The sequence below is a fragment of the Dendrobates tinctorius genome, unplaced genomic scaffold (genome assembly GCF_039654945.1).
Source record: "Dendrobates tinctorius isolate UK_male_01 unplaced genomic scaffold, ASM3965494v1 ptg000022l, whole genome shotgun sequence".
In the NCBI taxonomy this organism is placed as follows: Eukaryota; Metazoa; Chordata; class Amphibia; order Anura; family Dendrobatidae; genus Dendrobates; species Dendrobates tinctorius.
This window is the reverse complement of record NW_027361690.1, coordinates 109,731,232-109,803,320: the sequence shown is the minus strand read 5'-3', so window position 1 is coordinate 109,803,320 and position 72,089 is coordinate 109,731,232. Positions and strand designations below refer to the sequence as shown.

Sequence of the window (72,089 nt, the reverse complement as noted above, 5' to 3'; positions counted from 1 at the left end):
TTGATGTGGAATCACTGTCATTGGCTGCCTGACAACTGGATGTTTATCGCGCTGTCATGTGCATGATAGTGCAGCTAACACCACTTCTGATCGGTGGTGAAATGTCACCATTGGTCAGAGAGCCAAAGTTCCCAGGCTGTCAAAAGACAACGTGAGTGTGCAGCTGTGATCGGAGGTATAAAGTTCACTGACTACAGTTCCCACCAGCTGCCGCCGCTAATAACAGTGAGAGCAGGAGCAGCTGATCAGAGTTTTCATCAGTTTGTCTCCTGCACTGTAAATAAATAATTTAAAAAAACCCTGCTTTGGTTCCCCTCTATTTTTGATAACCAGCCAGGCAAAACTCACAGCTGGGGGCTGCAACCCTCAGTTGTCAGTGTTAGCAAAGCTGATTATCAAGAATAGAGGGGTCCCAACGCCGTATCTTATAATTATTTAAATAAATAATTTAAAAAAATCCGTCATTGGGTCCCTCTCATTTTTGACAACAAGCCTTGCTAAAGCAGACAGCAGGGAACTAATTATCCTAGACATGGATTATAGTGTGGGACATAACACTGGACAGATCAGGGACATGGTTGCTTTTTATTTTTGTCTTTTTACAGTAAACCATGGTTTCATTGAAATGACGTTAGGTGAGTATTTTTGTTTAATATTTTATGTTTTTACAGGAGACATGGGCTCCAGTGGAATGGGTGTTAGGTGAGCATAATTGTGTTTTTTATTTTTGACCTTCTGGGGGCATCACAAAACATTAGGAGACCCCAATCAGAGGACAATAAAACATCCAGACTCCTTATCTATGAACTAGTCCAATATTTATTTTTCTCCCTATCCCATAATGATAATTCTGCTTCACGTCACTTGTCTTATCTATTGCATTTTTTCTGTGCTGTGTTGTGCATATACAGTATATGTGATTCTTCAGATGTTGTATTAGTCAATGCCTGATGAAGAGACCTGAGTAGTCTCGAAAGCTTGCAATGTGTTACCATCTTTTCAGTTAGCCATTAAAAGGTATCAACCACTGAGGACTCAATTCTGAATATTTTTCTATTTAAAATAAAGGAATTTATCCTGGCTCTGTGTTTATTTGCAATATATCTATAGAATTAGTAATGGAAAGACGCTATTTATTTTTATTTATTTATTTATAGCGCAGGTACTGGCTGGTGAATACTCCCATTAGCCGCCACCCTCTCTCGCTGTTTTTAGGAGTAGCAGGCATAGGCTGACAGGAGTAGTAGTGCCATTAGCGGACGCCTGTGACCGGAGTAAACATTTACCTCCAGTCGCAGCTGCGGGCTCATGCTGTCATTTAACAGCTGTTGCGCTCTGACCGGTAGTATTAATCAATCAGAGCCGCCAGTATTTCTCATGCTGTCATGCAGATGACAGTGTTGGAAACCGCTGGCGTTCGGGGTGCTGAACCCAAACAGTAACACGGACTTTCTGGTGAAGTCTATCTTCGCGATCCGTGACCGAACAGTAGGTGTTCAGTATGGACCCCGAACTGTGCTTTTTGGGTTCACCCATCTCTAGACACGACTAAAGTTCTAAGAATTTCAGAAAAGCCATTTCAGAGAATCCTATTATATGATGCAAAGAAAAACTTTTTTCTACTTAACTCCACCATACAGTATCTGTCACAACTATTATTCTCTAAGGGCTACTGAGATTTTCTGAGGAGACATGCTATTTTCTTGTGTAGGTAATAGGGTGATTACAGACTGTCATTAAATAATTGTTGTATCTCTCAAGCGCTTTACTGGTTGCCACAGAGACCATAGCACCAAAAATGCATCGCTTATATTCTGCTTCAGAAGTGGCCTCACAAATTGATCTCAAGTGAAGCACTGTTAAATTAAGCAACCTCCAAAAACAGGATAATTATTATTACTGCATTCCTGTATTACATGCCATCACAGGAACGGTTATTATAGAGAACGTTCTGCTGTCTATTGATGGGGCAAGATGACAAACTTGTCTTAAATGAATGAAATTACATGAAAAACACATTGTCAGCCTCTCTGATGATGGATCTCTTTATTCTACATGAACAAAAGGAAGCTTGTATGCTTTCACTATACATACAAAGCTATGTATGCATAAAATATTATAATAAAAAACATAAAATATATATATTACTTGGTTATATAGCACCATTGATTCCATACCACTTTACAGACATAATCATCAATGTCCCCATTGGGATCACAATCGAAATTCGCTGTCAGTATGTCTTTGGAGTGTGGGAGGACACTCACTGTAAAAGAGAGAGAACATACAAACTCCTTGCATATATTGTTCTTGGGGGGGATTTGAACCCAGGACTCCAGCGCTGCATGGCTGTCACGGGGCAGTTGCGGGGAAACAGGAGACGTGGAACCAGGGCCCCTGAACTGCCCTTCAGGCTAAGGGGGTGCCCTGACTTTCCTTAACTTGGGGGTACACTTGATGGCAGTGAGGCCCAAGTCCCCGACCTGTCCCTATCTCCTGTTAAGCCCTGAGCAAAACCCCCAACCCCCTTCCCAGGAGGTGAGACAGGGAATAAAGTGATCTGCGCTGCAAACCAAAGGAAAGATAAAACAGACACCACGGGGTTAAAGCAACCAAAAACCAAAACTTAGCTTTATCTGCTGCCAATGCTCCAAGCAGCAGAGTAAGGCACCCGATCAGCATCCAGCAGCAACACCACTGCTCCAGATAAGCTGACCCCCCTCTGCACCAGGTAGGTCCAGTCTTTACCACGGTTGGTTTCCAAATGAACCGTTATTACCAACAGTCAGCTGGTGTACCAGGTGACCTTATATAGGAAGACGGGAGTGGTTTCCACCAGCAGACTAAACATGTAGCAACACCAGCGGCCACAGCGGTCAAAAACTGATATTAACCCCCGAGGGCCAGAAAGGAAAAAAGTTTATATCAGAGAATCCAGAATCTGACAGATCCAAAAATGGATCGTGACAATGGCTACAGTCCTAACAACTATATTTATGAGATGAGTAGACCAATCCACTGAGGATTGACATCAACTTGAATTTCCTCCAATTCACAGGTCTCCACGAATTTGAACACTTTGCGATTCGATTTACAAGGATCACGGCTGAAATGCCTGATGCCACAAACTGCTAAAGACTCAGGGAGTGTGAAAATTACTTCAGGCATGGCTTTTCCGAAATGCCTTGTAGCTGTCATATCATATGATCTAGGATAGCCAATCAGGGAGGGACTATCATAGCTAATATAAAAGATAAGCGCAGACCAACAGCACCATTTCAGGATTTTGCAGCCTTGGGAAAGGAGGTCACACATGGCACATAGCACATTCCAAACAGAGATAGAAAAAGGCCTAAATCTGATTGTGGTATATAGCTGCAGTGCTGAATCACATTAGAAATGGTTGTCTCAGTCTGTGAATACTAATCCAAATATTATAGTGATATAAGGTGGTGCTGTATCTGATCTGTGTAGTCACTCAGTAAGTGTGTAATGGGGCACAGGGTGGTAGTCATGGGTGGGCAATTGATGTTCGTTCGGCCCCGTTTGTTCAGCACCCTGGCCTGCTACAAAAATAGAGGGACCTTTGAGTCCCTAGGTGTCTATTGGTTTCAGCGCTTCAGTGGAGGGTGCTTCCGTGCTCCCTTTTCTTCTCTCTGGGTGCTCCACCAGCTGGACTCCAGAATGAAGCGACCACACCAGCTCTTAAAATAAACAACCTTTTAACTTTTACTTAAGCTCTATTACAGGACATCACATATGTCATACTCTACGTTGTCTTTTCCCAAATGCAGTGTTATAATTCATTGCTTATGGACACAGAAACAGTGTGGCGTAATGACTCAGCACTGAGGATAATTCCATTTCCTTGGACCCTCGATGTAACTGAGCTCCAGCTTCCACCCTACCGCTCCTGCTGCCTCACTGTTCTTGATCTACCTTCCTAACAACACTTATCATATTCTTCCGACACTGTAAACAAGGAGTGTACAGTAACACTGTGTACTAATTTAATTACCAAAGAAAAATCCTGAAATAAGGCTTGTGTGTCAGAGAAAGTGTGTGTATTGTCTTGTGAGACAGGCAAGCCATAATAAATGTATAACATATATACACTGCTCAAAAAAATAAAGCGAACAATTAAACAACAGAATATAACTCGAAGTAAATCAAAATTCTGTGAAATCAAACTGTCCACTTAGGAAGCAACACTGATTCACAATCAATTTCACATGCTGTTGTGCAAATGGAATAGACAACAGATGGAAATTATTGGCAATTATCAAGACACCCTCAATAAAGGAGTGGTTCTGCTGGTGGGAACCACAGACCACATCTCAGTTCCAATGCTTTCTGGCTGATGTTTTGGCCACTTTTGAATGTTGGTTGTACTTTCACACTCGTGGTAGCATGAGACGGACTCTACAACCCACACAAGTGGCTCAGGTAGTGCAGCTCATCCAGGATGGCACATTAATGCGAGCTGTGGCAAAAAGGTTTGCTGTGTCTGTCAGCGTAGTGTCCAGAGGCTGGAGGCGAAACCAGGAGACAGGCCAGTACACCAGGAGATGTGGAGGGGGCCATAGGAGGGCAAAAACCCATCAGAGGAGACAAAGGAAAAACTTCTAAGAACATTAGCAAAAGCTCTTTGAGAAAGAGACATTCAGTTCTGACCACTGAGCCCTCCTTAAAATCTGTCATTGATGAGACACCATCTATGACAGCCAGGAGATACCCCAATCTGGACAATCTGCTGGTCTGAAGTCACTATGTACCCCACGTTGTGAATCTTTTCTCAACTAGGGGCCCGATTGTGGGCAGTTTCCCTTGTGGACATTGTGTAGCTTGTACTAATGTTCTTAGAAGTTTTTCCTTTGTCTCCTCTGATGGAGCCAAGGAATTCAATATCAGACAGCATATCACGTTGCACTACTAACATCATCTATTATGCCACATGTGATTGCTCTCTGATATACATTGGGCTAACATCAAGAGAGCTACGTGTTGGTGTCCGTGAACAAGTCAGGGACATTCGCGCTGCTATAAACTAATCTGATCCCTCTTGTTTGAAGACGTTACCACGTCACTTTAAATCTAAACACAATTGTGATGTGGGTTCTCTTCATATTAGAGGGATCGAGAGGGTCCATCTTGGACTAAGAGGGGGTGACTACAAGAAACTTCTTGCTCAGCGAGAGGCAGGCTGGATAGTTCGTCTTAACATCATGACACACCTGGGCCTTAATGAGTCTCTCAGCTTCTCTTCCTTCATATAGTATGGTTACGATGGCCTCCTTGCGTATTATAATCACCATTCCTCTGGCCATTTACATAAGAATTTTTATATGGCCCTCCCCAACTTGTTGTTTTTATGGGTCTGGTTTCATGTTTTTTTATGTCCTTTTATATTTTTTCATGCTTTTAATTTTACCTCCCATTCTTTTCATGTATTTTAGTTACTTTTTGAATGCCTGAATCACCTTCATCTTCCTAACTTATGACTAGTGATCAAAGATCTGACATCATGAAGACACCCATCTAATATAACAAGCTTTTCCCTCTCCCCTCCTTGGCATATTTGTATACTTCATTATTTATTGTTATTTCTGTACTCTTGCACTGCGTTCATATTTTTTGCCTTGGTGAGGGTATATACTGTGCACAGTAATGTGTTTCTATATGTGATATGTGGATGGTTTCCTGATATTTTTTGTGTCACAGTGGTCCATCTATTTCTGTCAACAGTGGTCCATTCTAGAGTTAAGCGAAACGGGTCGAAAAAATTCAAAAGTCGCCGACTTTCGCCAAAGTCGGGTTTCATGAAACGAAACCCGACCTTAGCGTGAGGTCAGCCACGAGGTCGGCGACTTTAGCGCCAAAGTCGCGTTTCAAAAGATGCTTTAGCGCCCTTTTTCAGCCAATCAGGAAGAACGGACACTGTGGGCAACGTGATGACATAGGCAGCGGTCACCACCATCTTGGAGAAGGGCATGCAAGTGATTGGCTTGCTTTGTGTGGCGTCACAAGGGGTATAAAAGGGCAGGGACGCCGACCGCCATGTTACTCATGTTGATCTCAGAATAGGAAGAGCTGCTGCTGCTACTGATTCTGTAGGGAGAGCATTAGGAAGGCAAAAAGAAAAAAAAAATGCTTCTGCTGCTAGCGCTTTTCACTGTAGTTACTGTGCAGTGAAAGGTGAAGATTTTTGCTTTTGTGCAGCAGTGCTGGTGGTGATTAGCCTGCCTTTTAAGGCTAGCTGCACTGCTGTGTGCACACTGGTGTTCAAACTGCATTTTTTAAAAGCAATCCAAATTGTATTGTTTTGTCCTGGTGAGGAAGTGAGCGTTCATTTTTTCACACACCGTACAGCGGTGAACGCTCCTCACACAGTACCGTGTAATGTCTGTTATCACGGCCAAATTGAAGCTATCTACTGTGTGTGACTCTAAGGAAAAGTCGAGGAGTTTGTCCGTTCTTACAGACCTACACCTTATAGTTTTGTCTGTTTTTCAAACAGTTTAGTATATTTGCTGTTTAATTACATTCAACACTAGAGAGAGACAGCGTGTCAGTCCGTATACAAAAACACGGAGCTTGACAATTTTACATACACCATACAGCGATGTACATGCACGCTCCTCTTTCAGTACCGTGTAACGGCTGTTATCATGGTCAAATTGAAGCTATGTATGTGTGTGACTCTGTAAGGAAAAGTCGAGGAGTTTGTCCGTTCTTACAGACCTACACTCTAGGGAGATTCCAATTCTGCCCAATTCTATATACACCTTGCAGTTTGTCACACACTAGGCAATTTCTGCCAGTCACATTGCGGTGTTATAGACACAGGGCCTGACAGAATTCAACTGTGTCCTGAAGTGTAGAGAGATTCCAATTCTCCACAGTCCTCTATCCACCTTTCTTACAATATCCAGAATGTGCCTGTCACATTGCTGTGTAAAATAAACAGGGCCTAACAGAATTCAGCTGTGTCCTGAAGTCTAGAGAGATTCCAATTCTCCACAGTCCTCTATCCACCTTTCTTACACCATTCATAATCTTGAATATAGAAAATCATGCCTAAATTTAATCACAAATGGACTTAGGTCCAAGAAAGGTGGGCAACTCGGTATTAAAGCATACAACAGAGACACAATTGAGTTCAGAAAACGCCCAGTAAATAAGAGCTACATCATTAAATATAAAATAGACACAGAATAATATCTTGTGCAAAAAGTATGAATATTTTATTAAACTATTAAAGCATTAAAATACCAGTAATTACAAAATATGAGTCAGTACATTGGTGAAAGACAACATGGCCAGAACACCCGGTAAGATATGGTAATCAGGTGAATGGGGACTAGCAAAAAGGGGATTATAGGAGAAATGAGTAACCCCAAGTCCTAAAGTGGGCACATAGTCAAAGACTATGTGTCAATATAAATACATGTAATGCCCTGACTGGGGTAAATACCTTTATGTGCCATTGCACTGCTCAGTAGCTAACCTATACATCCCACAATATGTTGCTAAGCTCCCAATATTCAACCGTCAGTACACATCATGAAGAGATATATTTCTTACCCATAGTGGTGAGTCCCGGGGTCCCGCCACCGCCCCTATGCGTTTCGCACACAAGGGCTTCCCCGGGTGTTCTGGCCATGTTGTCTTTCACCAATGTACTGACTCATATTTTGTAATTACTGGTATTTTAATGCTTTAATAGTTTAATAAAATATTCATACTTTTTGCACAAGATATTATTCTGTGTATATTTTATATTTAATGATGTAGCTCTTATTTACTGGGCGTTTTCTGAACTCAATTGTGTCTCTGTTGTATGCTATAAACCATTCATAATCTGCCTGTCACATTGCGGTGTAAAATAAAAAGGGCCTAACAGAATCCAACTGTGTCCTGAAGTCTAGAGAGATTCAAATTCTCCCCACTCCTATATACACCTTGTACCTTGTTTTACAGTACCATACAGTTGGTGGTTTTTTGGGTACATTTTCCCCAAAAAATGAGGAAGTGTGGTGGAAGAGTCCGTGGAAGTGGGCGGGGGTTGGCAGCTGGTAATGATGCTGTTGGTGTTGGTGGTGGATCTGCTGGTAGTGGCAAAAGCAAAATAGCACTTAATGAAGGAGGTGTTGAGCCTGCGCCATCGTCTGGCTCCACAAAGCCTCGAAGGCTCTCTTTTCTGGGAGTAGGTAAACCGCTTTTAAAGCCGGAGCTTCAAGAACAAGTTTTGGTTTACATTACTGACTCAGGCTCCAGCTCTATCGCCTCCTTTTCTGAAGTTATAAAAAATAAAAGCACTGAGTTGTCATTGGAGGCTCATGGTCATGAACCACACCTTTCCGTGTGTCCTTCACCCCAACTAAAATTGAAGGATGCGGCAGGCCACAATACAGATTACTCCATGGAGCTGTTTTCACATACCATGCCTGGGCTATCAAGTCAAATCGTGAATTACCCAGGCCAAGATGAATCTGACATGGAGTGCACTGATGCACAGCCACTGCTAGATTTACCTGCTGGTACATTCACTCAGAGCACTACATTGTCCTCGCAGTGTATTGAGGCAGAATCAGACCCTGATGAAACTCAGGTGCCCCTTCCCGCATACTATACCACCATACACGGTGACACAAAGGAAGGTGCACATGACATTGAAGAGGAGGTGATGGATGACCCAGTTGTTGACCCAGATTGGCATCCATTGGGGGAAGAGGGTGCCGCTGCCAATAGCTCAGAAGAGGAGGAGGAGCATCTGCAGCGGGCATCGACATCACAACAGCTGTTATCTGGCAGGCCTGGAGCAGTCCAAAAGCAGGTTACAAAAACCAAAGGAGTTGCAGGACAGCTTGGCCAGATGGTCAAAATAGCACAGCGTGCAAGGCCTCAAAATGTCTTCCAAAGTAGGAAGAGCGCAGTGTGGCACTTTTTTGAACAAAATCCTAATGATCAGGCCAAGGTTATATGTAAGAAGTGCGCAAAGACCTTTAGCCGAGGGAAAAATCTGAGAAATTTGAATACCAGTTGCATGCTAAGACATTTAACCACCATGCACTTGCAAGCGTGGACGGACTACCAAAACTCACGTACCACATGTGCAACTGGTCCCAAAGAAGGTAGTCAGCAACACTACATTGTTTCCCCCACTGTAAGCCCACTGGTTAGCACACCACCAGCAGCAAATGTTGAGTTGTCGTCGCAAGGGCAAATCAGTCAGGGAATCACACTGTTATTGCAACGAAAGACTGAATCTAGGCCATCAGAAAGAACACCAACTCCATCACCATCATCAACCCTCTCTCAGTCCGCCATGTCCACCGCTAGTACGACCATATGCAGCTCTCAAGTCCAGCTCACCCTACCAGAGGCTATGAGTAGGACAAAAAAGTACTCATCCTCTCATCTGCGTACACCGGGTTTCAACGCCCACATTGCCAAACTAATCTCGTTAGAGATGATGCCCTATCGGTTGGTTGAAAGCGCAGCTTTCCGCGAACTCATGGCCTACGCAGTACCACGCTATGACCTACCCAGTCGCCACTTCTTTTCTCGCAAAGCCATCCCAGCCCTCCACCTTCATGTGAAAGACCGCATTGTCCATGCACTCAAGCAATCAGTGAGTGGAAAGGTGCACCTCACAACTGATGCATGGTCTAGTAGGCATGGCCAGGGCCGTTACGTGTCCATCACTGCGCACTGGGTTAATGTGGTGGATGCAGGGTCCACAGGGGACAGCGGTGGTGGGACAGTGCTGCCTAGCCCACGGTATAGGAAACAGTTGGCTGTAGGCGTTCAACCCTCCTCCTCCTCCTCCTCCTGAAGCGAAAGCTCGTCCACAGAACACAGTCGCACAAGCACTCCATCCGCAGCTGCCAGTGTTGTACACGAGGTGCCCCCCTATCGAGCAGCTAGTGGAAAGCGTCAGCAGGCTGTGTTGAAGATGATGTTTTTGGTCGACAGACACGTCGCGCAGGTACTGGCCGACTACTTTCAGCGACAAATTGAGTCATGGCTGGGCAGTCTACATCTTGAGGCAGGCAAGGTAGTTAGTGATAACGGCCGGAATTTTGTGGCAGCCATAGCCCTTTCAAAACTCAGACACATACCTTGCTTGGCTCACACCTTGAACATGGTGGTGCAGTGCTTCCTCAATAATTATCTTGAGTTAACAGGCCTGCTCCAGAAGGTCCGAAGACCGCCTAAATATCGACATTGCAACAAGGTGGAACTCCACCCTGCACATGGTTGAGCGGCTGTGCGAACAGAGGCAGGCCGTAATGCATTTGTGGGAGGATACACGGCAGACACTTTGAGGGCAGACATGGAGTTGACAGGTGTGCAGTGGTCGAAACTGAAAGACCTCTGTAAAGTAGTTCAGTGTTTTAAGGAATGCACACGGCTGGTAAGCGCAGACGACGCCATCATAAGCATCCCACTTATGAGTCTGCTCATGCAAACTTTGACGCACATTAAGAAGCAGGCGTCTGCAGCCGAGGATGATGAGGAAGAGGAGGAGGGAAGCCTTGATGACAGTCAGCCATTGTCTGCTCCGGGAACTCTCCTGGACGAGGTGGAGGAAGAAGAGGAAGAGGAGGAGGATGATGGGGATGATTATTTAGGGGAGGAGGATGCTTCTCATGGGGCAAGAGAAAATGTTGGCGTGGCAAAGTCAGGTACAGGGTTTGTGCGTGACTGGAGGGATGTGGATTTGCCAGAAAGTGCTCCTCCACCCAGCACTCGCAGTGCATCATTGACACCTAGAACATTGGCCCACATGTCAGATTATGCCTTGCAGATCCTAAAAAGGGACCCCCGCATTGCCAAAATGATGAACGATGACGACTACTGGTTGGCCAGCATCCTGGATCCATGCTATAAAGGCAAATTCCAAAACATCATGCCACAGGAGAACCTTGACCTAATATTGGCTAACAAACAAGCAACGCTGGAAAACCGGTTGGTTGAGGCATTCCCAGCACACAGCAGCGGTGATGGTTCTCACATGAGCCGTAGGGGCCGGGGGCAGCTTGGAAGAGGTGTTGGTGGTGCACACATCAGAAGTGGCATTGGAGACAGGGGTTTCATGACCATGTTGTGGACTGATTTTTCAAGTCCCGCTCACACGACTGGTAATACTGCATCGACTGAAAGTGACAGGAGACAGCACTTGTCAACTATGGTTACAAACTACTTCTCATCCCATATCGATGTTCTCCCTCACAGGTCATTCCCATTTGACTATTGGGCCGCTAAGCTGGACACCTGGCCTGAATTGGCACAATATGCCTTACAGGAGCTCGCTTGCCCAGCTGCAAGTGTGCTATTGGAAAGAGTCTTCAGTGCAGCTGGATCAATCCTGACAGAAAAAAGAACCCGTCTCTCGACCCAAAATGTGGATGATCTAACCTTCATTAAAATGAACCATGCATGGGTTTCCAAGGATTTTGTCACATCTTACCCTGATGACACATAGGTTGCCAGAAAAATTGTTTTCTTTGGTCCTCCTCTTCCTGGGACTTGACCAATTTCGCCTTTAGCAGCAGGTGGTGAATGTCCCTCATCAACATATGCCATTTTGTAAACCTCCCTAACTGGGCTGCCTCCTCCCCCCATGGCCGGGGTCACCACCTAGCGCACGTAACTGTGCGAGTGCCGTTGCCCTGGACAGGTGGGTGGGCCGACTCTTGGGCGCGGGCACTGGCACAGGGTCCCTCATAGTGCAATCAAGTGTCTCTGACGGTGGAGGTGCACACCCACCATCAGACACACCGCCGTACTATGAGGGGCCCTGTGCCAGTGCCGTCGCCAACAAGTGGGTCCCCCATGCTTGCTCAGGATCACAGCACTTGCAAAGTTGAAATACTTACCTCTCCCTGCTCCACGGCCATGACGTCTTCCGCATTTCCTGACAGTGATATTCTGATCAGAGAGCGCAAGGACATCACGTCTGTATGCCCAGACTAGTACAGGGATTCCCTAGTGAGGAGACTTATTTGAGGAGACTTATTTAATTGTTTTCAATGTTGGGACAGCAATTTTTGGGGAGCACTATACTCTGGAGAATGATATATGGGGCTCACCATACACTGGAGCATTCCAAAGGTGGACATCAGACACTGGAGCAGCATTTACAGAGCCATTATACACTAGAGCATTAGAAATGGGGCCCATTATATATGGAGCATTATTTGGGCCCATAAGACAGTGCAGCTTCATCCATGGGGACCAACATATACTGTAGCATTATGTGGAGCTCATCATATACTGTTTCAAACATTATATGGGACCTTCCAGTCACCTTGAGGGGACGTGGATCCTCTTCGAGTTCCCTTGGTCCCTTAATAACCACACTGAGTGTACCCCATGAATAAGATCCGAGAGGACCGAAACGTCGGGTATTTTGTTTGTACGTTCCTTAAATTCTGCTTGGGCACATCATTCTTTTTTTTGATGGATTGGACACATTCAATAGACAGGGGAAACTGACAGGGATAAAAGAAAACTACAATCACACAAATTCACACACCAAGTCGAAATCAAGGGAACAGTAGGAGGGATAGACCAATTGGGATCGCTGGGACATCATTAGGCTGATCGCTGGTGAGCTGTCACATAGACAGCCCCAGCGATCAGGACCAGCGACTCTGGATGCTGGTTTCTAAGGTAAATATCGGGTATCTAAGAGCCGCTGGCGAGATCGCTGATGTGTCACAAAATCAGTGATCTCGCTAGCGAGATCGCTGTGTGTGATGGGGCCTTTAATTGCATATCAATTTAAATTCTGATTTCTCAGTAACAGTCGAATGGACTGGCAATGTAAAGTTATTGCCCTTTGAAAGAGCTGCACTTGCATTTAAATAATTTGGTGTTTGAAATCCTGCTGACAGATTCCCTTTAAATGCATGTATTGGGGCTTAAAATCATTTTTGCTTTAGGGTTTAATTATAAATTTGGCATTGTTTTACATTTAAACCAAATTCACATGTTCAGCATTTGGTCAGTATGTTACATCTGTATTTGCAAACCAAAATCAAAAGTGGAACAATCAGAAGAAAAGTGTAATAGAAACACATCACCACTTCTGGATTTATCACCCACTGAGGAAGGATCCAGCTCTACAGAATAGAATTTTATTAAAATCTTATTAAAACATGTCATAACCAAGTTATCTACATATCCATAGTCAATAATAATAATTATAATCTTTATTTATATAACGGCAAAGTATTCCGCAGCACTTTACAATTCATATAAAAGTCATAAGTAACAACATTCAAAGCAAGACTTTAATTGAAGCAAAATAATGACTACCCTGCCCGTAAGAGCTTACAATCTACAATGAGGTGGGGGAGACACAAAGTACAGGTGTGTATTTACAGTGATGGTCCAGAGGGAATGGATAAAGACTGCATGAGGCTGCAGTTTTTGTGGTGCTGTTGGTGGCGGTGGAGTTTGATGGAGGGTTATTCTCAGCTAGTGAATGGTCTAGGCGCACACACACACACATAAAAGGACTTTGATTAAAGAACATGATATGCCGCTCTGAACAGTTGTGTTTTGGGGAGCACCTAAAGCTGTGGAAGTTGTGGATAGTCCTAATTTCTTAGAGTAGAGCATTCCAGAAGATTGGCACAGCGTGGAAGAAGTCTTGGAGCCAGGAGTGGGAGGTACAGATTAGTGTAGATGTTAGTCGAAAGTCGTTTGAAGAGCGTAATGAGCGGGTAGGCCAATATCCAGAAATGATGTAGGGGGTGCTGCAATAGGGAGAGCTTTGTGGGTGAGGACAAGCAGTTTGAATTGTATTCTATAATGAATAGGCAGCCAGCGCAATGACTTGCACTGAGTGGACTCTTCTGAGTACCGATTACCCAGATAGACCACCCTGGCTGCTGCATTAATGATGGACTGGAGAGGGGAAAATTGAGTGAGGGGGAGGCCAATTAATAGAGCATTACAAAAGTCCAGGCGAGAGTGGATCAAGGTGACAGTGAGGGTTTTTGTTGCTTCCATGGTGAGAAAGGGGTGGATTCTTGAGATGCTCTTTAGGTGAAAGCGGCAAGAGCGGGCAAGAGATTGTATATGGGAGGTGAAGGAAAGATTTGTGTCAAACATAACACCCAGATAGTCCACCTGCTGCTTAGGCGTTATTATGGTGCCACACATGAAGATGGAGATGTCAGATTTAGGGAGGTCAGTAGACAGCAGGAGCAGAAGAAGTTCAGTTTTGGACATAAATCAAAGGAGTAGAGGTCAGAAAGAGAGAGAGAAAAGTTGTTACAAAACCATCCTGCCAGACCGTCATAGCGGAGAAGCCATCAATAGACAGTACTACACAGAGGCTATAGAAAGCAAACAGGGTAACATTTTAATGAAACCACACAGCAAAAATGATTTCTAGTCCCAATACATGAATTAACCCCTTCCCGACCTGTGACACAGCGTATGCGTCATGAAAGTCAGTGCCAATCCGACCCATGACACATATGCTATGTCATGACTTCAAAGCCCCACTGTGGGTCAGGTGACCGGGGTCACAGAAAGGTCACCGACCCGCAGGTACAAGGGGCTCTGTACTTCACCCCGGGGAGGTGGCTTAGCCCCCCGTGGCTACGATGGCTCTGATTGGCTGTTTCACTTTTAACAGCCAATCAGAGTGATTGTAATCGGCCATGGCTGGAGACCCAGATCCGACCCCCCCTCACCGACTCACGGGGCCGATCGGCTCCCGATACCGAATGACGGCGGCAATGTGCCGCCACCATCATCATCTGCTCCCCTCCCCCTTCCCTCCACTCCCCCGTCCTTCCGCTCACCCCTTTCACCTCCGATGTCCTGCTTTGGCTCCCGGTGTCCCACCGTCCTGGATCATGAGCGCCGCCATCTTGGAAAATGGTGGGCACATGCGCAGTGCGCCCGCCTGAATTTGCAACGCTGCAGTTTCATTCATTCATTTTGATCACTATGATATTCTTTCACAGTGATTAAAATAAAAAAAAAATAGTAAATAAACCCCCCCTTTATCACCCCCATAGGCAGGCACAAATAATAAAATAAAGAAATTATTTTTATTTTTCGATTAGGGTTAGAATTAGGGTTAGGGTTGGAAATAGGGTTAGGGTTAGTAATAGGGTTAGGTGTTATGAATGGGTCACCGAGGAGGAAAAAAACTAAGCATGCTAAGCCCAGAAAAACCAGAGAGGTTGGTAACTATGCAGATTGCAGATCCCTGATCCTACCACACAACTAGCAGCAGCCGTGGAGCGTGCCTACGATGAACCTAGATGCCTCGTCACGGCCGGAGAACTAAATAAGCCTAAAGCAAGAAAAGGGAAAACTAACTGCCCCAGAGCAGACCCAAAAGGAATAGACAGCCCCCACACATGTATTGACGGTGAAACAAGATGAAAACACAAACACAGCTAGGAAAATAGGCTGATCAAGCGATGGGGCCCAAACTAACTAGACAGGAGAGGAAAGGAAAGACACTGTCTGCAATCTGCCCAAAACCCTACAAAATAATGTCCATCACTTCTGATGGCAAAATTAACCCTGAAGTCACTAGACTTCTCCCACTATATCAGCACTCTGAAATATTCTGAGACAGAGCAAAAAGAGACCAAACTAGTATGGGACAAAAAGCAAATTGGCAAAATACTGATAAATAAGAGTGGAAATTCAGCACAGCCCACAGCCGGGGCTGGCTGAACACACAAAAAACTGAACAGACCAACAAAATCAAGTGTGAACATTAGCAGAAAAACTTAGGTTAGACTTGTGGTTAGGGCTAGAGTTGGGATTAGGGTTAAACAAGAGAACACATGTGGAGCAAAAAATACCACCAATAATAAAAGACAAATATATTCTTTTTTAATCCATTTGAATATTAAATGCCAACAATGTCGGCCACTGGAGGGAAAAAAGGGACAAAAAGAGTAGTGCAGGTACATACGGGAGTACACAGAAAACAGCAGAGACCAAAAAATATTAAATACATTAATCAATCATATATAGAGAATGATGGGTAGGTATATAGCAATACGTACAGTTGTGGCCAAAAGTGTTGACACCCCTGCAATTCTGTCAGATAATGCTCAGTTTCTTCCTGAAAATGATTGCAAACACAAATTCTTTGGTATTATTATCTTCATTTAATTTGTCTTAAATGAAAAAAAATACAAAAAGAATTGTCCTACAGCCAAATTGGATATAATTCCACACCAAACATAAAAAAGAGGGTGGACAAAAGTATTGGCACTGTTCGAAAAATCATGTGATGCTTCTCTAATTTGTGTAATTAACAGCACCTGTAACTTACCTGTGGCACCTAACAGGTGTTGGCAATAACTAAATCACACTTGCAGCCAGTTGACATGAATTAAAGTTGACTCAACCTCTGTCCTGTGTCCTTGTGTGTACCACATTGAGCATGGAGAAAAGAAAGAAGACCAAAGAACCGTCTGAGGACTTGAGAAACCAAATTGTGAGGAAGCATGAGCAATCTCAAGGCTACAAGTCCATCTCCAAAGACCTGAATGTTCCTGTGTCTACCGTGTGCAGTGTCATCAAGAAGTTTAAAGCCCATGGCACTGTGGCTAACCTCTCTAGATGTGGACGGAAAAGAAAAATTGACAAGAGATTTCAACGCAAGATTGTGCGGATGTTGGATAAAGAACCTCGGCTAACATCCAGACAAGTTCAAGCTGCCCTGCAGTCCGAGGGTACAACAGTGTCAACCCGTACTCTCCATCGGCGTCTGAATGAAAAGGGACTGTATGGTAGGAGACCCAGGAAGACCCCACTTCTTACCCAGAGACATAAAAAAAGCCAGACTGGAGTTTGCCAAAACTTACCTGAAAAAGCCTAAAACGTTTTGGAAGAATGTTCTCTGGTCAGATGAGACAAAAGTAGAGCTTTTTGGGCAAAGGCATCAACAGAGTTTACAGGAGAAAAAAAGAGGCATTCAAAGAAAAGAACACGGTCCCTACAGTCAAACATGGTGGAGGTTCCCTGATGTTTTGGGGTTGCTTTGCTGCCTCTGGCACTGGACTGCTTGACTGTGTGCATGGCATTTTGAAGTCTGAAGACTACCAACAAATTTTGCAGCATAATGTAGGGCCCAGTGTGAGAAAGCTGGGTCTCCCTCAGAGGTCATGGGTCTTCCAGCAGAACAATGGCCCAAAACACACTTCAAAAAGCGCTAGAAAATGGTTTGAGAGAAAGCACTGGAGACTTCTAAGGTGGCCAGCAATGAGTCCAGACCTGAATTCCATAGAACACCTGTTTAGAGATCTAAAAATGGCAGTTTGGAGAAGGCACCCTTCAAATATCAGGGACCTGGAGCAGTTTGCCAAAGAAGAATGGTCTAAAATTCCAACAGAGCATTGTAAGAAACTCATTGATGGTTACCGGAAGCGGTTGGTCACAGTTATTTTGGCTAAAGATTGTGCAACCAAGTATTAAGCTAATGGTGCTAATACTTTTGTCTGGCCCATTTTTGGAGTTTTGCATGAAATGATCAATGTTTTCCTTTTTGCTTCATTCTCTTTTGTGTTTTTTCATTTAAGACAAATTAATTGATGATAATAATACCAAAGAATTTGTGTTTGCAATCATTTTCAGGAAGAAACTGAGTATTATCTGACAGAATTGCAGGGGTGTCAATACTTTTGGCCACAACTGTAGACATGTTGGAAACGTTATTTATTAACTACTTTGTGTCACATAACTCTGGTTTAACAGAATAAAAATTCAAAATTTAAAAATTGCAAAATTTTCACCAAATTTCCATTTTATTCACAAATAAAAGCAAAAATTATCGACCTTAATTTACCACTAACATGAAGCCCAATATGTCACGAAAAAACAATTTCAGAATCGCTAGGATCCGTTGAAGTGTTCCTGAGTTATTACCTCATAAAGGGACACTGGTCAGAATTGCAAAAAATGGCCAGATCATTAAGGTCAAAATAGGCTGAGTCATGAAGGGGTTAAAGTAAGAAGAAAAAGGGCCCCAAAGTTGAATTACAGAACTGTATGGAAGAAAAACATTGATATTCATTTTTTAGATCTACCATTGCTCCTTTCATTTTAAGAATAAAATAAATATTCATAGATGTAGACATTTTGCTATATTAGGTACTAAATAAGTTATCTTCATTTCCTAGCTACAATGGCAACTACTGAACTGTGACTGCTAACGATAATGGCTATGTTGCTTGGGAGCAGGTTGTAAGACTAAGTAACAGAAGACAAATATATTCAGGTTCCAAGACATCTTATTACATTCACAACATCTCCCGTGTCAGGTATAATCATGTCCTATTAAACTACAAATTTTTCTCTGACAACTTAGCTGGCTTCATTGTTATATATACATTTAGTGTATAGATTTTTGCCATGTACAAGTTCTTTATAGTTCTATTGGTCTACGATCACTCCAGAAAATTTAAGAGAGAAAAATAGAAATAATTTGTTTCACTTAGTTATATAACTGAGTACAGTGACAAATCTAAATGTATTAAAGTGTCAGCTGTTTTGGCGGCTATAAGATATGGCCACTGCCTTTCAGGGCTTATATACAGCATTCTATTATGTTGTAGATAAGCCCCCAGTCCTACCTGAAAGATAAGAAAAATAACTTTTCTTATACTCACTCGCGGGGGGAGCGGTCCAGTGCGGTCCGGTGGGTGTCGCAGGTCCGGGTCCGGCGCCTCCCATCTTCTTGCGATGCTACCCTCCTGCTTGCTTCATTGCTCCGGCATCATGCTTCTGCACTGGCATACTCCTCTGCCCTGTTGAGGGCAGAGCAAAGTACTGCAGTGTGCAGGCGCTTGGCCTCTCTGACCTTTCCCATCACCTGCTCACTGCAGTACTTTACTCTGCCCTCAACAGGGCAGAGAAGTGCGCTTGCGCAGGAGCGCGATGCCGAGGACCATGAAGCAAGCAAGAGGGCAGCAATCAGAAGAAGATTTGGACGTGCAACACCCATCGGACCGGACCGCCTCCCCAGGTGAGTATAATAAAACTTATTTTTGTTATCTTTCAGGTCGGACCAGGGGCTTATTTACAGCATTATTGAATGCTGTAGAAAAGCCCTGAAATGCAGTGACCACATCTTATAGCGGCCAAAACAAGTGACAGGTTCCCTTTAAGTCTGACATTCTTAAGGCTGTGACCATGGACGCGGCCCAGCTGACGACTCCACGTTGCCCGACCACGATGCCGTGGGGCGAGCATCCCAGGTGGAAATGGAATGTGGACCCACTAGACCACAGAAGGGTAACCTGGACCTACCCAGACTAGGGAAGGGCAGCGAGCAGGGTTTGTGGCAGCTGAGCATGTGGACAAGATGGTGACAAGCAGAAATAGATAACACAGCACAACTTCAGGTATGAAGAAACATAAAGTTTACCTAAAGGAAATCACAGTACATAAATGGAACAAAATGATGCCAGGCTCCCGATTCCACACATCAAGGAAGGGTACACGTCTCAGGATAACAGATGAAGGCAGGAGGACATCATGGGTTGATGCAGGGTTATATAGCACGAGCATACTAGGACAGCCTTTCTCTCAGACCTCAGGCGTAGCACAGGCTCAGCAGGGGAACATCAGACACCGACCCAGGACAGACGTCATCACAGGGTGGACCCCATGGAACATCGTGACATCAGGACATCGGGACACAGGCTGGACATCGGGACACAGGCTGGACATCGGGACACAGGCTGGACATCGGGACACAGGCTGGACATCGGGACACAGGCATGATATTGGGGCTCCGGCGAGGCATCCCAGGTCATCAGCTGGGACATAGATGGCACAGGACTAGAAACTACTGCATGGCAGCTCAGATCATTGACAGAGACACGGACAGCACAGGTCCAGGAACACCAGCGTTGCAACTCAGGACATCGGCTGAGACACGTACGTCACAGGACCAGGCAGCGGTGGTCGGGCTCCGGGTACCAGACAGCGGTCGCCAGACTCCGGACATTGGACACAATCTCCAGGCACCAGGCAGTGGTTGTCAGGTTCAAAACTATGGTTGTCAGGCACCAGGTATCGGACCTAGGTAGGAACATAGCAGGCTGAGCATAGCATAGTAAATGCTAAGCAAAAACACCAGACTCCATCTTTAAAAGACGGACCCAGGTTAGTTCACAGTCAATGGGTACAGGGTTCCAGACACAAAGGGACTTCAGGAACATAACACAGATCAGACAGGGTCAGGTACAGGAATGGATAAAAGATCAAGGGTTCAGGCCTGAAAATGCAGCCCTCAGGGATGCGGGAAATAAAACATAACAGAAACGGGCCTGGATATGTAGCCTTCAGGAAAGGCGTATCTAGGTACTCAGCCCCCAGAGCAGGCAGAAAAACCGGCATCAGCTTTCCTAGAACTGAACACAGGCAGAACAGGAGCTGAACACCAAACAAACATGGCAAGACTCTGAAACTTAATGCGAAGCTCTGGCAACGCCCAAAAGGAAAGAGCAACTTTATATAGGAGCTGCCCCTCAGCAATAGGCTTGGGAAAGCAACTCAGGTGCACACACTAACCCTAATAAAAGCAGGGAAGGTGTGGCCGTGAGCACCCTAAGCACATGCAGAAACCATTACAGCACAGACAGCACAGGAACTGAGGCTTAGGGCACCTGGCAGCAGCTGCAAGCCTGGACATGTGGAAAGTCATGCACCCACTGCAGAGGACCTTGCAAGCCACAGATAGCTTCCACAGCAGCAGCCAGGGACCGCACATGTGGATGGTCATGCAGCAGAGCAAAGACATCACAATACATGTGCAGCTACGCAGCGGAGCAGGGAACTGAGCAGCATACATACAAGTACCAGACAAGAGTATCCCTGCTAACTAGGGGGAGAGGAGCATAGGGTTAAACCAGATACATGCAGAGTAACGCCGGAGAAACAAATCACAAACCCACCGACATTACAAACTCTTGAATATTTTGACACGCCCCAGTGACTCTGAGTGTGTATTTTTTCATGACATGTTGTACTTTATGTTAGCTGTGAATTTAGGACAATATGCTTTGAGTTCAATTCTAAAAATATCTGAAATTTTAAAAAAATTTTTTTTGAAAAATTAGTAATATTACAACTTTGCATGTTTATAACAATATATGAGCGATAGTTCTACTATAGAAAAACATTTACAAACGATATATACCATATGTCTACTTTAAGTCATTATCATTTTTCAAATGTCCTTTTATAAATTCTTTAATATTGATCTTATTAGGGACCTATTCTCTTTTGAAGACTTTAAGTTGCCTATATTTTGAAACCCACTCAATGTGATTATCATTTTAAAAACAGCACAACTCAAAGTATTATAAACTGTTGTCATTAATTCAAAGTGGATTGAAAACGTATGATATTAGCAAAAAATTTTGCTTACATCATAACAAGCCAACATAGCTAGCAAACCATGCAAACATTATCTGGCTTCAGGTTGACATGGCAACCTTTGGAACCACATGATTATGATTGTGAGTATCGATGGGGTTTTAGAGGGAGCCCTTAACTTCTGTTAACTATCTCGATGCCCATGTCGCTATTGACAGGAACAGCAAGAGGTCTCAAAGGCAGTAAAAAGATGTATCGGAGCTCATTAGGCTATAATCTAAATACGAGTTAATATCTTCAGCTCAACTATATAATATCCTAGGTAGATGTATGTTTAATCTGAAAGACATGTGCTCTAAGTTTATGATCTTGCTGCAGAACTCGAGTCATAATGAGGTTAATATTATTTTAGGTATTTTAGTTTGGTGGGAATTAAAAATTGAGCAAAAAAATCTTATACAGTATGTGCTCCAAAATGGCAGAAATGATAACTTCAGCTCATTCTTAAAAAAAAAAAAGCCCTCATATTGCTCAGTCAATGGAAAAGATATGGCTCATAGAATTTAGTGGCACAAAAAATTTTTTTTCAAATTAAGTGCTTTTATTGTGCAAAAGTAATAAAACTAAAATTAGGTTTCATATTGACAAAATAACTTTTAACATATGATATTGGGAAATTGAAATTTTACGTAGCTTTTAAGTACATTATAGCTGCTCCAATGGTGCAATAAGCCTAATATTGCTGCATTGCCATGGAAATATCAAAAAGCCATGGATTTTAGAATGCAGTGATGCAAAAAAAAAAAAACCCCTGTTTGTTTAAAAGTCCAGCACAACTGTGTCCTCAAGAGGTTAAATATATTATGATGTTAACTCTTAATCCAATCCATAAATGGTGTAATGAGAAAAACATCAAAATGCCATAGTTAGGTTTTTTTTAGCCACCGCAACGTTGCAATGAAATAGAATAAGAAGAGCTCGAATTTTGGCTCATCTTTCATCGTTTTTAAGAAATCTCAATATGGAAGAGGCCAGGATCCATTTGGTGAGCTGCATTTCTTGCTACATGTTCACAGACTTACCAGTGGAAAAGCCAAACTTCCCATGCCACAAATGCAAGCTTGTGTCCCTGTTGGAGGAAAAGTTGCAAAATCTCGAAGAGAGGTTAGCTACGTTGAAGATCATTAAGGAAGGTGAAGAGTTCTTGGACAGAGCACAATTATCTCTTCATATTACAGAAAGAGAAGAAATTCGAAGTGCACCTGAAGAAACAGAGGAATGGAGACATGTGACCCAGAGAAGCAGGAGGATCAGGAGGCAGTCAGCACCCATACTGCTCAGAAACCAGTACCAGGCTCTCACGCAGGAAAACGATGAAGAAACACATCAGGATAAGACTTTGCCACCAAACAGCAACCTTGTATGCCTTCAGAGTCCTCCTGGATGGAGAAAGAAAAATGTTGTGAAGAAGAAACGGAGAGTGGTGGTCATGGGGGATTCCCTGTTGAGAGGAACAGAGGCCGCTATCTGCAGACCGGATATAACTTCAAGAGAAATGTGCTGTCTTCCAGGTGCAAAAATTAAAGATGTGTCTGACAGGATATCAGGACTCTTCAGACCTACAGATGACTACCCATTCCTGCTACTACATGTGGGGACAAATGACACCGCAAGAAATGACCTGGAAACCATCTGCAGAGACTTTGAAGACTTCGGCAAGAAAGTGAAAGAACTGCGAGCGCAGGTGGTCTTCTCTTCCATCCTCCCAGTGAATGGCCATGGAACAAGGAGGTGGAATAAGATTCTGCAGGTGAACAACTGGCTACGTCGATGGTGCCGTCAGCAAAGATTTGGATTTCTGGATCACGGAGTGAATTACTTATACGATGGACTACTTGCTAGTGATGGGGTGCACCTTACGAAGACTGGAAAGCATGTATTTGGAAGTCGCCTTGCTACACTTGTAAGGAGAGCTTTAAACTAGAACAACATGGGAAGGGAAGCAAAAGACCAGAAAAAGCCATACACCTGACAAATGCTATTGAGAACTCTGTTATTAGAGTGGAAAGGAAGAACAAAGACAAAAGAATCTAATTAATAAAAATATTGGAGAAAGAGAAACCTATCACAAACTAAAATGTTTCTATACTAATGCACAAAGCATGGGCAACAAACAAGGAGAATTGGAACTACTAACACAGGAAAAGAAATATGATGTCATTGGAATCACTGAAACTTGGTGGGACAATAGACATGATTGGAATACAAGACTAGAAGGATACAACTTATTTGCAAGAAACAGACTTGATAAACGAGGAGGAGGTGTCACATTGTATGTTAGAAACGCGTATATCTGCACAGAGATTGAAGCTTCAGAGACTGGGAGTTCTGTGGAAACTGTTTGGGTAAGAATGCAAGGACAGAACAATGGAAAGGACACCATTGTAGGCATTTACTACAGGCCGCCTGTGCAAGCTGAAGACATGGATGAACTCCTTATGCATCAAATGGCCAAGTTCTCCAAAAAATATGACATCGTTGTCATGGGAGATTTCAACTATCCAGACATTTGTTGGGAATCTCTCTCAGGCAAAACTAACAGGTCAAGGAAATTCTTATCCTCTCTTGCTGACAACTTTATCTTCCAAAAGGTAAAGGAGAAAACAAGGGGAACTGCTACCTTGGATCTAATCCTTATAAACAGGGAGGAAATGGTTGAGGAGGTAAAAGTGGCTGGGACCCTAGGAGGTAGCGACCATGCTATTTTAGAATTTTGGATAACTAGAGGCGGAAGACATGTGAAGACTCAGACGTCAAGGTTAGATTTCAGAAAGGCAGATTTTAAGGGATTCAGAAAGAGAATTGGATGGATCCAATGGCTGGATATCCTTAAAGACAAAAATGTCCAGGAAGGATGGGAAATCTTGAAAAATGAAATTCTCAAAGCACAGTTGTTAACAATTCCGAAAAGAGGGAAGAATAGGAAGCATTTAAGGAAACCAGGATGGATGAACACAGAACTTAAGCACATGCTAAAAAGGAAGAAAAAAAGGTTTATAAAATGGAAAGAGGGAGGCATATCTAAAGAAGAATATAATGCTGTCTGCAGAACCTGCAGGGCTCAAATCAGATTAGCTAAAGCTGACAATGAATTGAGGCTTGCAAGAGATGTCAAAAGCAATAATAAAGGATTTTGGGGATATGTCAAAAGTAAAAGAAAAGTCAAAGATGCTATAGGATTTTTACAGGATGAAAATGATGAAATGGTAAGACAGGATGTTGAGAAGGCCGAACTTTTAAATTCCTATTTTGCATCTGTTTTCTCTCAGAAAGGAAATGTAACATCAACTGTTCTTCACTGTCCTATTAAGGGAATAGAAGAATCCAGGATATTTAGAAACAGAAAGATAGTGAGGAAACACTTAGCTAACCTAAATGAATTCAAGTCTCCAGGTCCAGATGAATTACACCCCAGAGTACTGATGGAGATAGCAGAAGAAATTTTTGAACCCCTCTCCATAATCTTTGAAAATTCTTGGAGAACAGGAGAAGTCCCAGAAGACTGGAGAAGAGCAAATGTTGTTCCTATCTTCAAAAAGGGGAAGAACGTGGACCCAGGCAACTATAGGCCGGTGAGTCTGACTTCTATACGAACCGACCTCAGTTTGTAAAGGTTCGGGACAGTGTGTCAGACACGGTGATCTGCAATACAGGGGCACCTCAAGGAACAGTTCTTGCCCCTTTTCTCTTCACACTGTACACTGCGGATTTTAAGTGCAACTCATCTAGCTGCTACTTGCAGAAGTATTCTGATGACTCTGCAATTGTAGGCCTTATCACAGGAGGAGATGAAAGAGAGTACAGAGATACTAACCAAGCTTTTGTGGAGTGGTGTCAGAGGAACCACCTTAGGATTAATTCCGGGAAGACCAAGGAATTGGTGGTGGACTTTCGCAAGGGAAAAAAATCCACCAGTAGTGGTGAACATTCAGGGAAATGACATTGAGATAGTCGACACCTATAAGTACCTTGGTGTGATCCTCAATAATAAGCTTGACTGGGCCCATCACTTGGATTCAGTGTACAGGAAAGGCCACAGTAGGCTTTATCTGCTCAGAAGGTTGAGAGCCTTCGGAGTTAGGGGGCACTCCTTGCATCCTTCTTCGACTCTGTTGTGGCATCAGTCATCTTCTTTCGTGTGGCGTGCTGGGGTAGTGGCATATCAACCAGGGACAGGAATAGGCTGGACAAACTGATTAGAAGAGCCAGCTCTGTCCTGGGATGCCCCCTTGATCCAATTCAGGAAGTAGGCGACAGGAGGATACTGGCCAAGGTGAGCTACATGGTGCAGAATGATTCCCATCCCATGCATGAGACCGTGACAAAGATGTGCAGTACTGTCAGTGACCGGCTCCTTCATCCTAAATGTGAGAGGGAGCGCTATCGAAAGTCCTTCCTTCCTGCTGCAGTTAGGCTGTATAACCAGCACTGTCCAAAATGGAGAACGACCCAAACAGTGAACTTATAGATCCAAAGTTGTGATAGTCCGGTTATATCTTTTTTTTTCGTTTATGTACCTACCTACTGTCAATGTAATGCCTTTATGCATCTGTACTTGTTCCTGCCTTGCTGCTGTAATGCTCTGAATTTCCCCATCGTGGGACGATTAAAGGATTATCTTATCTTATACCAGGAAAGATCTTTGAACAAATTATTAAACAACATGTATGTCAGTACCTGGATAAGAATGAAGTGATTAAACAGAGTCAGCATGGGTTTGTAACTAATAAGTCATGTCAGACTATCTTAATTTCCTTCTATGACGGAATCACTGATTGGGTGGATCAAGGAAATGCTGTAGATATAGTATATCTTGACATCAGCAAAGCATTTGACAAAGTCTCTCATACAATCCTTATTGAAAAAATGACTAAGTATGGAATGGACAAGGCAACTGTTAGGTGGATTCATAACTGGCTTAGTGATCGGACCCAAAGAGTGGTCGTAAATGGCTGCACATCCAGTTGGAAGAATGTCTCAAGTGGGGTACCACAGGGCTCTTTCCTGGGCCCTGCATTGTTCAACATCTTTATCAACGATTTAGATGAAGGAATTGAGGGTAAACTGATTAAATTTGATGATGACACAAAGCTAGGAGGGATAGCTAATACTAGAGAAGAGAGAGAGAGGATTCAAAAAGATTTAAATAAACTGGAGAAGTGGGCAGCAACTAACAGAATGGTTTTTAACAGGGAGAAATGCAAAGTACTACATCTGGGCAATAAAAATGAAAAAAGCATATACAGAATGGGAGGAATAGGGCTAAGTGACAGCACATGTGAAAAAGACTTGGGTATACTAATAGATCACAGACTGAATATGAGTCAACAGTGTGATGCAGCAGCAAAAAAGGCAAATGCAATTCTAGGATGTATTAACAGAAGCATACAGTCTAGATCACATAAAGTCATTATTTCCCTCTACTCCTCTTTGGTTAGACCTCATCTGGAATATTGTGTCCAGTTTTGGGCACCACATTTTAAAAAAGACATCAACAAACTGGAGCAAGTTCAGAAAAGAGCGACAAGAATGGTGACCGGTCTGCAAACCCTGTCTTATGAGGAAAGGTTGCAGGATTTGGGAATGTTTAGTTTGCAAAAGAGAAGACTGAGAGGAGACTTAATAGCTGTCTACAAATATCTAAAGGGCTGTCACATTGTAGAAGGATCAACTTTATTCTCATTTGCACAAGGAAAGACTAGAAGCAATGGGATGAAACTGAATGGGAGGAGACACAGATTAGATATTAGAAAAAACTTTTTGACAGTTCGTGATCATTGAGTGGAACAGGCTGCCACGAGAAGCGGTGAGTTCTCCTTCAATGGAAGTCTTCAAACAGAGGCTGGACAGACATCTGACTGGGATGATTTAGCGAATCCTGCTTTGAGCAGGGGGTTGGACCAGATGGCCCAGGAGGTCCCTTCCAACTCTATGATTCTATTGCATCTACACTAAAATGGTAACACTAAAAATGTAAGCTCATGGTGCAAAGAAACAAGCCCACACTCAGCCCCATATCCCAAAAAAGGACAACGTTAAAGGGGTTTTCCCACTAACAAAAGTTAATTTTAATCAATAGATCTTGGAATAATAATAAGTTTCACATTTGGATGTGTTCAAATAAAATGTTCCTTTGCTGAGATAATCTTATAAATGCACCCCTGCTGTGCACTGTGTAATGGCTGTGTCTGACCGTGCAGGAACATGGTCTGATCATACCACAGCTCCTGGGCAGAGGAGGGGGGAGGAAAAAAAGTATGCAGGCTTTACTGCAAAGGATCACAAATTCTTTCTTTGAAGTAAAACAATTCTTAAAAACAAGCTGGGAAATGTTTTATCTCACCAAAAGAATCAACTGTGATCCTTTGCTTTAATGTCAGCATACTCTTTTGCTTCCCCCCTGCCCAAGAGATGTGGTATGATCAGACCATGTCCCTGTACTGTCAGACACAGACATTACACAGTACACAGCAGGGGCACATTTATAAGATTATCTCAGCACAGGAACATTTTATAAAAACACATCCAATTGTGGAAATTATTATTTCAAAATCTATTGATTAAAATTAACTTTTGCTTGTGGGAAAACCCCTTTAGGTATCTCTGAAATTGGCGACAAAAGCAAAATTTGTTTTACAAATTTACATATATTTTTGACCACTTAAATAAAAAACTTAAATAAAAACCTATACTTGTTAGATATCTGCGCAATCGCACTGACTAAGAGAAACATTTTGCCAGATTTTACTTTATAATAAACATGGTAAATAAAACCCCCCTAGAAAAGAAAAATGTGGAATTCAACTTTTTTGCAATTTTTACACACTACATTTTTTTCATGCTTTCCAGTGCATCACATGGTAAAATATATACAGGGTGGGTCATTTATATGGATACACCTAAATAAAATGGGAATGGTTGGTGACCCAGATCGGAGCGCTGAATTTGCAGAATTGGCAAAACAAAAATTGGAACAGGACCCTGAGTTTACACAGAACATTATGTTCAGTGATGAGGCAAACTTTTTTAGTGGGCCATTTATATGGATACACCTAAATAAAATGGGAATGGTGACAGTTTTCTTGTGTAGGGTGTCTTGCATTGAAATCTGCTGCAATGACCAGGGTACTGCATTCACCAGACTGTTAGGCGTCGGGTTCCTGCAGCGGCACAGCAGGAATCCAGAGCCTCACATTCTGCGGTCTCCCATTCTTCAACGACCGCAGAGGAGCATGCTCAGCAGTCCCGTCGTTCCTGACGCTCTGCCCAGACCTGCTCTGTTTGTCTGGCTGTTGCTGCCACCTTTGAGCCAGCAATAGCAATGCAGGCTGCTCATAAGCAAACCGCTCCAGAGGCTAAGTCTTTCCGTCGCTCCACTGAGCATGCTCACGAGATGATCTCCCATTGGAGATTGGGAGTCACATGCACAGGTCCTTCTCCAGATCTGCTTGGTCCATCTCAGGGATCTGGAAGCTTCCGGAAGGTCCTGGCTATAAAAAGTTTGCATGGCCGTTCGGCCATGCGTTAGTATAGACTCTAGTTGCTAACTGTGTGAATGATGATGGATGTATGGACTTGCAAATGACTCATTAAGATTCCCCTCCCTCTGATATAACGTGTGTGGATAGGGAACTAATGTTAGAGTCTGCGCCAGTCAGTGGCAAGCTACAGGTCACAATACGCATCCTCCACAGTCAGAGGAGTAGCTAGGGATTTGGTTCAGGGGGGACGAAACTTCTGAGTGGGCCCCTAACTAGGTAACTTTGATTATAACTCGGTGACGCACCATAATAGTGGATGTAGGAGATGAACACGCTGTTACTGAGAATAATCCCTATATAAAGACCAATATTGATATTACCACCATATGGTCAGTGGTAAATACCAGTCATACAGAACATATAAGTGATTACTGCACAGTTATAGTTGGTGTCTTACCGCTGATGTTCTTTCTGATGGAATCATTCACTTTTCACGTCTTTTCCATCTGGTCCAGACCGACTTGACAGCTCCTCCAGCCAGGATTCGGCTACAGAGAATACAACAGCGACATGTTTCACTTCTCATATTCCAGCTCCATCACCATGTATCCCCAACCTGCACAAACCCCTAATACTGCTGATACCCAATGCTAAGCCGCTGCTGCCATATGTGTCCCTATTACTGCACCTGATACCCCAATGCTGAGCCGCTGCTGACGTATGTGTCCCTATTACTGCACCTGATACCCCAATGCTGAGCCGCTGCTGCCGTATGTGTCCCTATTACTGCACCTGATACCACAATGCTGAGACGCTGCTGCTGTATGTGTCCCTATTACTGCACCCGATACACCAATGCTGAGACACTGCTGCCGTATGTGTCCCTATTACTGCACCTGATACCCCAATGCTGAGCCGCTGCTGCCGTATGTGTCTCTATTACTGCACCTGATCCCCCAATGCTGAGCCGCTGCTGCTCTATGTGTCCCTATTACTGCACTTGATACCCCAATGCTGAGCCACTGCTGCCGCATGTGTCCCTATTACTGCACCTGATATCCCCTATACTCACACGGCTCCGCTCCGTACACGCTGTACACACATGGCTCCGCTCCGTACACACATGCTCTATGCACCCCATACACACACGGCTCCACTCCGTACACCTTGTACACAAACAGCTCCGCTCCGCACACCTTGTACACCAATGGCTCCACTCCTCCGTACACCTCATACATGCATATCTCTGCTCCGTACACCTTCTACACACACGGCTCCACTCTGTACACCTCCTACACACACAGCTCTGCTACATCCACCCTGTAAACCCCTCCTGACCCCACACAGAAACTTCACCTCATCCAGCCAGCACCATGACAACCAGCACAGCAGAGTCCCGCAGCCACTGAAGCCCCAGAGCATATGACCCCTGACTCCGCCCCTCCTGTGACCTCATCACAGGTCCTGTACACAAATAACAACCCAGGGCGACATTGCTGGCTGAGAGGTGGGAGGCCCACTGCTGGCACCGGGGCCCCCCACGCCTTCTCAGGGGCCCATAGCAGCCGGGCAGCAGAGTAGGGAGATCGATTCTCCCTGCTCTGCCGCAGAATAGTGGTGTAGTGTAGTGTAGCTCTGGTGGGCCCCCTCAGAGTGCGTGGTCCGGGGCCACCGCCCCCCCGGTAGCTATGCTACTGTCCACAGTGCTAGCGTTTGACAGTGCGCCTGCTACCGGGCATTGTCGTATAGCGACAGTGTCTGTTGCCGCACTGCAGTCAGCAGTACTCCTTGGCGTCCGCGGTTGTGACGCCGCACGCATGGTAGGTCTAGAGGGACGTGACCCTGTATCTTGGCCCAAGTCCTGTGACCATATACAGTGTGCGTGCATTCCACTGAGTCGTGTGACATCAACAGGCTCAGCCTTTGTATTTAACGCCTCTGCATCTCTGTGAAGGAACAGAGACCGCCCAGCGCACTCCGGGTGACGTTCAACCCGCGTGCATTATACTGCCATATAGTGCATCTGCCATTACATAGCAGCAGTGTAACACCTTCTGCACGGTGGACCCCGGGCGGCGAACGCACTTATTATTTTTTATTTAGTGTGTTCCCCCGTCCCTAACACAGACATAAACACGATTTCTATTCGCTCCTCACGTATTAACGTCTGCAACATGTCAATGGCTGTAAACAAAGATAAACTTGTAAATAACTCATGAAAGAATAACGTTATGCTAAAACCAAGCACACCATTGTTTTTCTTATGAAATTCTCAATAAGTTTGATGTGTCACATGACCCTCTTCCCATTGAAAAAATAAAGTTGGATCCAAAATGGCCGACTTCAAAATGGCCACCATGGTCACCACAAACAGGATGTTGATATCACCAACCATTCCCATTTTATTTAGTTGTATCCATATAAATGGCCCACCCTGTAGTGTATTTCAAAAGTACATGTCATCCAGCAAAAAAAACAAACCCTTGTATGACTATGTAGATGGAAAAATAAAAAATGGCTTATGGAAATTATTCAGTTATGGAAGAAGAGAAAAACTAAACTGAAAAAAATGGAAATTGGCAGTAGTATGAAGTGGTTAAACATTATAGAATATATATATATATATATATATATATATATATATATATATATATATATATATATAGAGTTGTGCTCAAAAGTTTACATACCCCAGCAGAAATTTTTGTTTTCTTGGCCATTTTTCAGAGAAAAAGAATGATAACAACAAAACTTTCTCTCCACTCATTGTTAGTGGTTGGGTGAAGCTATTTATTGTCAAACTACTGTGTTTTCTCTTTTTAAATCATAAATGATAACCCAAAACATCCAAATGACCCTGATTAAAAGTTCACATACCCTGGTGATTTTGGCCTGATAACATGCACAGAAGTTGACACAAATGGGTTTGAATGGCTACTAAAGGTAACATCTTCACCTGTGACCTGTTTTCTGGTAATCAGTGTGTGTGCATAAAAGCTGAGTGAGTTTCTGGGATCCAGACAGACTCTTGCATCTTTCATCCAGCCACTGACATTTCTGGATTGTGAGTCATGGGGAAAGCAAAAGAATTGTCAATGGATCTACGGGAAAAGGTAGTTGAACTGTATAAAACAGGAAAAAGATATTAATTTCTGAATAGAATGACTTCTGGTGTGGGTGCTTTTTGGTGCCCATCAGCACCCTGTGATGTTATAGGTTACCCTGATGAGCTACTATGGTAGCCTGATTTACTACCATCTTGGTACTCCTATGAAGATCAGGTACAGGGCAAGCTTCAAAGGAGGCCATTTTTTATACTATATACTGCCATACTGTTGTAAGGCACTGTATTTATCTATCTATACGTCTATCTATTATCTGTTGTTCTGTTAATCTAACTATCTGTTATCTACATAATAAAGGGTGTACTATTATTCATATGTAACCAGCTAGTAGAAGAAGAATGAGTGGAACAAGCTGCCACGAGAAGTGGTGAGTTCTCCTTCAATGATAGTCTTCAAACAGAGGCTGGACAGACATCTGACTGGGATGATTTAAAGAATCCTGCTTTGAGCAGGGGGTTGGACCAGATGGCCCAGGAGGTCCCTTCCAACTCTACGATTTTATGATTCTATGAGGTACAAGCAGCTCTGTGGAGGAACAATGAGACTCATAAAGGGAGCTTTAAAGGGGTTATCGAGGTTGGGCATAAAAATCTACAATCATTCTATGTGAACATGGACTGCTAAATTGTGACAGCATATGGCAGGTGTATGCACTGTCAGGATTCCACAAAATACTCAGAGTAAAGTGGCACTCACATGACTGCATGTATGCAATATGCATACGGTTACATGCCATCTAGATATGCTTGGTTTCTCTCAATAGGCATGCATTAAGAGAAGCCAGGTAAATTTAGTCACCACGAGACCACAAGTGTGCAAATCGCATAGTGTGTCTATCTATCTATACAGCTCTGGCAAAAATTAAGAGACCACTGCACAGTTTTATAAAAATCAGCTTCTCTACATGTTTGACAGCCATTCCATTCCAGTGTCAGTTGAATTCCAACCAGAGTACACCTCATTCTACTTAATGTGCTTCTGATTAAGTGAACACCTGAACTAAATCTTATTTAACGAAGGAAAGTATAAAAAAAACCCTGCTGTGGTGTTCACAATCCTCTTGTAAAAGGACAAGCTGGATGGCAAAACAAGTGCTAGTAATATCTCAAAAGTAATAGGAATGAAAAAATAACTTTTAACCATGCCAAATGAGTTGAAAAGAAAAGTCTTGAGTGAGGAAAATAAGGGCTCAATTCTGAATTTACTAGCAGAGGGATACAGTGAGTGTCATTTTGCCTCCATCCTAAAAATTTCTAAGACAGCAGTCCATTACAACAAGATCAAGCAGCAGACATTGGGGACAACAAAGCTACAGACCGGCAGATGGCGAAAATGACTCTCCACTGACCGGGATGACCGTCATCTAATTCGAATATCACTCAGCAACCGCAGGATGACATCAAGTAACCTACAAAAGGAATGGCAAATGGCAGCTGGGGTGAAGTGCACAGCAAGAACAGTTCCTAACAGGCTCCTAGTGGCAGGGCTGAAGTCATGTAAAGGTAGAAAAAAGCCTCTCATCAATGAGAAGCAAAGGAGAGCCATGCTGAAGTTTGCCAAAGATCATAAGGATTGGACCATAGAGGACTGGAGTAAGGTAATCTTCTCTGATGAGTCTAAGTTTCAGCTTTGCCCAACACCTGGTCGTCTAATGGTTAGACAGAGACTTGGAGAGACTTACAAGCCACAGTGTCTTGCACCCGATGTGAAATTTGGTGGAGGATCGGTGATGATCTGGGGATGCTTCAGCAAGGCTGGAATTGGGCAGTTAAATCTTTGCGAAGGATGTATGAATCAAGCTACATACAAGGTTATCCTGGAAAGACAGGTGATTCCTTCTGCTCAGGCAATGTTCCCCAACTCTGAGGACTGATTTTTCCAGCAGGACAATGCGCCATGCCACGCAGCTAGGTCAAGCAATGTGTGAATGAAGGACCACCACATCAAATCCCTGTCATGGCCAGCCCAATCTCCAGGCCTGAACCCTAGTGAAAACATCTGGAATGTAATAAAGAGGAAGATGGATAGTCACAAGCCATCAAACAAAGAAGAAATGCTTAAATTTTTATACCAGGAGTGGCATAAGGTCACCCAAAAGTAGTGTGAAAGTCTGGGGGAAAGCATGCCAAGATGCATGAAATCTGTGATTAAAAATCATGGTTATTCCACAAAATATGGATTTCTGAACTTTTCCCGAGTTAAAACATTAGTATTGTTGCTTCTACATGATTATGAACTTGTTTTCATAGCATTATTTGAGGTCTGCAAGCACTGCATTTTTTTGTTATTTTGACCATTTCTCATTTTTTGAAAATAAATACAAAATTTAGTGCTTGGAAATTCGAAGACATGTTGTCAGCAGTTTATAGAATAAAAGAGCAATTTACATTTTACTCAAAAATATACCTATAAAGAGAAAAATCAGACAAGCTGAACATTTTTTGAGATAGATAGATAGAGCTATTGGCTATAGAAGACGAGGACTAGACTAGTGGGGGAAAGGTGAGTAGGAATGTTTACTGGGTTTTTTTTCTATGTATTGAACCATGGCAGCACAGGCAGGATGAAAGATCATACTCCATGATGGGGAGAATATGCCAGAATGGGAGGCATATACAAGGATGGGTGGACATATACCAGGTTGGGGGACATATTAGGATGTGGGTAGCATATACCAGGATGAGGGAGCATATACCAGGAAGAGGGGGAGCATATACTAGGATTGGGGAGCATGTACCAGAATGGAGGAGCATATACCTGGATGGGGAGCATATACCAGGATGGGGGAACACCACTGATTGGCATATTTCTGTATATGCTGTATAGGTAGAAAACCGTGTGTGAAAACAACACCACCCCACAGTTTTGACAGAGGCATTGAGAGTAACACCCATACTGCACCTGATGACAATTTGAAGTAAGTGCTAGAAGCTGTGCATGGACACTTGTGTAACTTACTGTTTCTATCTCTGCTCTCTGACAGTGTCTTCTTTCAAAGTGTGGACAGAAGCCAACGCTGTGCTCATTTTTCCAAAAACTTCTACGAATGCTATAAAACCAGGTAATCTTTAAAAGGAGACAATGGAAAAAACTGTAGCAAGTAATTGCAGCAATACCCCTTGATGACATCCTTTTCCAGGGAGATGTGTAGGGTATTTCATAATAAAGTAAATGACAAAAGTGCTTAGGGTATAAAGATAGTTATTTAGAAATTACATTTTAGGAACCAGACCACCCCTTTAGGCTATGTGCACACGTAGCGGAACTCTCGCGGAAGTTACCGCGAGAATTCCGGAATTCCATTCAGCGGGAAAATCGCATTTTAAATTCCCGCGATTTTCCCCCGGAAAAACTAGCGATTTGCAAGCGTAATTAGCTTGCAGAATGCTAGCGTTTTCCAAGCTGTCTCTAGCAGAACTGATTGACAGGTTGGTCACACTCGTCAAACACTATGTTTGACAAGTGTGACCAACTTTTTACTACTGATGCTGCCTATGCAGCATCAGTAGTAAAAGATAAAATGTAAAAAATAAAAAATATTGTTATTCTCACCTTCCAGCATCCCGCGCAGCCTTCCTGCCTCTCTCCACGCTCCCTGACCCAGTAATCCTTTGCGCGAATGACCGCGAGATGTCACACTCCCACGAAATCTCAACGTCATCGCGGTGATTCTCGCAAAGGATTACTTGGACCAGGAGCGTGGAGAGAGGCGGGAAGGCCTCGCGGGACGCCGGAAGGTGAGAATAACAAATATTTTTTATTTTAATTCTATTTTTTACAGGGATATGGTACCCAGAGCCCGGAGTAGAATCTCCTCTCCTCCAGGTCTTGGGTACCATCCGTAAATGTTCTGCTTACTTTTCGCATGGTGTGCACAGCCACATGCGGGAAGTAAGCAGAACAATGCAATCCTATGGGTGCGGGATCGCCGCGATTCTGCTAAATTACTGAGCATGCTGCGTTTTTTACCGCAAAGCGACTCCGCAGCGGAAAAAAACGCAGCATTAGCACAGCATTGCGGAATCCCATAGGAATGCATGGGATGCTTATTTTTCGCGGGAAAATCGCGCGTTTAAAACCAACGCGAAAAAACCGTGACGTGTGAACTCAGCCTTAAGGACCCTTTACACAAACCGGTAATCAGGAACATGCATTTTTCTGAAAGCTCATTATGTAAATGGGCCTAAATTTATATATCGAGTAGTGAGTAATAACACTTTATCCAGTGATATTATTAACATCTAATTAACATAGTAATACCATAGATGATTGTTTATGTATGATCATCAGCCAGGTGACTACTTCAGACTCTTCTAGTGTCATTGAATGAACTCTGACTCCCATTATGATTAGTCATGTAACTGCTGGCGAGCCATGTGGAAAATATGCTTCCATAACAGATGGAGAGCTGCAGACTTCCTAAGCTTGCCCGAGGTTACCGCAAGATGCCTCACCGGTGAAATATGAATATCTCCTCTTCATATGTGATAGTCTGTGGAGTTGCTTTTCGTGATCATTTGGCTGTACTATCCTCTCGGCTTTTTCAGACCCTTCGCTTACAGTATAAATGTTGTCTCACCCAGTCCTGCACTCCTGCCCTGAGATTCACCCACAGTCTTAGCATCCCTAGGAGCATTGTGCCTTGTTTATCTGCCATTGTCTCCCAGCAGGGAGCACATTGCCCTGGAACTGACCCTAGCATGCAATAGCCAACTAGGAACACACAGACAAGAAAGTCTTTTCTACCAGGTTACAGGCTGCGCTATAATTCAGCAGCTCACTAGTTCCCATCTATTTTGTACCAGTTGTATTTTTATGATATCCAAAAACACGAGGGACAGGTAGGATTGACCTTGAAGACAGCAGATCAATTTTAGAGTTAATGCCATTAATTCTGTGAGCAAGTGTTTGGATTCCAGTTCATTATGTGTTTCATGCATATTAGAAGTCTATATACAGTATATATATATATATATCTACTAGGACTTTATTTAACTATCCGGGTACTTTATCAATATACTAGATTGAGGGCATTGAGCACTTGGCACTTTATTAATTTTCCTTATATTTACAACCTGATTACCATTTGAGTCGCCCTCTGCATTATACTAGCCCTATTTTTGATATACGGTACTTATATTCTTATTTTTGGTCTGGGCCATCCTTTATATGAGGCATTCTGCTGTTATATAATCATGCAATTAGTTTTAATTATTAATAAAAATGTATTTTTAATCATATGGATCTCTGTTTCACTATGTACACTTTTTTCATGGGGTTATTTTTATTATTATTATTATGCATTTATATAGCGCCATTTATTCCATGGCACTTTACATGTGAAAAGGGGAAAAAATAGACAAGTATAATAAACATGTGTAAGACAAGGGACACACAAGTACATAAGGAGAGGGGACCCTGCCCGCGAGGGCTCACAGTCTACAGGGATGGGTGAGGATACAGTAGGAGAGGGTAAAGCAGGTCATGCTGTGGTTCAGTAGACCGAGGATCATTGCAGGCTGTAGGCTTGTCGGAACAGGTGGGTCTTCAGGTTCTTCTTGAAGGTTTCCATTGATGGTGAGAGTCTGATGTGTTGGTGGTTATCATATTAACGTGAAGTGCCATTACTTACTACTTTGGACAAAGATTTTGTGATTTATGGTAGTAATCTAGTAGACTTTTTTCAGTTTTCGTAAAGTTCTGATGCATGAAAAATTAACTCAATATGTTTTGATTTTAGTTTTGTTGTTCTGAGTTGTAGCGTCCAATAGATGGGCATGGTATAGTGTCACCAGTATATATTGCCCTCGCTAGAACACTTGAAATACTAATGTATTGCCCGATTAGGATTTTTTCTTATATATTATTACATTATTCTAATTTTATTGGTTAAATTATTATTTATCAGTTAGTAGATTTGCGTTACAGTGTCTTGGCTTCACCACAGTAGTGTATTTCATTGATCACTTTGTTTTGCATATATCATTTTGCAATAACCTCAACTGTGGCGCCCCTGAGGGTTCAGTCACCACAGAGGTACTGCACCTCAACCAGAGGTGTAATATCCCACTTCTCAGGTAAGTGAGAGACACCCAACCACACTCAGAACACCTGACAAGTATTCTGACACTCACCTCACACTTACACTATGGCCAGGCAGGGATTGACTCGCCCTGTTTGGATAGCAATGGGTGCTGGGAGGTGGGCGGAGCAGGAGAGCAGAAGGGGAAGTTAGGGAGATTCCCGTTAGGGGGAGGAAGTGAACGGACGTGTTGTCCAGCAGCTCCTATGCTGGAGGAGCTGCTGGGGGAGGATGAGGACGGAAGGAAGGTTCCCTAGAAGAGGGAAGGGATTCTAGAGGCACGGTATAGGCAGAGGCCACCCGTGGGGCTTGTTCCACGCTGATAGCCATCAGGTGGAGAAATCAGGTCGCAGAGGTGACTCGGCCCCTTAGCCTAGTGGAGTGAACTAAGGACTTATCTAGCAAAGACGACAGCTGTGGCCACTTTATAGGTCACAGCCACTTTCCACAGTTATCTCGCTGGAAAGGCAGCAAGGTTTAGGATCAAAGAAACAAACTGTGCACGTTATCCATCAGGATCCGTAGCTGCTGGCCTTGGACACTGACTGCGAGGTGTTGCGTAGGAGAAGGCGGGAAAAGCAACACAGTGAGATGGCAAGGAAAGGTACATATTGAGGGGAGTGCTGGAAAGGTGTACTCTATCCATCTGGGAAGTTTGCTGGACTCCTGGCCTGAAGGACGCAGCACCAAGTGGGCATCTGCATGCAACTGAACTGTGAGTAAAACTATCGGAACTGCACTCAGCTGTGTCATTACCTTCTTCCTGCGCCAACTCACTGGGCACTGCTACAACCTTTATCTCATACTACATCATCTATTCCTTTAACATCTACTCATCTGCCCTGGGACAACAGCTCTACCTGTGGAGAGCTATTCCATCTTTTGCTGCATCATACCATCTGTCCCAGAGGATCTGCACTGTAGCGTCGGCTTAACACCTTCATTGCTGAGTACCACAGGTGGGGTCACGAATTGCCTACATATAAACTTTATTCAGCTTCATTCCACCTATTTTACATGGACACCCAGGGCCACGGGCCGGGTCACCGCCACCGTGACACATCCCTTTGAGACACCGGCCTGGTACCGAGTAATCCCACAGCCCTGGGGGTGATCCACAACATTCCAAATAAAAGGGCTTTTCTGGCTTAGATACAGATAATAAATACCTCTTAAGTTAAGGTCACAATTCTGGAACACACATCAACCGCAAGGATGGTGTCATGTCTCAAACTATAAATTTGGAGATAGCCACACAAGTCTCTCCATTCACTAGTTGGTAAGTTTAAAAAAAAATTAAACACGATATTCAGGCCCTTATTTGTTACTGGCCACCGTAGATCTGGTGCCTAGGGCGGCAGTTCCAGGGGGCAGCGTCCTGGTCGAGATTTGAAAAAAAATCTCCCTCCTCCAGACTCTTTAAGAAAAAGCGGAGGAGAGAGGGAGCTCATCACATTCATTTGTATTTGCATCTTTAAAACGTGAATACAAATGCTCCTCCGTTCGTGCCAGCACTTCTGGGGTCAGTGGAGATTCATTCTGCTCCATGACTTGACGTGCGGCAAATTGTGCTTACGCTACTGACGTCATGTCAGGGTGATGAGAGGACCTCATCTCGCTGCCAACATCAATGCAGACTGCCACGGAGGAAGACAATCTGGATCCTGGAGCAGGTAAGTGCTCAAAGAGCCAAAGATACAGCCTGGCGGGAGGGTGGGAGTTTCAGTATTTAGAACATGAGGTGGGAAGCACAGTATAGAGAACACTGAGGGGAAACACAGTATGAAGAACATGGGGAGCATAGTATCAAGAAAATGGGGGGAAGCACAGTATGGAGAACATGGGGGCAGGCTCAGTATGGAGAACATGAGGAGAAGCATGGTATGGAGAACGTGAGGAGGGAAGCATGGTATGGAGATCATGAGGAGTAGAATGCATGAGATGGACAACATGAGGGGGATGCACAGTATGGAGAATATGGCAGGGGCACATTATGGAGAACATGGGGGAGCAAGATATAGAGAACATGGAGGTAGGGAAGCATGGTATGGAGAACATGAGGGAGTAATCAAGGCCTGGAGAACATAAAGGTAGGGAGCATGGTATGGAGAACATGGGAAGGAGACTCGGAGAGGGACACGGAGAGGAAGCATGGCATGGAGAGGATGCACCACCTGGAGAACCTGAGCGGAGGGATGCATGGTATGTTGAACATGAGGGGGATTTCCATGATATGGAGAATATGAGGGAGGGGACAGCATGGTATGGACAACATGGGGGAAAGCACCATATGGAGAACTTGAGGTGGTATGCATGGTATCTCCTAAAATCAGATATACAGCCTTCCTTCTTGCTAAAAGGCATTTAATTTGTGTTAGAACACAATGTTTTTTCTTTTGAGGGTGTGTCCTACTGGCAGCTGAGGGGCTGTGCGATGAGAATGAGATTTGAACCCAGTTATGTGAACCTCTACATGGGTTGTTTGAATTGGGCCACATCTTCTGCTACAAAAGTTATACAGATTACCTGTTCATCATATGGATGTTTACTTCTGATGAGGTGCAATTGTCTGTACAGAATCTTAATAGGAACAACCGAGGACTCAATTTTTCACACAATTTTTCCCTCACAAACATTGAATTTCTAGATCTAAACATCTTTATGGACCCATACAATACCCATCTTTAATGGATCACAAACATTCCCTTCGGGCAATATAGAAGGATAAGAAAAAACTGCATGGAGGAGGCTGATTTTCTCCAAGAGGCCCGTATCCTTAAAAGGAGGTTCAAAGGGAAACATTACACAAAAAACTCATAATTGATGCCTTTAAACATACAATAACTATGTAACACAAAGACTGTATATCCCAAAAAAACAAAAAACTGTAACACCATTCTCAGCCAAATACATTAATGGGGAGAGAACAGAATCAAATACGGTTTGATAACCACCTTTAATCAGTCTCACAAACTGATAAGACGTGTGTTGTCAAAACATTGGAGGATACATACCAATAACCACATACTTTCAGGGAACATTCCCACACACCCGAATATTGTTTTCAGGAGAAACCTGAATCTTATGAATTATGTTGCTTCTAGTAGAACAAGACAAAACCATTCAAAAACATTATCTTCACAGTCTATATTCAGCAATGGAATAGTTGGTTCTTACCAATATCATAGAAAAGGCTGTTTGTGTTGTAAGATGGTGAGGCATGGGTAAAAAAATATTTTCTTCATTGTCAACAGGGGAATAATTTACTATCAAGCAGTTTGCCAATTGCAATTCCAACTATAATATATTAATTAGAATGTGACTTTAGGTTGCACTATGTGGGGCAGACGACTCAGGCCATACACAATAGAATGAATGGGCATAGACACAATATAAAAACGGGCATTGTGCAGCATAGTCTATCTAAACATTATTTAACTGAACATAAAGATTCTACTGATCTAAGATTGAGTATAATAGAAAAAATACTCGAAAATTTATCAAATCGACTGCAGAGATTGATCAACACGAAATCTGTGACCGTTACTCAATTCTCACTTCTCAAGGCTAAGCTGTGAGTCAGAATGGACAAGGAGTCCAAGGTCAGAAGCCAGGAGGGTATATCATAAACAGAAGGAAGAGATAAAAGCATGGTCAAGTAATGCTCCGAGGTCAGAGCAGAACAGGTTGAACAAACGGATGGTCAGAACGAGGTCCAAGGTCAGGCAACAATACATCAAGAAAACAGAACTCAAGGCACAGGCAGCACAGGCCTCACTTGTTGAATGTACATCTAGCACAGGTCTGGAGAAACAGCTCAGTTAAGTAGCATGGCAATCACCTGAAATAATGAACAGACGACGCTTCCCAGTCTCAGATTGAATAGTCAGCTGTCAATCAATCAACACACAGCTCAGCTCGCCCCTGTACTAGATTGGATGACCAAGCTGTCAAAATACTGACAGCTTCATCATGTCTCTGTACTGGATTGGACAGCCGACCTGTCAGTAACTGCATTCCAGACACACTGAGGGGTGGAAGCGTGACAGAATCTTTTTGGATATTCAAGCTCTCTACACTCAAGCCTGATGGCCTAAATTAGTGTATAGAAAACTAAATGTAATACCGGGAGTTTTGGGCACTGAAGCAGTATCACATGGTAGTCAGGAAACATGAGTGTTCAATGTTATGTGACTTTTATTCATTTGCCCCCTTTTTTTTAAATGTCCCTTGTGGTGATAAGTTAACTTGTACATGGGTCGTGTATATGAAGTGTTGTTATTTCATATAACTTGAATATTGTGTTTGAGTTCTCTGTTATGGCTATATGATGTTACACCATTTGCAATTGATTAAGAATGGAGACAACGTTCATTGGCATAATAGAATTACCACCTGGTTTGTTCAGCATTTCCTTTGTTAATTAACACCATCATTAACACCAATATTTTTAAAAAATATTTTTTTTCCTATCTAGATTGGACATCTGTGGGCAGCGCTGACAAGATCACCCCAAGAAAAAAAATCTTTGTCCTAGACTCCCTTTCAGCAAGCTTAAAATTAATTTCACCCAACGATTGAACATTTTGCTCATTCATGTGGGGATTGACAACCTGTTTACATATATTGATAATCCGTTTCCCACTATAGGGTGCAGTGTCAAAGGGGTTGTTTGTCCTAAAACTACAAATATGCTGTCACTCTGAGTAACTGCAGACTTGTGAGTCCTCACATCGTGCACTGCTTGCTGTAAGTATTCTCCAATGTCAGCTTTGCCAACGGTGGACATGTGACTACAAGTATTTGATTTGCATATTTCCAGACACAATCCAACTATGTAAGTAAATTAAGCAAAACTGCACCCATCTAGTTGGATTATTGCTGGGAGCATGCATATCACATACTTCTGACACATGATCACCATTATCAACGCTGACACAAGAGAATCCTGACAGCAAGTGCAGTGTGTAATGTTTAGATTCGCAAGTCTCCAGTCACAAAAAGCGACTGCACATTTGTAGTTTTAGACTGAGAACACATTTAATGCTTATTAGGCTACTTTCACACTTACGTTTTTTTGCTGCGCGGTTTTTGCGCACACAAACGCATGAAAAAAGCGCATCTTGCGTTTGTGTGCTTTTTTGCGGGTTTTGGTGCGTCTTTAAAAAAAAAAGCATTTTTTTGCGCATACGTGCACATTACTATGCGCACGTATGTGCACCCATAGACTATAAAGGGTGTTTTGCTGTAAAAAAGCACATTGCGTGCGCATGCGTTTTTTGGGGGCAAGTCGGACGCACAAAAAATGCAACAGGATGCATTTTGTGCGCCCGAGCACACACTACAAAAAAACGCATGCGCATACAAACGCGTACAAATGCATGTGTATGCGCACATATGCGCACCCATGTTAAAGTATAGGGAAAAAACCGCATGCGTTTTTATGTGCTAAAAACAGCGCAAAAAACGCAAGTGTGAAACCAGCCTTAAAAGGGTTTTTTCAAGTTGGAAGGTTATCTACACCATGGGTGGTCAAACCCCCAGCATTGCCAACAACTGGAGCAGAGGTTGCACTACCGCTCCATTCATTCTTAATGGGAGTAACGGACACTACAGAGTGCAGCGTTCTGCTGATCTTTGGCTTTCCCCTTAGAATGAATGGAGCAGTAGTGTAGATGCCTCTGCTCCATTCAATCAGGGTTCTTCAGGTCCACAGTCCTCAGGATCGGTGAGAACCACGGCGCTTGGACCCACAGTGATTGGAAAGTTATTTCCTATCCCGTGGGTAGGAAATAACTTTCAAATTCAAATATCCGCTGTCACAACACAGCTGTCGGGTGACCCAGGAACAGGGGCTCCTTCCCTGTCCCTAACACTAGGGACCACCCTTCCTCACCCTGCTCCCCAGCATACTTCAGATAGCGAAGATGCCAGGGCCTCCACCCTTCCCTTATCTCCTAAGTTAGCCCTCCGTCTGTTCTCTTCCCCCACCCAGGGAAGAGGGGATGCTACTGTGCACCATAGTACATCAATCTGACAAACAAGGCAACACAAACAAGGTGTTACAGAACCACTCAGCACCCAGAATATGTTGTGCAGTTATATGTATATATAATAGGTTCCATGCGAGATGCATGTCCCTAATGTATCAGCAGTGTCTGCCCTCCCCCCACCTTTGTAATTCCCACAGTAAACCTCCGCAGGCTCCAGCCACCTGCGGCTTTTGTAATGCATGTCTGGCCTGACGCTTGTCTATTGGTCGGCCCTCTGTATCTGTGTGATATATTCTGTGTCCTGTGAGTAAAGTGTTGTCAGACTGGAAATACATGGAGAAGCAGTGATCTTTTATATGCGCCCATGCACTCAGAGGAATTCCAGCCAGCGTCATTCATTCAGACTCCAGCCAACGCAGAGCGGACCTCTGAAAACACGGGGTGGTACTGAAAGAGGTACCCCAGCTTGGAAGACCCCGTTACACAAGGGTTAACAGAAAATGCCAGGCATACAAAATATTCACTCATATATACAGAGGAATGCGCCGGGGTGTGAAGGTAGGGGAATAAACCAAAATAGAGAAGGATAAGGAATTACCACTCTTACAAACCAAGCAACAGTCACTAATAACTCCTTCAACTCTTCTTCTCATGGGAATTCCTCTGCAGCAATAAAGCTAGCTCTGACAAGGATTAGTAACAGAGCCCAGATTATAAAGGGAAAAGGCATGGCTAACTGAGCACAGCTGTGAGCACAGGAATTTCCAATATGGCCAAATAACCCCTGTTCTGTCAGAAGAAATAAATACATTTAAAATGAAGGAGAAGTGCTTCTTTTTAGTGCCAGAGTAGGAGCAATCAGACTCTGCGATCTTCTGGCTTCATACTGTCGCGGTAATCCCGTGACATCCGCTTTAAAAGGTATCTAAACTTTTGGGATATTTGTTATGTTTTATGCCCATTCTGAGTAGATTGGTGGGTCACCCAGTTCTGGGGACCTCCTAGAAGACTGCAGCTCAGTAAACAGGAAAGCATGCACACAGCACAGAGTTGATCCTGTGAATAGAAAGTCATAGGCCTGTCTCCTGCACGGTGCATTTCTGAGAGGTCATTTGAGCAATTGGTAGGGGTCTCAGTTCCCACCCCATGATGCCCCTTCTCTAATTTACTGTACTGACGGTGTTTCTGGTGATGTAGTCAAATAGATGTTGCAATCTTTAAATTTATTCAACTTGCTATGAAACATTATAAAGGTCAGTGTGCTGGATTAAAAATTCCTCCCTCCATAATGGACTGTGAGCAGAACCTGTTGATATCTGCTTATTTAGCCAAATTTAGTCTAATGTGTATGGGGGTCCTAACTAGTATCTGAAGGGTATATGTAAGGGGGTGACATAGGATTACCGCCTTGCTCTGCTACCCTCTAATGGTTCTTAATGTGTAACTGTTTACATATATTAGTTACTGTAATGTCGTTGTTAATACTCGGTGGTACTGCTACATGTAAAATATGTATTACCCTGCATAGTCAATGGTACTGCCACACTCTTTTCATTGTTACCATTTTATGTACAATGTTGTATATGCGTTATGTTCCTGTAATGTAATACTGTGTAAGATAGGGAAAGTAAAGTGCACCCTTCGGACATTAGAGGGGGCACCTTAGTGTTATAGTTCTCATAGCTAAGGGTAAGTGTAGTTCCTTTGGGGGCCACTAGATGGGGGCATACTAGTGTGCACGGCTAGAATATGTTATAGGTAGTTTGTAAGGGGTTAAAATAGGAGGGGCTGCCGGGTGGTAAGTCAGGAGTTTTAGGAAGTTAAGTCAGATGGGGCCAGGGTGCCGAAGTGTCCACATGGGCTACAGACCCCGAACGGCTTGGCAGCCACGCAACGTTAGGTAGCTGCAGCCCACGTTATCCTCAGCCACTGGGCATACAGGAGAAAGAAGATGTGGTGACTCAGTCTGGGTGGACGCCTTTAAGGTGGGAGTCGGTTGGAATGAGGAGCTGAAGGAAGCTGGAGCTTCAAAGGGAATGGTACAGATGGGCCGGATGCTTTTCCAGAGGCAACCAAACCGGGTGGCTGATGATTTAGAGTCTGGGGTTAAGCAGACAGAAGGAATTGTCATCATGGAGAGATTAGGACAGGAAGGATCTGGGGAGCAGTCTGAGACGGTCCGGGACAGAAGCATCAGCAAAGTAGGGAAACATGAGGAAACAAGTGAATTCCATAATGTACCAACTGTGGACTTAACGTGTGAAGTTCTAAGTAAAGAGAATGTTCAAGTTATCCTGGACTGTGTCTCTATTACTGGAGGTCGCCTGGAAGAGGGGCTGTCGCCACCTGGGAAGTGCCCAGGGGGACCTGAACCTGGAGATGCAGGTACGCTGAGAAGTTGAATACAGATCGTCGGGACACAGATGCTTCAGTTTCTCTGGCCATGACTACAGTTGGCCGGTGGAAACCGCATCTGGAGGCACATTTGCCGCTCTCCTATATTCTGACAATCTCATTACCTTAGAGAGATTATTCTCCTCATAACTGAAGAAGGTCACATTGACCAAAATGTCTTTTTTCATGTACTACAATAAACCTCCTTGCAAATACCTTTAAGTTGAGTGCTAGGTTTATATTTGTTGCTTTAACGGTTTGGGAACCTAACCTTAGCACCATCCTGAGTTGTGCTCACGGTGTTCTTTCTATACATGACTACAGTCCTGGCCTCCTCTTAAATTTACACACTGTCAGGATATGCGCACACAACTTCTTTTAGACATCTGTGAATGACTAAAATTTTTCACACAGAAGGCGCTTAAGGAGACATAATTGTCACTTTGCTCTGAAGGCGCTTAAGGAGACATAATTGTCACTTTGCTCACACATAGCAACGCACCAGCGATCCCGACAACGATATGACCTTATCAGGATCGCTGGTGTGTTGCTACATGATCGCTGGTGAGCTGCCAAACAGGCAGCTTCACCAGCGATCAGCACCAGCGACACGGGGGTAACAAGCGACGAACGTCGCTTAGTTTCCCACTGTGTACCTTAGTTACCAGCGCGCTGGTACAGAGCTGGTAACCAAGGTACACATCGGGTTTCTAAGCAGTGCGCGGCACTTAGAAACCCAATGTGTACCTTGGTTACCAGCTCCCTGCACCAGCGCACTGTTAGCTAAGGTACACATCGGGTTTCCTAAGCGCTGCGCGCCGCTTAGAAACCCTCTGTTTACCTTAGTTACCAGCTCCTGCTCGCTGATCGCTGGTCTCCCGCCTGTCACATGCAGCGATGCGTGCTGGCCAGCGGGAGACCAGCGATGAAAAAAAATGTCCTGGCCATTCCAGGACGATCAGCGATAACCGGCAGGGGGGCCGGACGCTGGTAAGTGTCACACACAGAAATCTCGCTGGTGAGATCGCTGCTGCATCACAAAACTTGTGACTCAGCAGCGAGCTCGCTAGCGAGATCGCCATGTGTCACGGGGCCTTTACTTTGCTTTGTTTTGTTATCTTTTCAGACATCTTTTAGCAAAAAGTTTTTGTTTATTTTCTTTTTTAAATAAGCTAGTAAGTAGTTTCCAAACAGAAGACACCCAAATAATGAACTGCTAACTTCTTTTAGCCACTTCATGTCTTAAGTGTAATATTATTATTATTATTATTATTATTAATAATAATAATATTATATGCAAATTCATGACTAATAGTAGTTAGTAGTATAGAGAAACATTGAGGCACGTGAGTCCAAAGATGTAATCTATATTTCATTGTGTTTACCAACACATGTTTGGCATAGACAACAGAACCGACGTTTCAGACAACATAGGCCTTGTTCACGTTTATCTAAACAAAGCATAGAAATACCATATATAAGAAGAAAACAACGGAAAATTTATATATATATAATAACAATAATTATGGACATTATCATTGAAAATGAAGAAAAATGTTAAAAATATACTTGAGAGCTCAAATCTCGGAGGATTACCATCACTCAAGTAAGCAGGAACTGTTTTTCAGACAATGTATATAACAAACAATACACTTGATTCCAATCACTATGAAGTGGTTATAAGGTATAATAGTGATCCCAATAGTAGTAACATGATCTAACACCGGAACTAACAGTATATTTGAACAGCAGCACATTTGGACATTTGGATGTCAGTGTAAAATGTAATGGACATAATTGAAGTGATTATGTTTATAAAAAAAAACACAGTACATAAAAATAATGGAGGGAAAATGAATCCAAAGATGGTCAGTCAGGTATCAGATAGATATCAAGTATAAGAAACCTAAAAAGGACAAGGTGATAATAATAGACAGTCAGAGCTACCAAGACCTGCAAACATGAAATGGAAAGTAATCAGATAACAGAAAGCATAAGAATCTATTATATGGAACCATGACAATTACCTTATTCAGGAAAATCAAGAAAGGTGATGTCTGCAAGATATAAAGAAAGAAGGACCTGAATCTGAAATGAATTAGTGCAAAGTGAAATCACAGAGAAGTTGTGAGTAAAAAACGGTTACCAGGAGATCAGCGTGGCCAGTGGTGCAGTGCAGAGTGCCTATTTAAGTAGTGCGGGGAAGAAGAGTCAGCTGTGCAAATTGATGTTCTGGTCGCATAAGCGCGAGAGAGATAAAGGAAAACCGCGTGTACATGGGAGTGCGAGAAAGTGAGGGCGGAAAATGGTCATATAGCTAGAGTGTGCGTGTGCAAGAAGCCAGAAAGCAGATGCCCAAAAGTCCTATGCGAAGTTTAAGTAAGAGGGAAGGAAAAAAGGGGGAAGTGCACGAGCGCGAGTGACTCATGCATAATAGCAAAGTGATTGGCGCTGACAGAGCAGTAAATAGGATGAAAAATGAGGGGAATAGTTGGAAAGAAGAAAAGGAAGAAGAAAATGACCTAATTAAATGGAAGAAAGAGGGATAAAATAAAGGAAAGTGAAAAGAAAAATGGTAAAAAGGGAGTTGAAGAGACTAAAATAACTAAAGAGGGGGTCAAGGAAGACAAACATGAAAAGCCATGAAATACAACGTGGATACCTGATAGACTGCTAGTTGACCTGGAGAAAAGAGAAAATAATAAAGGAGAAAAAAATTAGTAAACAAAACTAAACAAGTAAGCCTGAAAGGGGACTACGTAAAAGGATACCTAGCGGAAAACTTCATATTCTGTGTTGAGGCCATATGGTTCCATAATGTTGAGTGTGTATATCCAGAAAGCCTCTCTTTCTTTTAATCTGAGAATCGTATTACCTCTCTCCTCGATAAAGGAAATTGTCTCAATCACTTGATAGCGTAATTGCGCTATGTTATGATTAGCTGCAACAAAATGTGTTGGAATGGGTAGGAAGGCTTTCTTACAACGAATAGTAGATTTGTGCTGCGAGATATGGTCTTGGATATGTTGGGTGGTCTCACCATCACATCCAAGACCGCACGGGCATTTGATAATATATATGACATATGATGAATCACAGGTATAGAAGCCATTGATGGGAAATTGCCTGCCCGCCCTTGGATGAGAAAATGAATCTCCCTTAGTGATGTTGGAGCATTGAAGGCAATGGAGACAGGGGAAAGTCCCTCTACATGGAGTGGCTAAGAAGATCTGTAATTTTTCTGGTCAGCTAGAGATAATCTGCCCAGGCCAATATTTTTCTCAAATTCTGAGGTTTTTTGTGGCACATAAGGGATGGCATAGTAAATTCGGGAACTTTAGGATAAAAATTTCCCAATAAACAGCAGTGAAAGGTGAAAGGATGGTACATGTTAACTACTCTGATCCTGGGTGTAGCATTACTTGAAACAGATGAGGAGGAGATAAAAGACATTAACAGTGACTCAGGATACCCACGATCCATGAATTTTTGTTTATTTTCTCTCAGTCGGGACATGCGAATGGGGCCCTCCGAAACAATTTGATTGATCCAACAGAATTGAGATCGTAGGAGTGATTTTTTCACATGAGTTTGGTGAAAACTTGTAAAGTAAAGGAGTCTGTTTCTGTCCATTGGTTTGACATATAAGTCAGTGCTAAGAGTGCCCTTGTCAAATATTATAACATTGGAATCCAAAAAGTTAATTTGAAGAAAGTCATACTGAATAGTAAACTGAAGATTTGGGACCTGTTGGTTGATAAAGGTGTGAAACTCATTCAGTGAGGCTAAATCACCCTTTGAAATCAGAAAAATATCATCAAATGTATCTCTTCAAGAGCAGAATGTTCTTCAGGAAGAGTACATTAGCATAAACAAAAAAAGACTCAAAATGTGCCATAAAGATTTTTGCATATGGGGGTGCGACAATAGACCCCATGGCTGTCCAATTTTTTTGTACAAACAATTGGTCTCCAAACATTTTTTTTTAGTAAGAATCAGTGTTAACAAAGATGCAGAATGATTTTTGATCAGAGGTAAATGCAGTATTGTCATTAAGAAAATTAGTCACTGCCAAAATACCTCTAGAGTGTTCAATGCTGGTGTATAGACTGTTGACGTCCATTGTCACTAATATGAACAAGGGGGGGACACATTGAATATTCTGTACGTGTGACAAAAAATCAGAGATATCATGAAGATAAGATGGAATACAACACATCAGTGGAGAGAGAGTTTTATCCAGGACTATGGCTAACGGAGACAATACGGAGTTGGTGGAGGCCACTACATGTCTGCCTGGTGGATGTGCAAGATCTTTATGAATTTTGGGTAAGGTATAAAACTGGTGTCACTGGGTGCATGTTGATGATAAATTCCCTGAGTTTAGAATCTATGTTTCCAAGAGACCTAAAGTGATCAACCAACTCTCGTATGTCCCAGGCAACAGCAGATGTAGGATCTCTAGAAACCGGGAGATAAATGTCCTCATTACTCAACTGAGAATGATCTTGAGAAACATAAAAGGACTTGTTCATAATAGGACTTGTCCCTTTATCAGTAGTTTTAATAATAATCTAACTGACTGACCCGAAGATCATTAATTGTTCTCTGTTCAATTTTGGAGATATTGCTATACACCAGTAGACAGCCTTGATGTATAGCTTTTGAAGGGAATCTGTCACATATTTTTTGGTATATAAGCTGCAGCCACCGCCATCAGGGGGTTATCTACAGCATTCTGTAATGCTGTAGATAAGCCCCCAATGTAACCTGAAGGAGATGAAAAACGAGTTAGATTATGCTCATCCAGGGGCGGTCCGGGTCCGGTTCTAGTCTGGAGGGTGATAAGCCCCTGATGGCGGTGGCCGCTTCTTATATAACAAAAAAAATAGGTGACAGATGCCATTTAATCTGTCTTTAATGTCCCTTTTCACAAGAGATATATATGTTTCCACTGGATGGTCTGAGGTGGAGAAAAACTGCTAGCTATATAAAGATGCAACTGTTTTAACGAAAAAGAGTCAACATTGTTGTCAGAATTCTGTGTGAAGTTGGTTACCACTAGTGTCGGATTGACTACGAAGATGTCCAGAAGTGTTAACAAAACGATCTTCAGAAAAGTGCGCTTTGAGGCAAGCATATATTCATTGATTACCAAAGTAGGGCAAAAGGAGAGACCGTTTTGAAGAATAGAGAGTTCTGGAAGAAAAAGATTGTAGGAAGTTCCATAGTTTGAAGACTGTTACCACCAGAGGAAATTTTTTTTTATTATTATTCATGAATTTACATCTTTCATTTTAAAACTCTTTCATGATTTTTTTTTTTTTTTAACATTGATACATTGCTACTATAAAATGTATTAAAACTATCCTGAATTACAGATAATAGAGCAGTAACAGAATTACTGTTATTTGTCCTAATCAAGGTTACAGGGAACTATTCCCTATGTGCTTGGGTTCTGTGGGATTTTTTTATTTTATACAGACAAGATACAGAAATAGATGATGAAAGATCTACTGATGTGAAGGAAAATACTTATTACATTTTTGGATAAGCAAACTAAACTCTCTTAGGATAATCATGATTATACTGTGATATCACAGGGGACTGTGGAGATGAGCAGCTTTATAATAAAGCCCCCATAATAGAAATGTGCTAAAAACCTCAGTGGTCAAAATACGGCACAGATTGGAAGAAATTACCCGGATACTAAACATCCCCTGTTGCTATGTAATTTTCATCACCAGCAATAAGATAATTTCTTAACAACTGTTTTTCCCATTTCTTTGCACGCCGGTCCCTGTGCCAGCTGTGTTGCCACTTTTCCACTATTAATCTCACCAGGGATTAATTCAGCCTGCAAAGTCTAATCTGCACATTATGCCCTACATAGGAATATGTTACAATTATTATCGCTTTAAATGACCCTTGCATTCCTTAAAACGACATTTAGCATGCAAAAGTAATTAGCTTTAATTACATCTCAAGCACACAGCAGGATGAACAGTAAATAGTTATGACATTACCGTTCAGATTTGTTTTTTTTCAAGCGCGTATTTTATGTACAGTGTCAAATATAAAGAATGATACAAATCTTTTTAACCCTCTGTATGACAACAGCATGGTTTCACAGATAGATCGACCCTCACTAGCCTTTTTTCACAGGCAAAACTCAAACCACGGGCTGAGATTAAATAGTTAAAGGGAATGTATCTGCAAATTTTTGCTATGTAATCTGACAACAGCACGACGCAGTCACAGAGACCCTGATTCCAGCGATGTGTCACTTCGTTTATTAGATGCAGCGGTTATGATAGAATCACTGTTTTATCTGCTGTAGATCTAGCAGTGCTCAGAATACTGAGCTCTGTATAACTCCGCCCACACCAATGATTGGCAGCTTTCTGTGTAAATTGTATAGTGACAGAACGCTGCTAATCAGTGGTGTAGGCGGGGTTGGACTGTAATGATAATCTACTGACAAAACACTGATTGTATTGAAAGAGCAAAACACAGTCCAGTAAGTGACACATCAGTAGAATCTTGGTCTTTGCTCCCACATCATGGCAATCTCTGATTACATAGCAAAAACCTGGTGACGGATTTCCTTTAAGGCAAAAGTTTTTACTTTTTTAGAAGACAGGAGCAGGAACTGCTTAAAATAACACCAGACAAAACTTATATACTAAGCAATGCCTAGTGCAGGACTAGGAGTATGCGGACAGTGTGTAAAGCAAAACCTCTTTTTAAATCCTGGTGCCATTTTCCTCCTGAAGCTATGTACCAAGTACAATAAAGAATATAATTTTGGCATTGCATGTACCTTTACATATTTAGGATTTCATTAAAGGTGTCCATTCTTATAATATCCAGGCTAAATCATTGTATCACTTGCTTTTGTGGCCTGCCAATCTGTCAAAATAGACATGAGGAGGACTCATTTACCTCTTCCTCTAATGCCATTGCCCTGGTAGTCCCTCCAGTGGTTGCACATTGCACAAGTATTCAATCCAACAATCTCACTTAAACTTGCTGAGTCCTATTTAATTAACTTTATTAATCTTTCAGGGTGCAGTTGGGCCCAGATGGCTCTGTAAACTGTGGTCTCTGTTCACACAGGATGCATTTTGGTTAGCACTGGGCAGCCTGCTTGCACTAATAGTTTGGGTGTCACCAATAGGCTGTAAGCCAGATGCTCTGCATTACCTGTACGTGAATAACGCCGCCTACAGATTATCTTTTGTGCACTAATATACCAAACAACCACACTCTCCATGGATTGGAATAATTAACAAAAAACACCTGAAAAAGCTTCCTAAGCGTTTAAAAAGGTCCCATAAGGTAGTGTAAAGCGGGAGTCACACATAGCAATCTCGCTAGCGATATCGCTGCTGAGTCACAACTTTTGTGACGTAACAGCGATCTCACCACAAACTTTTGTGATGTAACAGCGATCTCACCAGCGAGATCGCTGTTACGTCACAAAAGTTGTGACTCAGCAGCGATATCGCTAGCGAGATTGCTATGTGTGACTCCCGCTTTACACTACCTTATGGGACCTTTTTAAACGCCCGGCATCGCTTGCCATCCCTGTAAAAAAAATAGAATTAAAATAAAAAAAATATTGTTATTCTCGCCTTCCGACATCCCGCGCAGCCTTCCTCTCTCCACGCTCCGGTCCCAGTGATCCTTTGCACGAATGACCGCGAGACTTCGCACTCCCGTAAGACCGTGACGTCTCGTGGTCATTCTCGCAAAGGATTACTGGGACCGGAGCGTGGAGAGAGGCAGGATGGCTGCGCGGGACATTGGAAGGTGAGAATAACAATATTTTTTATTTTAATTCTATTTTTTACAGGGATGGTAAGCGATGCCGGGCGCTCGGCATTGCTGTGCTGATCGCTGGTGAAGCTGTCTGTGTGACAGCTCACCAGCGATCACATAGCGACTTACCAGCGATCCTGACACCTTGATATCGGTGTCGGTATCGCTGGTAAGTCACTATGTGCGATTCCAGCTTTAGTCTGTTTCAGTAAGCTCCACAATCATGAGGAAGACTGCTGACTTGACTGATGTCCAGAAGATAGTCGTTACCACACTCCAGAAGGAAGGTAAGCCACAAAAGGTCATTGCTAAAGAAGCTGGCTGATCACAGAGTGCTGTATCCAAGCATATTAATGGAAAGTTGAGTGGAAGGAAACAGTGTGGTAGAAAAAGGTGCACAAGCAACCGGGATAATCGCAGTCTTGAAAGGATTGTTAAGAAAATGCCATTCAAAAATTTGGGGGAGATTCACAAGGAGTGGACTGCTGCTGGAGTCATTGCTTCAAGAACCACCACACACAGACGTGTCCAGGACATGAGCTACAAGTGTCGCATTCCTTGTGTCAAGCCACTCATGACCAATATATAACGCTAGAAGCGTCTTCCCTGGGCCAAGGAGAAAAAGAACTGGACTGTTGCTCAGTGGCCCAAGGTGCTATTTTCAGATGAAAAAGTTAGGCTATGTACCCACGTTGCAAAAATGCTGCAGAAATTTCCGCAACATTTCCGCACTCCCGCCACGGGTAAAACACATGCGAATTCGCATGCGTTTTTCAAGCAGATAACAAGCGTTTTGCAAGCATTTCTTGCTTGCGCATTCCAAGCGATTAGTATCGCTTGGAAATAGGATGTTAAAATAATAAAAAGAATAAAAAAATATTATTCTCACCTTCCGACATCCCCCGATCTACTCTGCGGCGCTCCCGGCATCTTCCGGTCCCAGTAATGCTTTGCGCGAAGGACCTAAGATGATGCCACGCTCGCGAGAGTGCGCCTTCATCGCGGTCATTCGTGCAAAGCATTACTGGCACCGGAAGATGCTGGGAGCGTGGTGAGAGGCGGGAAGGACTCCGGGGACGAGTATATCACTATTTTTTACTTTTATTCTATTTTTTGCAGGATTATGGTACCCAGGGCCTGGAGGACAGTCTCCTCTCCTCCAGATGCGTAAAGTGAGTGTTTCACTGCAATCCTATGGGTGCGGAATCGCCGCAATTCTACAAAATGAATGGGCATGCTGCAGAATTTTCCGCTATGCGATTCAGCAGTGGAAATATCTGAATCATTAGCACAGCATTGCGGAATCCCATAGGATTATCCAGAATGCTTTTTTGCGGCGATTCGGCAGCGGAAAAATGGCGCAAAAACAAAGCAACCTGTGCACACAGCCTAAATTTTGCATTTCATTTAGAAATCAAGGTTACAGTCTGGAGGAAGAGTGGAGAGGCACACAATCCAAGCTTTTTGAGGTGTAGTGTGAAGTTTCCACGATCAGTGATGGTTTGAGGAGCCATGTTATCTGCTGATTTAGGTCCACCGCGTTTTATCAAAACCAAAAGTCAGCTCAGCCATCTACCAGGAAATTTTAGAGCATATCATGCTTCCCTCTGCATCTCTATGCCGACAAGCTTTTTTAAGATGTAAATTTCATTCTCCAACAGGACTTGGCACCTGTCCACACGACAAAAGTACCAATACCTGGTTTAAAAAACAGTGTCACTGTGTTTGATTGGCTAGCAAACTCGCCTGACCTCAACCCCATAGAGAATCTAAGGGGTATTGTCAGTAGGAAGATGAGAGACAACAGACCCAACAATGCAGACGAGCTGAAGGCTGCTATCAAAGCAACCTGGACTTCCATAACACCTCAGCAGTGCCACAGGCAGCATTGATTCAGTAATTGATGCAAGAGGAGCCCTGACCAAGTATTGAGTGCATCTACTGAACATATATTTCAGTAGGCCAACATTTCGGATTTTAAAATCATTTATCAAGCTGGTGTTTTAAAGTATTCTAATTTACTGAGAGAATGAATTTGGGTTTTCATTGGCTGTAAGCCATAATCATCAACATTAACAGATAAACAATTGAAACAGATCACTCTGTGTGTAATGACTCTATAGAATATACGAGTTTCATTTTTTGTATTGAAGAATTGAAATAAATTAACTTTTTGAAGATATTCTAATTTTGTGAGAAGCACCTGCATGTATTTTTAAGAAGCACCGATGATTAGAGATGGGTAAACAGTAAAGTTCGGTGTTTGTATCAAACACCTATTGAGCCCACAGCCCATAGGCTGATCTGGCTGCTGTACCCATCAGCCCACGCTTGCTCCCAATAATAACAGCAAAAGCAGGAGAGGCTGATGGGAGTATTTGTCAGCTGACACCTGCGCTCTAAATAAATAATTTAAAAAAAAGAAGGCATGGGTTCCCTTGCATTTTTGATAACCCTCCAGTCAAAACTCACATCTGGGGGCTGTAAGCATTAGCAAGGTTATTTATCAAGAATGAGCTGCTGTGAGTGCAGTATCAGTGACTAGCAGTGATGTCAAAGTTACTGCTGGTTACTGAGGCTGCATTTCCAGCTGTACCCCTGAACTACAGTGACCCTGGTGAGGTTCCTGATAGCACAGGGAGAATGCCTCATGATGCAGCACTGAGCTCAGAGAGTTCACCACAGTTCACTGTGAGAAATTTCCTCTGATGAACTGCGGTGAACTCAGCTCTGCACTGATAGGCTTTTTCTCACTCTGCTATGCTAATGGGGATCTCACCAAGGTCACCGCAGTTCAAGGGCACGGCTGGGAATGCAGCCTCAGTGACCTGTGGTAACCTTGATGACATCACCGCTAGTCACTGATGCTGCGCTCGCAGCAGCCCATTCTCCCAGTGGTTCTCAGCCTGGACGGTCGCATCTTGGCACCATCCAGGTTGAAAACTGTCCACCCTCAGATATGGATTATGGCGTGGGACAGAACAACAAACAGGTGAGGGATATGGTTGTCGCTTATATTTGTTTTATTACAGGAGACCATTGACCAGGCAAAGCACCAGTATTGGCACATCAAATAGATGTGCCTTTTCTGGGTGGCTGCGGGCTACTGTTTTTAGACTATAAGGGGTCGCATCAGTTTTTTTTTTTAATTATTTATTTAGAGCACAGGCACCGGCTGATGAATACTCCCATCAGCCATTCCTGCTCTCCCATCAGTCCATGCCAGTGACTGGAGGTAAACTTTATACCTCCAATCACAGCTGCAATTGTCTGGCTGGCGGTAATGATATTACCGCCAATCGGAAGCAGTGTTTGCTGTGCTGTCATGCACATGACAGAGTGGAAAACACTGGATGTTCGGGGCCCCCATTCAATTCAATACGGTCCGGGTACTGTTCTGGTACTCAAATTCAAACTTTTTTTTTTTTTTTTTACTGTTTGGCCGAACCCTCCAGACCCTAACATCCAGAGGTCTTCCCATCTCTACTGATGAGTTGTAATACATTTGCAGGAAAATAAAATTACTTTAGAGGAAACTTCTGTTCTGTGAAATATGACGAGACTTCACACTATTTTATTAATTGTTTTAAGTTTCGACGCCTCTGTTGTGAGCATAAGGCATGTTCTAATCACAACTCCTTTAACTTGTCATTGAGCATTTGTTTGTGCACCAGAACATTTTGTCCTAAAGTATAATAGATATAAAAACTAGATTATAAAATAAATGTTACAAACTTCCTGCATTTATTGAGTGAGTCCTGAGAAAGTACAGTTGTGCTTTGCCAGACTCAATTTGCTCGTTTTACAGAAGTATTTTCGCCCAACTTCATCTTAATCTGCCCATAAAAGGAACATTTTATATATTGAAAAACATACATGCATCTAAGTAATAAGCTAAAAGGTAAATAACTACAACTTCTTCTTCAGCTAGATGCTTGACAAGTTTATATCCGTTTGTGTTCTCAGAGGAAGTGCACTGTTATATTACCAGGACATAGATATGGACAAGGGGTGGGCAATACATTTTCCTGAAGGGCCACATGAGAGACTGTAATTGTTTGGGGAAGGCTGAACCAATTGGCCAAAGATAATTCTGATCAATATTAATATTAACTTATTATAATTATTATTTTATATTAATGTTAACTGTATGACATAATATTTAGCAGAACTAAGTGTGTTGACACCCCCTATATACCATATGAGCCCGCACACAACTCCTCTATATACCATATGAGCCTGCACACAGCCCCCTTATATATCGTATGAGCCCACATACAGGCCCCCATATACACAGTATGAGCCACCACACAGTCCCCAATGTACAATATGAGCTCCCACATAGCCCCCCTATAAATATGAGTCTACACACAGAACCCTAAATACAGTATGAGCCACACACAGCCCCCTAAATACATTATGAGCACAAACATCTACCTAAATACATTATGAGCCCCCAAACAGCCCCATATGCACAGCATGAGCCCAGGTAGTATAAGCCCTCTCATAGCATCTCTATATAATGTACGAGTCCCCACACAGTCCTCTATATACAGTATGAGTGCCTATATAGCTTCTCCACATGCAGTGAGCCCTAACATAGCCCCCTATATCCCATAGTCATATGTAGGGCTGTGGACTGTCTTACCCTGTTCCTATCCCTGAAGACAACAGTCACAGTGTGTGTATAGTGTCATGCGATTTTATACGCAATAGAGATGTGTGTCTTATGTAATGTATTATGGTAATGTACAGCATATAAGTCATGTAAAATGTTAATGTGTAATATAAGTAGTGTATGGTGCCAAGTAAGCATAGGATTATCTTTGAGATAACATAAGTACTGTTTATATAGTAAGTGGTTTAGCAACAGTATTTTTAAAACAGGAATTTTTAACCTATTTAAAGAATGTAATAGTACTGTCTTCGCTTGTCCTATTGTGGTATTTCCTGAAGAAGGAGTCAATTAGACTATGAAATGCATTGAATAAACCACAATTTCAATTCTTCAACAAGTCTGGTCTTGAATTAGCTGGCAGTGCGGATTACAATCCACAAATCTTCCCATATAACAATAAAGGGGGGGGCACTTTCTGCAAGTAGGAGTTAGTGAAGTGCCATGTCAAGGTCAAGTCCGGGTGCTTTGTGCTGCGAGGCGCAGCATATGTCAGTCTTTTGAGGCAGTGGGAGACCTTACTGAAATCCATGCTGGACAATCCTGTAACATCTGGAGTCTAGGGCTCAGGCCAATTATCAAGCAGCAGGCCTGGTCTTTTGACATCCTGAGGTCAGTAGACATGGAATTACATTGAGGGCTAGGTGGCCAGCCCCGGGTGCAATGCTGAAGAGGACATACTCCGTGAGGCTGACAGAGTATGTGGGCTTAGGGATAGTCCAGGACAAACCAGTTACAGGACTGAAGAGGTGCTGTACTGAGAAAAGAGGAAACATGAATTGTTATGCCCTATCTCACCTGATGAACTTGAACAGACCAATAAACGTTTGCCTGTAGTAAAGTACTTGGTGTTCTGTGAATTATGTGTAGCGGCTCCTGAGGACAGAAGTCTGGAGGCAGCATAGTGCTGTGGCCTACAAATGAGTGTGATGCACCCCACATCTGAGAGCACACTGGGACTGGGAATCCATTTGTCTGTAGAGTAACCCGACAGCAGCTCATTCATAACTATCACTCTGCCGCACTTTACATTTGGCGCAGTTGGCAGGATTGATGCATGCATCCAAAAAAACTTGACAGATGCAGGGATGCAGATGCCGAACACCAACTGCAAGATGGCAGTGAGTAGTGCAAAATGGCAAGACAGACCTGCCTATTGTTGGCATAAAAGAAGAGAAATAGTGTGAAAATCCATCCAGCCTAGGAAGAGATTTGTCCAGAGAAGCCGGCCTGTTATAAGTGGTGTACCACCCCAATGGGCACAGTGGAAGAAATGTCCATTGCAGTATGTCAATGAAAAATGGGCAGGTACTACCAGTAAATTGTCAGGAGAGCTGGAAGTAACACCGCCCATAGAAGGGAGAGGTCCTATAAAAACTAACCCTGAAGAGAATACAGGAACAACGTTATTGTGGGTGAGGAAAGAAATTCATAAGCAAGTAACCATGGAGTTCTTCTACAATGCAGCACTTTGAGTGGGAGAATGTGGGAGCTGGAGCAGGAAATGCGGCCTAGCATTTTACAGCCCATGGAACACTTACCCAAGGTCTATGCAAAGGTCCACTAACCAGAGCTGGATCCCTGCAAGGAGCTCCCTTTGTTGGCTTTGAGGCCAAAACCTGACCCCCCAGGCAGAAGAAGCCATGTCAGAATGGCCGAAGACCTGCAGCCGGGCAGCGTGGCTGAAAGCAATGGTGGCAACCCTTGCAGTAAGTCCACATCGCTGGAGCGGTCTCACCACAGCGAGCGGCCTCAGCCCCCTTGCCTCGAGTGCACATAGAACAGCTCCTTGTCCCGGACACCGCTAAAGCTAAATGGGTTGCGGAGGTTGTAGAGAGAAAGAAGGGAAGAGATAAATAGGTGCGGGAGCAGCTGAAGTACTCCACGAGTAATTACAGTCTGCCAATTGATCTCGAATCGACCTCGCCTTCTACATTTTATGGACAGTACATCAGGGATAAGGTCACAAATGTCCAGGTCAGTTTTTAATACATTCCAATACTTTTGAAAAGTTTCTCTAACCTCCCTTGACTGATCGTCATAGGTACCTATGATTATCATATGGGATACCGAATCTTCATCGTTTGTCTTAACAAACAGAAGGGTCCTGTCTCTAGCGTAAGAGGTTTTAAAGATTTAATTCAGCATTTTAGATGGATAAACCCCTTACAATTTTATTTTTTTACGATCCTGGGCCTTTTGATGGTACCTTGAAACTGATGATTAATTCCTCCTGATTCAAAGGTACTAACCCACTGGTATTCCCATTCTCAGATGTTCCACCCAATCGGATTGATGTTCTGATACACAACAGTGAAGGTATTGCTCCAGAGCCTGGTTAATACGCTCAGTTGGACCATTGGTTTCGGTAGGTGGTAGGCCGAGGAGAAGGAAAACTCAACATCAATGCATTTGCAGAACGCCCTCCAGAACTTCGACACAAACTGGGTACCCCTGTCGGACACAATATTGACCTGAGCACCATGCAGATGTACAACATGCACAATGAACAGTTTACTCAAGGTTTCGGAGTTAGGTAACCCCGACAGGGGAACAAAATGACACTGTTTGCTGAACCTGTCTACCACCACTCAGATACACGTTTTCCCATCTGAGGATGGCAGGTCCGTAATGAAGTCCATGGAGATGTGAGTCCATGGACTCTGAGGGGTGGGCAAGAACTGGAGCCAGCCAGCAGGGCGATTATGGGGGGGGGGGGGGGGGGACTTGGCGCGGGCACAGACTTCACATGCTAAAACAGTCTTTACAGTCCTTAACCACCGTCGTCCACCAGAAATTCCTAGCTACCAGTCTGGTGGCATTATTGAGACCAGGATGGCCTGCTAGAACAGAGTCATGCGATTCTTTAAAAATTTGTAGGCGACATGTAGCCGGAACGAACAATTTTTTTGGGGGGGCGTATTGTCCGGAGCTTGTTCTGGGGACCTACGATCTCCTCCAGAAGGTCCAAAGACACTGCGGACAAAACGATCCCATTGGCCAATATCGGAACTGGTTCACAGTCCTCAGCTTGTGAGGGGCAAAAACTGCGAGAGAGGGCATCTGCCCTCACATTTTTAGTACCAGGGCGGAAGGTGATTATAAAATCAAACCTAGAGAAGAACAAGGCCCACCTTGCATGTCTAGGATTTAGTCTTTTAGCTGACTCCAGTTTGGTCAGGTTCTTGTGATCAGTAATTACCGTGATCTTATGTTTCGCGCCCTTGAGGAAGTGGCACCATTCCTCAAAGGCCCATTTGATTGCCAATAATTCCCAATTACCTATATCATAGTTTCTCTCTGTGGGAGAGAATTTGCGGGAAAAAAAAAGCACATGGACGGAGCTGAGTGAGGGATGCAGTGCCTTGTGATAGCACTGCTCCCACTCCGACCTCAGAGGCATCCACTTCTACAATAAACGGGCGGTCCAGATCCGACTGAACCAAAACCAGGTTAGCCACGAAGCACTCCTTTAGTGTAGAAAATACCTGAATTGCCTCAGGGTTCCAATTAGTCACGTCTGCCCCTTTCCAGGTCAAATTCGTGAGCGGTTTGGCAATTTCTGAGAAACCCCTGATGAACTTGCAGTAGTAATTAGCAAAGCCTAAAAGCCGCTGCAGTGCTTTTAGCGATTTGGATTGTACCCAGGCTTTAATAGGTTGGATCTTGGCAGGATCCATGCGGAACCCTTTGCCTTAGACCATGTATCCTAAAAACTGTACCGCCTCAGAAAAAAAAACAAAAAAACAAAAAAAACAAAACACATTTCTCCAGTTTAGCAAAGAAGGAGTGTTCACGCAGTCTTTGCAGCACAGAACGGACGTGTTGAGCGTGTGTCTCAGGGCCAGCAGAGTAAATCAGAATGTCATCCAAATACACCATACACCCCACAACTGTCTCTGAAAATATCATTAACAAAGTTCTGAAACACGGCAAGAGCGCTACTGAGTCCGAACGGCATCACAAAGGTACTCAAAGTGGCCAAGGGATCTATTAAAGGCGGTTTTCCACTCATCCCCATCTCTTATGCGGACCAGATTATATGCCCCCCGGCGGTCAAGTTTACTAAACCAACAGGCCCCCAATAGCTGATTAAAAAGATCAGGGATGAGTGGAAGCGGATACTGATTTTTTCTAGTGATTGCGTTCAATTCCCGGTAATCAATGCAGGGTCTGAGGCCCCCCCCCCCATCTTTCTTCTCCACAAAGAAGAACCCGGCCCCAACTGGTGAAATGGATGATCTAATAAACCCTTTTTTTAAACTGTCCGCTATATAGTCATTCACGGCCTGATGCTCTGGACCAGAGAGATTAAATATTCTCCCTTTTGGGAGGCGGGCATCCGGAACCAGGTCTATAGGGCAATCATACTTCCTATGTGGGGGTAACTTCTCAGATTCTACAACAGAAGAGACATCCTCATAGTCCCTGAAAGCAAACGGTATGAGGGGGGTTTTAACCTTAACTTGGTTTACTGCTAATGATATGCAGTTATCCTGACACTGAACTCCAGCGCACAACATCACCCAGATGCCAGTCAATAACAGGATTGTGCTGGAGTAACCATGGCATCCCCAAAATGACAGCAGCAGATAAGTTATCCATCACAAAAAATGACATAAGTTCGGTATGCAATGTTCCCACAGACATAGCAATTTTGGCCGTAACAAATTGAACCCCCTCCTGAATGAGAGATGTGCCATTGATAGCCGTGGTTTTAATAGGGGCATTAAGCTTTAATAATGGTACACCAAGATTCCTTGCAGCCAAAGAATCCATAAAATTTCCTTCAGATCCACAATCCACATAAGCTTTTAAACACAGACATTTCTGACCAAATGAAAGAGATGGGCAATAAAACTTTAGCCACATCTGCGGGCAGTACCTGAGCCCCTGGGCAACCCAGGCCAGAGTTGCCCAGGGGCCGATGTCGCAGGAGTGTGGATCTCTGGTGTTCAGCTTTCTTCCAGAAGTCTCCAGACTGCACCATGCTTGTGCTGAAAGATGGGAGTGTTCCTTTAGGCTGTGCACTGAAGCGAGTACAGGTGTTTAGACCAAAAATCAGCTCAGGTAGGAGAAGGGGAAAAAAAAAAAAAAGTTCAGGGAGACTGCTTTTGGAGCAGTTTTTTTCTCTCTATATAGTGGCCGGATATAATGTGACAACCATCTGCTAATCTGGGCTGCAGTAGGACAGCGCCCCGAGTGACCCCAAAACCCTTAACCCCTATACAGGGATCTGGAATTATAGCAAGGCCCAGGGGTAGCTGTCTAGGGGCGCAGTGGACCAGAGCAGAACGGTCGACAAGGGATAAAAACTAAAATCCGTAATAGTGGTCAGGAGACAGGAGTACAAAAACGGCAGGCAATAGAATGGTCAGGAATCCAAGCAAAGGTCAGCGTTAAAAATCAGAAGATAGGCAAAGGTACAGAAATGGCAGGCAATAGAGTATTAAGGAATCCAGGTTGAGGTCAGAGTTAACTTTTAGCAATTCACAGAGTAGTACGCAGGGGAACCAAGAATATATCCGGCGGCTTGCAATACCAGTCCTTAGGTATTTGAGGGATCAGGTCATCCCTCACAGGTTCCCGGACTGATGATGTCATCAGGACAGCCCCCAGAACCAGGCTGGATGGTGATGCACCAACCCCTTCATGACTGATAGAGGAGCGGTGCCTGCGTCCACCAGATGCCTGCGTAGGAGCCCCATCTCTGTTGCCGCCATCACTCGGGAGCGATACACTGCACCTCCTAGTGGTCGAGGCTGGAACAGCAGGCCCCGAATCAGATGGTGATGTGACAGTCCGGCTCCTCCTAGTGGCCGAGGCCGGGACAGCAGGCTTTGAGTCTGATGGCGACGTGACACACACGCATCTGTGAACAACTCCAAGTCATCATTTACAACTGCCTCCTCCATGAGCCAAAAACGTCCATTGTATTTCACAAAAAAAAAAAAAAAAAAAGTCCCACAATTCCAAATCAGCCTTATGTTCACTGTAAAGCCGAACAAAATGATGCGGAGCCCGCACTCCCGCCGTAGCGCTCGCAAACCACCGAGAAAAGACCCAACCCATTGTAATAATTTGACAACCAAAAGTCAAATTCAGAAGTAGTGACTGCACCTATGTCAACGACAATTTCTTCAACCGTCTTGCCCGAAACATTTCATCCTGCAACGCCTTTACCTTAGCCTCCGTCAAATGGAAATCACATTTTAATGAATCACTAATGATTCACAAAAATGATAGGCACATACAAGGCCCCTCTGTTTTCCCGGGAGAAAGCGGTACAACAAAACGCTCCACCACCTATTCCGCCGCTCTAAGTAACCTCTCCCAACAACCAGAATTATCACCATCGATACACAAACAATCATCCAAGTAATGAATCAAAAGCCGATACTTCACGGACAAACTATTCGAGAAACGAACTGAATGCCTCAAAAAACGCACAAGACACCGATCAACCCATTGTCAAACACCTACCAACCCAAAAAACACCACCCCAGTAACACACCAACAACTTAACACTATCCGGATGAACAGGGATCAACATAAACGCTGACTCAATATCCGTTTTAGGCAAAAGTGCCCCCTTCCAACATTTCCGGACAAACTTTGCCGCCTCCTGAAATGACTTATGAAACAAAGAGCACAGCTCCGGTTCATTTCCATCAGTCAACCACCTACCATGAGGGAAAGACAGATGATGAATGAGCCTGAACTTATGCTGCTGTTTCTTAGGCACTACACCCAGGGGTGAAACTAACAAATCCTCAAATGGAGGATCCATAAACGGCACAGACATCCTTCCCAACTTAACCTCCTTCCCCAACTGTTACGATACCACCTCAGCATATTGGTCAGCTGACCTCAGATTGTAAATCACCCGTGGTATCTCAAAAGGAGGGGCAGGAATTTTAAAACCGTCCCTGAAAACGGACAACAACAGTTCCGACTTAACCCCATCAGGAAAACAACTTACATAAGGTACCGTCGCGGCCAGGTTCAATGGCGTCTACCCCTTTTGAATTTGCACTCTCACTCTGCTTCTCCTTTATGCTTCCTAAAGCATCTGGAACCACCATGCGAGGTTCCTTTGCAATGGGATCAAAGGTGCTTGAATTTGCAGCAATGTAGCCCCAAATTTACACTGGCCATCATTCAATTGCCAGCAGAGACCCTGCTTCTGGCTGACCGATTGCCCAGAGTGATCCCCTTGCCCTTTGTCCACTGCTTTGTGCATTTCACGAACTGGCACCCCCAGGAAAGGAATGGCCGAACTTAGCCTGCGTCATAACCTTCAACCACAGACGTATGTCTTTCTTTTCCCACCGAATTGCTGGACGAAACGCCTTCCTATGCCTAAACTGTTTGTCGTAATGGAGCCAAGCCTGAACCCCCTACACCCTATAAGCCTCCCCACTCGAATCCAAAAAACAAAAAAAGAGGAGAACAATTCTCAGGGACCTTCTCTCCAAACACACTAGCCAAAATATTGAATGCCTGTAGCCAATTACATAATCTGTGCGGAATCAATCGCCATCTCCGTTTTTCCTACTCCTCTTTTTGGCTATCATCCTTCTTCCCTTTGTCCAAGTTTAACTTTTACAAAGGAAGCAGTAACAAAATCGCGACATATTCGTCCTTCTATATCTTTTCCCGCACCTCCTTCTTATGAGGAGCGCCCAGTGGGCCCTCAAAGCATACATATACCTCCCCATGTGCCCTGTCACCTACATTGATCCGACATTCCTTTTCCTTCTCAGTCTGAACCGAAACAGACACAGGGTCAGCTCGGCCAACTGACACCCCGGTAACCGCCCCCGACAAACTGGTCCCTTGTTCCTGCGACCCCACCCAAGCGGCTAAATGCGCCGGGTGCACTCCATATCTCTCCATCCACGACAACAAATCCCGCATGGAAGTCAACATCTCCCCCAGCCCCCCAATCCATGAAGGAACTTGGTCCACAACTCGCTGACCTAACGCCACCTGCCGGCCCCCAAACCCACTCCTGACCGCAGGGGACCTCACTAGAGATGAGGACAAACAAGACATGGAGCCATACTCACTGGGCTGCGATGATGCTGTGACTGCTCCAGCCTCCAATCCCGTATCCCGCTGGCCGTCGACTACGGAGCTTCCACTCAGACCCTCTGTCCCCAAAGGTCCGCCACCTTGTTAAACAGGCTTTATCGACACCGCCTCCATCACGGGGGCTGTTTGCTTCTCCGGCCCCCGCTGAGGCAAGCGGGCTGCACAGCCACGAGGGATTCTGCCTCCAGACACCCACCCCCCGCAACCCTCACCGACTGTCTAACGCATCGTCCATGCTGATCCACCGCCGTTGTTCCCGTCAGGGTGCCCGAGGTACTGGGCATAGCTGACAGCCTCAGGTGATGGGGGCTGCTGCCCGACAACCCCCCCTCCGGGTAACTGCCGCCATAAGAAGAGGAGGCAGACCGCCCGGAGGGTCCCTGGAAGGGTCTCCGTCTCCAGCGCTGGGATCTGCGTCAGGGGATAAATGCTCCGTGGCCTTTGACCGCCGCCTCGCATGGGAAGAGACACCAGTGGCCGACCTGCTAGTTCCACAGGATGATCCCCGCAACCTGCTCCACACCGGCAGGCTGCAACTACGCTGCAGAGCGCAGCCTATCCAATCCAGCTGATATGGACTCCATGCCATCTGGCCGTGGGACAGTCTCTGCGGCTGTGTAGCAGGAACTGAGGTAACCGCCCCCGTAAGCCAACTTCAAATGCCCCCTTATTTCCATATTCCACCCCCCCAGCGACAGTTAACCCCCTCCCTCCAACCCACTGTCATGTGGGCCTCCACTTATGCCTCTGGGGAGGTTTGGCTTTTTCTGGCCCCTGTCTTTAGGGAGACACTTAGGCCTGTAGACAGAAGTTCTTATGTGCTTGTGCTGAACGCAATTGTTGGGTACAGTTAGGGTGCAGTCACAGGGGAGGATTTTCTTGTGTGCAGCAGAGCCAATTATTAGCCTGCCTTATAGCAGTATTGCTGTGTGTACACTGCTGTGCAGACAGCTTTTTACACAGCACTAATACTTTTATTCTTTTTTTCTGTACAGTGAACGAACGTTCATTATTTCCCACACCGTATACAGCTGTACGCTCCTCACAGTACCGTGTCCCGGCTGAATATCTGTATGTGACTCGGGAAATATATAGGGCAATTTACATTTTCAGTTATACTATATACACCAGGTATCTGACGTTCTAAATTTGTTAGTACGGTATAATCCATAGTGAGTGAGCGTGTTTGGTTTAGTCCTTCTATTTATACATAGATAAAACGTTTACCCTATAATATATATATATATATATATATATATATATATACACATACACACACCTCCTATCTTGTGATACAGTACCTTTGATCAACATTTTGTATTACCGTCAAATCCATAGTGAGCGAGCGTCTGAGGGTGACGACGGAAATCGATCCCAAGATGTTAAATTTGCCCAACACTGGAAAAAGCTGTACGCTAATCATACAGTACCCTTTTTTGCTATTTAGATTCTGGTGTAATTCATACTGAGCCTGTGAATGTCTGTCTGTAACTCCAGAAATATATTTGGAGATTTAAGATTACCCCAACACTGTATACAGCTGTACGCTTGTGATACCTTACCCATTTACTGCTTTTTATATAGTGGTCGAATCCATACTGAGCAAGTGAGAGTCTGTTTCTGACTATTTAAATATCTACTGAGATTTACAATTACCCAAACAATGTATGCAGCTGTACGCTTCTGATCCATTACCCTTTTACTGCTTTTTATATTGTGTAATCCATACTGACCCTGAGAGCGTCTGTCTGCCTCCTGAAAAAATTAAGGAGATTTATAATGTTTAAATAATACTATATGTACCTTGTGTTTGGTGATGCAGTAACCTTTTTATACTTTTTAAATTCTTGGCTAATGCATACTGGGACTGAGAGCATCTGTGTCTGCCTCATGAAATGTCTACGGAGATTTAAAATGTTTAAACTATACTATATATACCTTGCATCTGGTCACTCTGTATCCTTTTGCAACTTGTTACTAGAGATGAGCGACTTTGCCTTTTTTCGGGTCGAGTCGGGTTTCATGAAACCCGACTTTCTTAAAAGTCGGGTCGAACTATAGGGAAAAGTTGACTATAGGGAAAAGTTGGAGGCCGACTGAAACATGAAACCCAATGCAAGTCAATGGGGAAGCAAAGTCGGCAGGGAGTGGAGGACAGTAAACACACCTACGGTGCCCATTTCAATGCCAAAAACATCAATTCTTATTACTGAAGCTTGTCAACCTTAACTATTATTAGGAAATAAATTACGCATTGAAAACTGGGGGTTATATTTGGCTAAAGTTGTGGGGGGGTTTGGGCTGGCTCCAGGTTTTCGTGTGCCCTGGGCCAAAGAGTGTCAGTGCACCCCTTTAACACATACCACAACTCATGATGCTCCGATACGCCACAGAAATATAGATATAGTACAATGACAAATACTTCACTGCTTACATGACTGATCTATTTTAAAATGTACAATAGCTCAAAAAAAGGACAGTATATTACTTCATACAGTGTTATGGCCACCACATTGTGGTGAATAATTAGTCACATATAATGTTCCATACAGTATATGATGAGCTCCACATAATGCTACAGTATATGATGGTCCCTATGGACGATGCTCCAGTGTGTTATGGGCCCAAATAATGTTCCATATATAATGGGCCCCATTTGTAATGCTCCAGTGTATAATGGGCCATTAGATGCTGCTCCAGTGTCTGATCTGCCCCATTTACAATGCTCCAGTACATGATGGGCCTCATGGATGATGCTCCAGTGTACGATGGGCTCTAATAATGCTCCATATATAATGGACCCCATTTGTAATGCTCCAGTGTATAATGGGCCCCTTAGATGCTGGAGGTTTCTGATCTGCCCCATTTATAATGCTCCAGTATCTGGTGGGCCCTATTTTTAATTAACCCAGGCATGGTATGTGAAAAGAGCTCCATGGAGTAATCTGAAGTGTGTGCTGCCACATCCTTCACTTTTGGTGTGGGTGAAGGACACAAGGAAAGGGGTTGCTCCTGACCAGAAGCCTGCAGTTATGACTCAGTACTTGCATTTCTTACAACTTCAGAAGAGTAGGCGATTGAGCTGGAGGCTGTTTCAGGAATGTAAGCCACAAACAGTTCCTGATGCTCCGGCTTTAAAAGCAGTCTACCTACTCCCAGGAAAAGGGAGCCTTACAAGCCTTCCAGAGCTACACCATGACGCTGGCTCAACACCTCCTGCTTTAGCTGCTATTGTATTTTTGGCACTACCAGCAGATGCACCACCACCATCAGTACCAGGTGGCCCCCCCATGCCCACTTCAGCGTCCTCTTCCACCATACTTCCTCATGTTTTGGAAAATGGACCAAAAATACCAGCAGATATATGGTACTGTATCAGAAGAATACAGCTGTATACAGTGATGGCCAAATTGAAAATCTCGGTATATATTTCCGGAGTCACCCTCAGACGCTCACTCAGTCTGGGTTTGACCATAATAAAAAAAGTTGTAAAAAGGTACTGGATAACAAGTATATATATTTTAGGGTACAATTGAAATCTCCATATAAATAGTCCCGTAGTCACTCTTAGACTCTTACCCAGTATGGATTTGACCGTAATGCTAAATATCGAACAAAGGTACTGTATAGCAAGATACAAGCTGTGTCGAGTATAGTGTAAAAATTGGTATCTCCGATTCATCGTATATATAGAAGGCGTAACCCACACATGCTCACTCACTATGGATGATGTAGGGAAGGTGGACTGACAGACAAACCTGCCTGTAGTGAAAAGCAGAGGTGTAGCGCAGTGTAGGTGTGAAACCGCTAAGATAAAGAGAAAGGGTGCAGTGTTTTAGCTTGCCCATTGGAGGGCAGTGGAGGGTGTAGGAGTGGGACTGAATAACTGCCATTGGTCAGAGAAACTGTCAGGTGATGGTGGGTGGAGCTACCAGAACTGGAAGTAAAAAAGGCTGAGGGAAGGTTCTGAAAGAGTCAGTTAGCGAAGGGAGCACAGTAAAGAGGAAGTTCTGCTGAGGAAATAGAGACAGTGGAAAGGCTCCATAGAGGACTGACAGTTGAGGCGGTCACGGGGGTGGCCCAGAGGACAGTAGCCGCAGACGAAGACGGCCTGGGGCTATCATACGGACAGTGTGCTCAGACTGCTGAATCACTGTGGTGGATGGGCATAGGGCAGCCCCAGTGGAAGAGCCACAGAGGACGCCATGATTATAGTAACAAAGGAAGTGAAGGTACCAGGGCCGGTGTACACAGAAATGTGAAACGGCTGTGGTGAATTGCTGTTGTCGACAGAAGGATGGGCAATAAAAACGGACCTGTTCGATACAAACTCTGTCTCAGTCTCGTGTTTGTCTGCGGCAAGAAGAGCGTCCCCCCCAGTTGGTTATCCTACAGATGATACCGTAATACAAATTTTTGAACCAAGGTAATGTATCAGCACATACTAGGTATATCCAGTCTAGGGGTAAATTTCGATCTATACGTCCGGAGTCAGACACAGACACTCACAGGCTCACTATGTATTACACCTGAATTAAAAAAGTAGAAAAAGGGAATGGTATTCAAAGCGTACACCAGTAGACAGTGTTGTGGTACTTTTAAATCTTGTATATATATTTCAATCTCAGTAATCCAGTCCAGACTCTCCGCTACTGGAAACTACATGGATACAAGTAGAGATGGAAAGTATAGTGTTAGCAGAAATTTTGGAATTATTCATTGCGGGAAAACCTCCAGGTAGATGTTGCAGAGGCGATGCAGACCCTCAATTACTGTGTCTGAGGAGAAAGCAAAAGAGGTTCTTTGTGAAGAAAGGATTGCTCTATCGCAGTAGCGTGGATCACATCACCGTTACTCATCTCCATCAAATTGTGATCACACGGAGAGATGTACACATGGTCCTCACTGCCTATCATGATGTGTCTGGTCATTTTAGAGTGCAAAAGACAGAAGCCACAGGCCGTAGGCGAT

General features: G+C 43.6%; 1 long non-coding RNA gene across 1 annotated transcript; it reads right to left on the bottom strand.

Moving 5' to 3' along the window:
* Window positions 1-19,109: 19,109 nt before the first annotated feature.
* On the bottom strand, window positions 19,110-49,205 carry LOC141083998 (uncharacterized). Its single transcript, XR_012230900.1, has 3 exons — window positions 49,185-49,205; window positions 48,550-48,579; window positions 19,110-20,088 (listed from the first exon to the last, which is right to left on the bottom strand). It is a non-coding gene; the product is annotated as an uncharacterized lncRNA (long non-coding RNA).
* Window positions 49,206-72,089: the final 22,884 nt, after the last annotated feature.